Source organism: Patella vulgata, chromosome 1 (assembly GCF_932274485.2).
Source record: "Patella vulgata chromosome 1, xgPatVulg1.2, whole genome shotgun sequence".
NCBI classification, from domain to species: Eukaryota; Metazoa; Mollusca; class Gastropoda; family Patellidae; genus Patella; species Patella vulgata.
In genome coordinates, this window is record NC_065879.2 from 82,200,188 (window position 1) to 82,272,276 (window position 72,089).

Here is a 72,089-nt window from a genome sequence, read left to right on the forward strand (position 1 = left end):
ATAAGTCTACAAATTATTCACAGAGATATAATGAATTAAATGATGAATACGGGCGATATAAACCCGAAATGATTCAATTCTTAATTAAGTGTTAAATAAATGATCGGGGTACATTTTAGCATGGATTAAGCCATAAACCACGAGACTCTCGAATTGTGTTTTCACCATATAACCGGACAGTAGGACAAATATGAATACATGTCCGACGAAATAAATGTATTATTACGACTTTAAACTCTTAATCGCATCCTTGCCGATGACGTCTTTAGTTCAAACAACTTAAACCTACCTGTGGAGAAGATCAGATCCAATACAATAATGATCAAGAAAGCGCAAGACTGCGAACTTATTTAAGAGAATATAAAAAAAGTGATAGAAAACGTAATAGATTTCCTATATTATGTATAATGCCTTATAAATGAATAATTGATGCGTATAACACACTTCTTAATATCTTTAAATCTAAAACTAATATTGAACCTTATTCAATGTAACCAATAAAAACCCACTTCCTGTTCAACAAAATAAAAACCTAAACGTGTTTTGCAATACCAATAAAATCGACACCTAACTTTAAAAGTCTATGGATTTTGATCACGATTTCCGTATGAATATATGGGTACTGGTATGCCTATATACTATATAGAATTTTAAACAGCTTTAAACATGTTTTCGGCGGTGTTGTTTCATAATATGCCCAGTACACTTATATATTCATACAGAAATGGTGATCAATATCCATAGACTTTTTAAGTTAGGTGTCGATTTTATTGGTATTGCAAAACACGTTTATTACAATTATTACCATAGGGGTTGAGAGAAATTTTTACTTTTATTACAATGGGGGTCGCGTGTTCGACCCTACATTGGCCAAGGAAGTTCCAGCGTGGTTTCCCCATGTCAGTGGTGCAGGCCAGAGGTCCTGAGAAGGATAGCTGTCTAGTCGCGCGGGTGGGACAAAACACCGAGGTCCTGTGTATACATATACGTGAACGTAAAAGATCCCTTAGCAGTTGGAATTCGATATTGGAGTAGGCCATAGTGCTGCTTCCAGGGCTAAAATTTCCTCCACATTGCACACTGTATGGCGTATGCCCAGTTGGAACAGAACAGTAGGACGTTGAACCCCAATTCATTCTGCATAAAAAGAAGTATCTACTTTGCGAATTGATCTCTGCAATGAATGGCTGCCATATTCAAATCGTAATATACATCTTTCATACACACAAAGAATAAATAAACATTTTAAATGTAGGAAGTCAAAAGTCGGTTAACTAGCAGCGCGTCTGTTCACAAGTGGGCCTAATTTTAACCAGCTTTTAAGTGGATATGTCACAGAGCGCGTAGACTGCTAAAAGGCTAATCAGCCACTGGATATATTGATGTAGGAAATTATATTGAAGTGTTAGATAATAGCAGTCACATTCAGAGACGTTTTTACTTATGAATTATAGATTGTATTAACATTTATATCATATTACTATTGATAATTAGCCTTACAAAGCTATATAAATATTGATATTAAATAGTCTGATTGACATAATACTAGAATAGAAATAAATGTCCTACATTCGAGGTCTGTGGGAGAGGGGACAGCTGGGACACTTGCCGTAATTAGCTTAGATCAACGAGGGAGGGGAGGGGGGGGGGGGGGGTTCTCAGGGGTGCTGTACAATTGACGAACAATGTATATTTATTTTTTAATGGTCGACAATGTTTTTCACGGGGAGGTGAAACTTTATGCAGGGGAGGGGAGGGGTTGCACGTACAACCGAGGAATTGAAACCGCACCCGTTGACTCAATGATAGACCTTATGATACACTGCGCATACGCTAACCATTCGACCGCCGCCCCGCCCCGCCCCGCCCCCCAACCCACCATTAAACTTTAGACAACTTAAACACGGGTTCAATTCTACATCGTATGTCTCACATCACCGCCTTTTGGATGGTTTTTCAATCATCTGGAATCAATCGAATACAATATCTAATAACTACAGAAGTGGATAAAACCATTGTCAGGTGCCAAATGACCATTGATCAACGTCAGTGAGGCTTCAAATTAGTGTACAGTACTTTTTGGACCTGAACACCAAACCACGGATATTTCAGAGAATAATAATAGCATTTAATAGAGGTAGTTTTGTTTTCGGTAGTACTTTCTTTCTTGGTGAAGGATGGCCACAATCAAAGCATTTTATTGAGGTGGGTTTATTTTATTTTTTTTTCGCTAGGACTTTCTTTCTTGATGAAGTATGACCACAATCAAAGCATTTTATTGGGGTGGGTTTTCTTTTGCTGGGAATTTATTTCTTGGTGGAGGATGACCACAATCAGGGCATTTTATTTGGGTGGGTTTTTTTGCTAGGACTTTCTTTCTTGGTGAAGGATAACCACAATCAAATCATTTTATTGAGGTGTTTAATTTACTAGGACTTTCTTTCTTGGTGAAGGATGAACACAATCGAAGCATTTTACTGAGGTGGGCTTTCTTTTGCTGGGACTTTCTTTCTTGGTGAAGGATGGCCACAATCAAAGCATTTTATTGGGGTGGGTTTTCTTTTGCTGGGACTTTCTTTCTTGGTGAAGTATGACCACAATCAAAGCATTGTGTTTTCTCAAGTTAATCCCAGGAAAGGATTAAGACAATTATTGTACCATGTAATGATTACGTTTGCAGTCGAGTGATCTTGTGGCTAATACATCTCATGTAAGTATATTTCAACAGGTTACAAATTGTGTTAATGGCAAAATTCGCCCGTTTTCGTAAGTGATAATGGCCATCTTGGATATAAAGATGGCGTCATATATCCATATGTTCCATTAAAAGTTGAACACTCCACAGCGAATGTCTACTCTTCAGTGACTAGTCCCAAACTGATTTCTGACTAGGAACGTAATGCGAGAATAACCAGCAGTATAGTCAACGAGGATATAAATAGCCATCGCACGTGAAAGTTTAAACAAATCGATCGACTATTAAAGCTGTAAAAAAAATCTATTGTTTACGATTCTGACTAACAATAATATTTTAACTGATTCGTTGTTACAACAGCTTTGTTTTGTTTTTTGATTTGCTATAAATTATTATGAACTATACCATTAGGAGCGACATCTCTTGGTTTAGTAAAATTAATATCTCCGAAGCTCCGAAATATATTTTGTATTGATGTTAAATGGTTATAACTTGTTTAATACAACAAAACCGTTTATTTAGTGATTATAAATGTGAGATGGTAAGTTACGATTTGTTATAATTTATATATACTTATTGTGGTATAATTGTCGAAATATATCGAGATATTGTGAGATATTTATTTATGGTGGGGCACCCTAAAAGTTGTTATGGCAAAATATGCCCGTTTTCGTAAGTGATAATGAACATCTTTGATTTAAAGATGACATCATATATATCAGCCGTTGATTTTAATGAATTTCCTGACCCCCTAACGTTTATACCTATATGTTAGCCTAACAAATAGGTATAAACACCAAATTTGCACCCCCCCCCCCCACAGATTGAAGTGAGTAATATTCTTGAAGCGACAGAAAATAGCCCTAAGGTGATGCTCAACCTGGAAATTGGAAGGCTTGTTCTTTGAACAACTGTGTTTCACAGAGGATTACGAAAGTTTTCTACCCGGTGGGTAGGACGTTGGCTCTCTAACCGTGGCTCGTGTTCGATCCCGGCGCTGGCCGAGAAAGTTCATCGGGCTTTACCGGCGTCGTTACCCGTTGTCAGTGGTATACGACGGAGGACATGGCATGGGACAACGTATAGTCGTTCGAATGGAACAACAATCGAGGTCCCGTGTACACATTAGTATGCACGTGAAAGAACCCTTGACGGTTGGAATTCGAAATAAAAGTAGGCCGTAACGCCGCTGTCCGGGCAAACTTTCCCTCATAGGACACTGCATGTCCGTCTTCATTAACCCAGTAGGATGTTAAACCCCATTTCATTTCATTTTCCGAACATGCTCCTGTTTTCGTGGATTACCTCCCTTGTTATAAGTTTGTTTTCATGTTGGATGCTTACTTGATTTGATATTATTTTTATTGCCCATTTCTTTATTGTCGTGCGATGTGTCTTGTCTGGATTTGTGTTTGTGTGTGATGTTGTTTTCCCGATTTTCTATTGATACAATCCCTCACGGTGAATCAATTACAATAAAATATACATAAGGCTATGAAATTTTGTATAATAATAAATAATAATAATAATATTTATATAGCGCTGTAACACCACACCTCAGTATGCTCGAAGCGCATTAAAAAGTTATCTCACTACGAGTTATATATAGCGTCTAAATAAGTAAGTTTTTATTCTTGATTTGAATATATCTTGTGATGAGGAACTTATGATATCTTCGGGTAGTTCATTCCACAAAGCAGCTGATGTATAACCAAACGATCGCGCACCAAATGTTTTTAAATTGATGTCAGGTTTATATAAACGTGATTGCTTTGAAGATCTTAGCATTCTGTTCGGCACATATTGTACTGTGAGATCTTGAATGTAATCTGGAGAGGTTTTGTGGACTGATTGGTAGGTGAGCGACAGAATTTTATAATCAATCCTTTCACGAAGTTGTAGCCAATGCAACGATTTCAATACTGGAGTAATGTGTTCTCGCGGTTTAGTTCTGGTCACAATTCTGGCTGCTCTGTTCTGTAATTTTTGTAATTTGGATAACTGCTCCAATGACACACCAGTTAGTAAGCTGTTGCAGTAATCTAATCGAGACATTACCAAAGATCTGATTAAAATTGCTGCGGATTCATTTGTCAGAAAATGACGAATTGCACCTATGTTTCTCAAGTGAAAATTGCAGATTGAGCATAAATAACTAATGTGTTTCTCCATAGTTAGTCCAGAATCCAGGAAGACACCAAGATTCTTCACAGTATCAGAAAAATATATGGTGGACTGGCCGATGTTAAGAACATCTGCGTGGCTCTTTTTTAGTCTTTGCGTTGGAGCTACTAACAAGGCTTCGGTTTTTGAATCGTTTAACTTAAGCATGTTTGAGGACATCCAAGTTTTGACTGCATCAATACAAGATTCCATGTTCAGACATACAGACTTTTGGTATTGAAGATCGGTATGGAAACTATCAATAAGTTGAGTGTCATCTGCATAGGCGTGGTAATCAACATGCTTCTCGCGAATAACCTTGCCTAGTGATCGTGTGTACATGGTGAAAAGAATGGGTCCCAAAACAGATCCCTGGGGGACACCACACGAAATAAATAAACTACCAGAATTCACCTTGTTTATTTCTACGCATTGTTTCCTGTCAGTCAGATATGATGAGAACCATTTCAAGACACTATTGTCTAAACCGTATTCCAGTTGCAGCCGATCAAGCAGTATTCTGTTGTCTATGGTATCGAATGCTGCAGACAGATCTAGAAGCACTAGCAAACCGATATTTCCAGCATCGACAGACATCTTTATTTTATCAAGAACACAAATTAGGGCGGTTTCAGTGCTGTGGGCTTCTCTATAAGCTGACTGATATTTGTCAAGTAGTCCAAACGAGGTGAGATGCTCAACAAGTTGTATTTTGACTGCTTTTTCTAAAACTTTGGAAAGGAATGGCAAATTTGAAACAGGGCGATAGTTGTTAAACACCTCAGAATCCAATGATGTTTTTTTTAAGAAGGGGTTTTACAACAGCCCTTTTGAAACATTTAGGAACAGTTCCGGAGTTTAGACTTTGATTAATGATTTTAGTAATGATAGGCAGAATCACATCCAATATTTTGAGAAGGAACTTTGTAGGGAGAACATCTAGTTGGCAAGAGGTTGGCTTCGAATGTAGAATGATGTTTTTAACATCTGCTTCTGTGACATCAGCAAAGGCTTGCAATTTGGCACCTGGGAATTCTTCAACAGACAATACATCACTAGTAGAATCGAAACTTTCTCGAATTTTTGAAATTTTTTCGGAAAAATATGAACTGAAACTGTTGGCGACATGTAGATCTTCACCTTGAGGCAATACTACTTCAGACTTCTTACCCAATAAAACATCCAATGTAGAGTAAAGCGCTTTGGGATTTTTAGAGTGTTTGGAAATCTCTGTAATCAGGTAGGTAGATTTAGCCTTTTTAATACAGCGGTTTGCATCATTACGAGCATTGTTGAACATTTGTTTATGAATCTCTAAGCCAGATTTTTTCCATCTACGCTCTGCAGTTCTTCTATGTCTCTTGGATATTGCAACGTCTTCATTATACCATGGCGTAGATAAGTGCTGACTAAGTTTCTTAGTGTGTATAGGGGCGTGCTTATTTAAAATATCCAGTAGTGTGGTGTCGAACAAGTCAACTAAGTCATCTACATCATCAGGTGGATTACACAATAAAACAGAGTTTGAGAGATCAGACGTGAAATCGTCGATGTTTATATTTTTAAAATTCCTAAAAATAACCTCAGTCCTCTTTGATGGAAGCGTTGTGAAATTGACATCAAAAGAGATAATTGAGTGATCAGACATTTGTTTATCAATAACCTGTAGATCATGGATAAGATGATTGTCTCTTGAGATAACCCAATCAATGATATGCCCTGCCTTTTGAGTTGATGTTTTTACATACTGTTTTAGATCACAGGATTGTAAAACGTGTGAAATCTGTTTTGTAGTGGAATTATCAGAAACATCATAATGAACATTAAAATCGCCAATGATAATTGTGTTATATTTTGAATCAGTGATATCGCAGAAAGTTGTAAATTCGTTGTCAAAATCAGACACAGTTAGTTTATTTTTTCGCGATGGTGGTGGTCTGTAGATACAAATAATCTTGATTGTGATCTTTCCAGAAGTAATTATTGCAGTTAAATGTTCAAAGGAGATGAAGTTAGTTTTTAGTTGTGAGACATTCAGTAGAATAATGTCCCTATACATTACAGCAATTCCTCCTCCTCCCCTCAGTAAACGTGGAAACTGTATTAGCTTGTAGCCCGGTGGGGTCATTTCTACACATTTAGACTCGTCTCTATTTTTTGATAGCCAAGTTTCAGTTATAAACAAAATATCCGTTTTTGATTCGATCACGTAATCATAAATCTCCAGAGTTTTATTTCGTACTGACTGAGCATTCCACAGATTAACACGTAAAACAATTTTTGAATTTACATGTTTGCCAGTAGGTTTCTTATTGCCAGATCTTTTTCCTCTGAATTTCTTAAGAATATTACATTCTTTTAGAGTAGAAACGTCAGTTGGAGATAATCTTGTAACACTTGAGTGGCTATAATCCAAGAGTTGTTTTCGTGAGTAAGCAATCATGATGTATTCAGATACAAGGGACACACATAGTAATCTAATTAGTACAGAATGATTTGTTGTCACCATTTCATCAACACAGATAGAGGTTGAGTTGATATCAGAAATAAAATAGTTATATGTCTATTGACGAAAAACACTTCTAAATTCCTCCAAATCCAAACACAAAAACTTTTTGAAAACTGGATAGGTATGAGCTACTACATCTTACACATCAAAATATTCAACCAAATAACACAAACTTAAAGTATATCAGCATTAATATCACTTTTTAGTGAGAGCACTTTCATGTGTGCAGCCTGTGGGGGCGCCACTAAATAAACAATTTATGTTATTCTCTCTGCTAATTGGCAATATGGACATTGATTGCAGTGGATATCATTCAACTCACGAACTTATTAGTTTTTAAAAAATATCACGGAAATTGTTTTATTGATAATAATGATTAATATGATTAAAACACAGATCCTATTTCGTTTCGTTTTTATAGTTTTACTAGTCTTTATTACACTAGGATCTGGAAGAGTTGTTATCATTGACGTGTCCTGAATGATGTGAGCTATTAGCGAATGAAACGGTCTGTTACGGCGAGCTTTGGGCGTGTTTTACACGGAACTGTGGGTAATCCGCTAGTAACATCAATGTTGATTGGTTAATCAAATTCTGACGTCATATGATCAAAAGCCGCTGGTATGACCTCTGACGCGACCTATCGCTACAACCGGTCAGATCTTCATGTAGTGTAGGCCATCGAAAGTAAAAAAAAAACGAAATGAAATATAGATCTGTATTTTAATCGGATTAACCTGAGTAATGCCATGTTTATATTTGTACCAGTCTTCAGAAATTAGAAATCATCCTACGGTCTTCGATTATCATATACAACGGGAAAGATCAAGTGTCTGTTAATGTCATGTTTATATTTGAACTAGTCCAAAAGAAATTTGTGTTGACAGATAAATTAAAGCGACACACTTCCGACGTCTATAAAAACTTGGGGTTGAACGTCCTAATTTTCTACACCAATCGGTTACTAAGAGAGGGAGAGAGAGAGAGAGGGGGGGGGGGGAGGGAGAGGGAGAGAGATATGGGGTTTAACGTCCACGTGACATAGGCTAGGTCATTTCGGGACTAACACATAGTTCAATTTTATTTCAATAATTCGCTTGCGCGTAGGGGTCTTTAGCAGCGGGGGGAAACCGGAGGACCCGGAGAAAACCCCTTATAATGTAATCACGTTTAGGCAATTTACTCATTTCCTTATAATATAATCACGGTTAGACGTTTATTCACTTTCTAATACTATAATTACTTGCATGTTTTTATCCATCTCCTTATAATGTAATCACGTTTAGGCGTTTATCCATCTCCTTATAATGTAATCACGCTTAGGCGTTTATTCACCCCCTTATAATATAATTAATAGCATGTTTAATGTTGGGTGTTCGATCACTGCATTGGCCGAGAAAGTTCATCCAGATTTTCCGGCGTGGTTCTCCCTTGTCAGTGATGCAGGACAGAGGGCCTGACAAGGACAGCTGTCTAGTCGTTCGGATGGGACGAAAAACCGAGGTCCCATGTACACATTGGCGTGCACGTAAAAGATCCCTTGACAGTTGGAATTCGATATAAGAGTAGGCCGCAGTCCGGACAAAATTTCCCTCATAGCACACTGTATGGCGTATGGCCGTCTTCAGTTCACGCGTGTCCTTTGTCCTGTGTCTTAACCATGTCACTGCGGCTGAGTGTCCCAATGGTCTAACACGTGTGCTTTAGATCATAAGGTCTGCCATTGAGTTAACTGGCGTGTTTTCGATTACCAGCTTGTACAGGCATGACAAGGAGTAGTTTGTCCAATCTCGTGGGTTTTGACCAGGTCCTCCCGTTTCTTCTCACAGTTAAAGACGACTACGCGCATGACAATAAGAGAAATAAAATTGAAGCAAATGCTAGTCCCGAAATGACCTAGTCTGTGTCGAGAGAGAGGGGGACTAGGTCATTTCGGCACTAACATATGGTTCAATTCTATTTCAAAAATTCGCTTGTGCGTAGGGATCTTTGGCAGTGGAAGGAAATCGGAGGACCCGGAGAAAACCCACGAGGATGATAGCTAAAAGTATGTAACATTCCATAGCGATCAATATTCCTAATGAATGAAGTATGTACACCATTTTTTAAGAACTTGTAATATGTCTGCCGATCAATGAATATCAATGTAGTTTTTTAAGCAATCAAAAAAGATCGTTATATTGCTTTTATTATTCGTTTGTCTTAAAGATGAATTATGTAAAAGTTAAAGCGGCCTAATGCCGATCTTCTGTTTGGCCTCAAATGTTACATAAATCATTAATTAGACAATTATTAACATGTCAGCCCTTAACCAACTTCCTGGAACATCGGGTGGTTTTGATTTTTAACGGGCTTAATCCTCCATTTAATAATGTAATTTAAAAAATGGATAATCGAGACTTTGTTTATTATCGTAACAACGGTATCTTAATGACAATGACACTGCTGTTCAAACGGCAATAACTCCGTTAACAATGAAGTAATTTGAATGAAATTTTCAACATATTCCCCTTTTATTATCTATTTTGTAACTATTGTAGCGAGAACTGTCTTTAATACAGAACGTTATTGTAATATTGTAAAATGATACACAGAGAGTTTAACGTCCATTCGACTCACACTTGGTCATTTCGGGACTAACATATGGTTTAATTTTATTTCCATAATTCGCTTGCGCGTAGGGGTCTTTAGCAGTGGGAGGAAACCGGAGGACCCGGAGAAAAACCCACCAGGTTGGACAGGCGACCCTACTCCTTGTCACGTACAACCTGGGATTCGTAACCACGCCAGTTGACTCAATGACCAACTGTGTAATAAGATCATAAATAAATTATGAATCTGTAGAGAGAAAGTGGTTAAAAGGGTTAGATATATATTTGCTTTAAAATTAATGGCTTTATAACCGAGACTTGAAAGTGTTCAACGTTCCGGATCTATTGATGTATATGGGAAGTGAACTTCGGTATCCCCAGTCGTATCCTTCTGTTCTACTCAACTAACCCCTGGATCCATTCGCGGGGTTTTAAAGGGACAATAACACTCTTGCTGGCTTGACAGCTCCAGAAAATAAATAATAGCCTTATTCTAAGTACTAGATGTTTAAGTGTCCTACCTGCCGTGTAAACTATCCATTAAATCCTATTTTACTTGTCCAGAGGGTTCGAAAATATTTTTAAATCCAAGTCACATCTGAAAAGGTTTACGTTAGGCTTTTCAAATCATTTAGTTGAATTTTTCCATTTTTTTAAATTAGGTGTGTTAAGATGAAATTTGTATCATCAATTAATTGGAATGTTGTAAAATAGTACAATTTGTTGACCAGAATAAAGATTGGGACATATCATTCAGTTACAACAAGAGTGGTATTAAGCCTTTAATAAATTCAAATTATCTGCATTTGATGTTTCCAATGAACACGTACGTTAACAGCCTGTGCGATCGATTATGAGAAGGTTGCAAGAAATTTAATATCAAAGAAGTGACATACACACAAAACGATCTCTTTAAATATTTTGACAAAGTTTGCAACAACGATTTTACGATATTAGTTGCAATTAAATTCTAGTTACTTCCCCTTGCTTGCTATTTGTGGAATTTTTTGGATTTTAATTGGTAGATAAAAATAGCACAATTATTAAGGGTCGTTAATGTGTCTCCCCCGTTAATTGACCCTGGGGTAAGTGGAGTACAACGGAACGACACCACTGGGGATACCGAGGATGGCGGGAAGTCTATTATATTAAAATACAATATAGCTTAGAGAAATACGGTCTTATAATTTAACAGCAATTGATCGATAAAGTACATTGTTATGAAAAGCAAAACCGATCTTAAGGCCAAAATAGGCCGAAGTTATGGATCGCTATGAAAACAAAAGTTGATAATTTGAATTCGGTTCGAGTACAGATGTGAATCCAGTGTAAATAAACTTCATATCTCCGTATAGCAACCTGACAACCGGCTTTTATACCTTTATTTAAAGTGGTAATCGGAAACCGGAGTATAAGGTTAGTAAATAGTATCATTTTTAATTCAGGTTTGAATTTTCAATTCAGGTTTGAATTTTCAATTCAAGTTTGAATTTTCAATTCAAGTTTGAATTTTCAATTCAAGTTTGAATTTTCAATTCAGAATTTTCAATTTGGGGGGGGGGGGGGCACGGTGGCTAAGCGTGTTCGATCCCTGCATTGGCCGAGAAAGTTCATCGGGATTTTCCCACGTGGTTTCCCCTTGGTCAGTGGTTTAGAAAGGAGGGCCTGACAAGGAAAGCTGTCTTGTCGTTCGAGTTGGCTTTGTACCCCTTTTTTAAAACTATAGTTTATTCAATAAGAATGGGATTGGGGAACAGGCTAGGCCTATATCAACCCTCTCCCTTTGTACCTTTTGTGTTGAGTTTACTTTCAACTATGATGGATCTTTACCTCGGTGAGTAGATTACTGCTATTTCATTTAAAACTTTTACTCTTGTAATCCCCGAGAGAAAGTTTCAGATATTAGCCAAACATTTAGATGGATTAAGTCCGTTTGCCAAAAGTGTCAAAAACGTATAGAGCAGTAAAAAACAAACAAACATAATATATGGCCGTTTCCGTGTTGATTGGGGCCCAGTTGTGAAAATATGAACTTTTAAAGTTACCCTACACACCCTGAATTGAATTATGGACGCAATATTCAGGCGAATTGGTCAACTTTCAAAATCAGCTTTGGCCTTTGTGCACTGGATTATATGCAATCAGCTTATACCTCAAATTATTTATTTTCTAATTTTGACTGGATGCGATAAATTGTTCACCACTGATGGTCTACTGTGTCATATTCCACCACTGATGGTCTGTGACCCATTCTACCTCTGATGGTCTGTAATATTTAAGTATTTCAGGCCTAAAGAAAGACCTGCAATAGACAGATTTAGCTCTTCAATAATGTATGTTTTATGGACAATGTCCTGAAAATATTTAGATGGAAACTTCTTCAATGTATTATTCCGAATCAAATTTTGTTATGTTATGTAATCTTTGCAAATTCTGAAATTGTAAATATCTAAAACTATTCTGGGATAAATTATGCTATTTACTATCAAAGTTACACATTGATAAACCAATAGCAATAAAAGATATTGTGTTAGGTTACAAATACTACGATCAGGGCTTACACTGGCTTTCATTTTTTTCCGCCAAAATGGATCACAATTTTTATATAAAAAAATTGATAATATTTTATCCGCCAAAAATTTATGATTAAAAAACAAATATTTTCTAGGCGTAAAACAATTTTATTTTGCATATATTAAACTATCATACACAATTTACAAAATTTTATTCCGGATCTATCAATTGTTAATCGTCGTTTCATTTACAATATACAAAATTAACACATATCTGACTAAAAATCTAAAACAATTGATGACCTAAAGGTCTTTACCGAAGAATTAAAATACAGGATAGTTTTAAAAAAACAAAGAAAATAGATTTATTAATAGAATATTACAATTCTTATAAAATCACTTTGAAACTATAAAATTATTTATTAACATATTACCTGCCATAATGAATTTTATATTTCTGCAGTGGTGTATCTTATCTGCACGGACGACCATTAGCGTCAATTAAATGAAGAGAAATATTATGATTATCGTGTAATATAATAATTATAATTTATTTTTCATTTGATTGACCCTAATGGTCCTCCGTAAAACCATGTATTATATTTGAATGTAAACTTTCAGAATTACATTTGATTGACTCTAATGGTCTTCTGTAAGATCTGCTATTATATTTGTCTGTTAACTTTCAGTATATTTTCCTACTGAACTGTATTGCCAATAAAGTTTATAATAAAAGGGTAAAGATTTCAAAAGAAAACCGTTGCACCCACAAACCCTTTTTAAATATAGTTTCATCATACATAATGTAATAATCGCACTGCTATATTTTTGTAATCTGTGTATCATATCATTTTACATATCTTTAGGAAAGATAATTATATACATGCCATTACAAATGTATAACATATTATAGATTTCTTTATAATGCAAGTACGATGAACTAGTTCTTTAAATAAATGGATTTTTTCCCTTCATAGTTTGTTTGCGATGCCAATGGAATTAAAGTTTTAGTTGGCCGAGAAAGTGGTTTCCACTTGTCAGTTCTGAAGGACGGAGGGCCTGACAAGGACAGCTGACTAGTCGTTCGGATGGTACGAAAAACCGAGATCCCCTGTATTCATTGGTGTGTAAGATTAAGATCCTTTGGCAATTGGAATTCGAGATCAGAGTAGGCCATAGTGCCACTGCCCGGGCAAAATTTCCCTCAGTATATCGTATGCCCGTCTTCATTAGCCAAGTCGGAGCAGAACAGTAGGACGTTAAACCCCATTTCATTTCATTTCATTTAATCTTAACATAATAATATTAATAATAATCTAATTAAAAATGGATCATCGAGACTTATTATCCTAACAAAGATATTAGATATCAATGATAATCGAGACTACACTGTTCTTCAGACGGCCTTAAGACCGCTCAGAACAGAATGAAATAATTTAACCGAAAATTAATTACAAAATGGATAATCGAGACTTATTATGGTAACAAAGATATCAGATACCAATGACAATCGAGACTACACTGTTATCAAACGGCCCTGCGGGATTAAATCGCCGAATGGTTATCACGTGCGCGCAGAATCATAAGGTCTGTCAGTGAGTCAACTGGTGTGGTTTCGAGTCCCCGGTTGTTGTGACAAGGAGAATGGTGGCATGTCCAACCTCGTGGGTTTTTCTCCGGGTCTTCCGGTTTCCTCCCACTGCTATAGAGCCCTACGCGCAAGAGAATTATTGAAATTAAACCACTGCCCAAAGCCCACTTAGAATGAAGTAATTTAACCGAAAGTTAATTAAAAGTTGGTTAATCGAGACTAATTATCATAATAACGATATCAATGACAATCGAGACTACACTGTTCTTCAATCGACCTTAAGTCTGCTCAGAATGAAGTAATTTAACCGAAATTTTCAACATATTCCCTTTTCATTATCTATGTATAGCTATTATTGTAATACTTTAGGGGTTATTTTAGTTCTAAAAAAGATGTTCTGATTCATATTGAAATCCGTTACCTACATGATGTGTGACGAAAACTAGGGTAATGAAATAACTTGCATTATTCTACTACTTTCTTAGACTACCACACCGACAGTTATGTCAGTATCCATTTCTAGAAGGAGGTTACTATCGTCCAGGAATCTCGTGCACAGATTAGTCCATATAATAGAATACGGTTGACGTAAAACGGTGCCCATACGAAAAAAACAAAAATGGTAATTGTCCAGCCCTAATCGCTGACGCATTTATACTTCTATATAGCAGAAATCGAGTTTAATATACCCTTAGACATCATGATTAGACCGTAGAGAAGATATAAACCGTGTGTTCCTAGGGGAACGTCATACCCACAGCCCCCTTGGCGGAGAGGCTGGAATAGAGACCAATTTTGATGTTTAAGCCGTTAGGTGAGAGTTATAAAGAATGTTAAACTCAGACCGTGGATATTTATTTTAATAACACCTAAAGTATCTATAATAGATGTTGTAGTTTTCCTGTATTTAATCATTGTAGTTTTCTGTATTTGTGACATAAACTTTGTAACAATATAAACAGTGTTCCAGAGTCATTTAACAGATGATTGAAGAAATTGATCCTACAACGCGAAGTCAAAGAAAGTCCTTGACGATAATGTCACAGCTAATTCCTTTTTAGTGCCATGACGAAGGATAGTCACGACGTAACCGTACCTATAGTGCCACATTATAGCGCGAACTGTTAACCCATCTAAATCTTACATAATGCATCTTTAATACAAAACATTATTGTATAATGACACATATAAACAAATGTATAATGCAAATATATAAATTATGAATTTGTAGAGAGATATCTTTCCAGTAAACTTCCCATGAGTGCTAATCATACATTTAAAACAAAAATCAATGGCTTTAAAACAGAGACTTAATTGTGTTCAATGTTCCGGATCCATAAAAATACATTATTATTTTAGTCAAACATTTTCGCCATATTTTGATCGCACTTTCAACAGCAACTGATCGACAGATCTTAAAATACGAGGTGGCTGATAAAAGGGAACTAGATCTTGAAGGATTGCTTTGAAAACAAACGTTTATAATTTGCATTCCATTAGAGTACAGATTGGAATCCAATGTAAATAAACTACATATCCCAGTATAGAAACCCGACAACAGGAGTTTTTAGCAGAATAATAACATGCTGTGTTTAAAGGGAATCAGAGCAAGGTTAGTGAATATTACACTTTTCAATTCAAATTTGAATTTACGATTATTTCATGTTTAGCTATGCTTTTTAAGTAAGCTGAAATTGTTCTTTGGGATGTGTTTTACTTTATGATTAAAATTTTCAACCAGTAGCATTCTATAAAAGCCAAATAACTCACGGTTCTAAAAAATCAACAATATATCAAAATAAAGAGACTATATTTCCGCAGTTCATATGTCATCTACTTGTCTGGAAGACAGTGGTCCTATCCTCTGTTTTCTTATTTTTGATTTGAACTACTAAACTTCTAGAGGTTGTTGGCTGTCTTCCGTTGTGTTCACATTGAGGAAACTGCAGAATCCAACTTATCATGCAACAAATGAGTGAAGGGGTATAGTAACTCGACTCTTGATTAAAAGTCTTTACTCAACTGATGCGAGTAATCTGTGAATATCTTGTTTAAATCCAACATTAAAGGCTCTAAACCTCTAAATCAAAATTTCCATACCATTCGAATTAAAAACACGAATTAGAATTCAATCTTGGTCCATTTCAATCAATGTTGATGTTATTATCTTGTATGGCCGAATGGTTAGCACGTGCGCGCTGTATCATAAAGCCTGTCACTGAGTCTACTGGCGTGGTTTCGAATCCCCGCTTGAACGTGACAAGGAGTAGGGTCGCCTGTCCATCTTCGTGGGTTTTCTCCGGGTCCTCCGGTTTCCTCCCACTGTTAAAGACCCCTACGCACAAGCGAATTCTTGAAAAAAAAAATTAAACCATATGTTAGTTCCGAAATGACCTAGTTTGTGTCGAGTGGACGTATTTCACCTGAATTAATTGATCAGGCAGACATCACAATATTTTCTTTTAAAAATTGAATATATCACTTTATATGCAATTATATTACATTATTTTATGCTTTTAGACCAATTTTTGTAATTTAAAGGCACTAAATCGCAAATAATTGGGAAATAGAAATTGACACAAATAGGTCGCAACGCATATAATAATATAATATGAATGTATATAAACTACTTTTCATTCAATCGTTTCCGTTTTCACTCTAATTTCAAATCAGTTATGTTCGGCGAAATACGCCAGAAGTCTCTTTGGAATGATTATCTCTAGCGTCTGGTTATTCCAGTCTACATCGAGGTATTTATTGCGCATGCTCTACAGATAAGAATATTGCGTCACCATTTGACATATAACTCGTGGACTATATCGAGCCTCGTTTTTCGAGTCCCTTGTTACAAATGGCGCTGAACGCATTATGCTACACGATTCGTGTACCTATTGTAAAAATTTTATTTTGTCTTAAATATTGGATACCAGAAGTCCACAATCCATTGCTCAGTTTAAATCTATGGACATACATGTTCATGGTCCATTATCCACGATGACCTTTGACTTACCTGAGCTTAGAGCGTGCACCTTAGATGGATTAAGCACTTCAGGTTAATATTATTATTGGACATAACATTCACACCCGCATGTTAAATACAAGGCAGACGAACAGGTCTTAAGTAACATGTGTTATGTTAGAATAATTTGCTTTTTTAAATTTATGAAGCAGGTCTCTAATGTTAAAGAGGCCGATATATGGCTGAAGACAGGTAGCTGATGCTCAGTGAAATGAATGATCTTCCCCGAAGGGATGTGGTATTTGGTTCTGACCTGGCACAAATACCCAACATTTTGGCATTAATTCAAGAACATCTTAAAATATATTAGGTATTCAATTTTTAAGATATTTTAGTTTGGAAGAGATTCATATATCGATTTCCGACTTTCAGGATCCAGTCAACTTTGATCAATTATTGATTTTAATATATACTCATAACGATTGATTTTTAATAGAACACAGCTACGTCTGTTATTGTTACTTGGAAGAAGCGGTTGATAAATCTTTCATTTATTTTTCAGACAATGGGCTGGAGTATCTCACTCATTATTTTGTTGATATTTTCTTTCGAACAAGGTAAGAATACATAAATTAAGTATATCAGGCATTATTTAGTTTTGTGTACAGGGCCGGACATTGGTCAGCATCTACTTAAAAATAGATGAATAATAAATAACTTAAAGGAGCTAAATCGCTAATATTTTGGAAATAGAAATTGACACAAATGAGTCGCAGCACATAATAATGTAATATGAATTATATAAACTGATTTACATTCAATCGTTCCGTTTTACTGTGAATTGTCATCAGTTATGTTCGGCGGAATACGCCAGAAGTCTCAACCGCAAGTCAGTTTCTAGCGTCTGGTTATTCCAGTCAACACCGATATTATTTATTGCGCATGCTCTCCAAATAAGAATATGATATCACCGTTTGACATGACTTGTGGAATATGTCTAGCATCATTCTTTGAGCACCTTGTAACAAATGGCGCTGAAACGCATTATGGTACACGATTCGTGTACCAATGGTAAAATGTTTATTTTGTCTTAAATATTGGATATCAGAAGCCCATCTTTTCCAGGTAAGATCACAACACCAATGCTGATTTAAATTGCAAAAAAAATCGTGTTTTCAATGTCGAAGATTTTAGATTATATAATATGTGAAGTGTCCTAAATCGTTTTTTTTATAGCTTTACATTTATTTTTACAATATTATTATAATACAGAATAAAAAAAAATTACTGCGGAAATGGTGAACCTTTAAAGTTATGTATGTACTGTTTTGTATACCGGGTTGCAGTTCAGGTCCATGGGCCTTTTGTTCTAGAATTGAAGATTCTTTCTTAATTTTATCAAAATGTGAGTTCTGAAAAAGGATTTAATGAGTTTCAAACAAGTCACATCAAAAATATTCAAAATATCACCGAAATGGTGAAATTTGATCGTGGTCTGACCCCTATGTTCTGTTAGAGTTATACAACTTTACACAAAAACCATTTGTTTACTTTGTTTCTAATGATTGTTTCGCAGAAATGTTGCCAATAAATTTTGTATGTATCAGTAATTATATAATATGTGAAGTGTCCTAAATCAAACTAGATGCTACATTATTGAATTCAATAATGCTAAAAATAAGCCTTGGTTTTGTTTAGGAGAGAGAGAGAGAGAGAGGGAGAGAGATGGGGTTTAACGTCCACTCGACACAAACTAGGTCATTTCGGGACTAACCTATGGTTCAATTTTATTTACATAATTCGCTTGCGCATAGGGGAAAACCCACGAGGTTGGACAGGCGACCCTACTCCTTGTCACGTACAACCTGGGAATCGAAACCCCGCCAGTTGACTCAATGACAGACTTTATGATACAGCGCGCACATGCTAACCATTCAGCCATCCAACCACCCGTTTTGTTTAGGATGACGAATTCAATGAAATATTGTATGTACCGGTAATTAAACTATGTGACGTGTCGCAAATCAAACTATGCTACATTGGATTCAATAATGCTAAAAATAAGCCTAGGTTTTGTTTCGGATGACGAAACCTCTGTATTTCATTCAATTTGATTCAATAATGTTTTTTTTAAAAAAGTTTTATATTCGCGCCAAAACAATGTTTAACATAGCTCCATGTATCCGAAATTTGTTTAATTTGTTTGTGCCCCGGTAAAGTTTGAATGTTTAACACAGCTCCATGTATTAGAAATTTGTTTAATTTGTTTGTGCCCCGGTAAAGTTTGAATAGCTCAGATGCCCCATGAAATTGTATTTCAGTTCCTCGTATTCGAGATTTATTTGTTTTTGGTTGATATAAGAGGTGCTCTAGTTATCTGCTACAGTAATGTTCCCCAGTGCACGAGTCTGGTGGTCGGTGCATAACATTAAATCCCTTTTTATTACATTTTCATATAATGCCTACTTGCTTGTGCTTCTCAAAATAAATTGTTTTCGGACATTTTAGAACACGTTCGTCAGTCAGTCAGAGAGAGAGAAAGAGAGAGAGAGAGAGATGGACGTCGATTATGTACCGTTTACTCTATTACTTCAACATGTAGGCCTAACAATAACTGTTTTTCTGTATCTTTCCCCATCCGGAACATTCAAGTTGATCGATCACAGCAAATGCATTTTTGTTTTAATTTCCCATTTTCGTGTATTCATGTACCTAACTGATATGGTTGGCAGAATTATTTAATAAGAATTCATTGTTTACCTATTCATTGACATGGAAAGCTGTACATTCACGTTATGTAAGGTTTAGTTAAAGGGCTGGTTGTTCCTTCTAATAGAAGTTTCAGTCAAATTACCATATTCTGAACGAAGTTATGAGTGTTTGAAGTTTTGACAAGAAAATAAAGGGATGTCTAGATCGTCGGTCATGTTATTGAGTGACGTATATTTTAACATTGGCCAATTGTATGGCGGATAGTCTAATCCATTCAATATATGAGCCACTGAATGGTTTAGAGTGTTGATTATGGTTTTGACATGTGACTAAATGGTTAAAAAATAATACATATATATAATCATCAGGCCTACATTTATAGAGGTTTTAAAATCTTCAACTCATTCGATCCAGAGACAATGGATAGGGGGAGGGGGGTGTTGGCAGGGCCAGCGAAGCCTCGCGCTGGGAACCCAAAGGCGCGAAGCGCACGACGGGGGCTCCTCAACAAGAACTACTGGTTTAAATCGAAGATGGGATTGTATGTAAATCGTGCGTCTACCTGTGTACCCCCTGGTTCCAGATGGGGAGAGGGGGCGAGCGTGCGCCTCTCCATTAGATCCGTCAGTGAAGTTGTTCATTTATATGAAATTACAAATTCACTGAAAAAAAATTGAAGAGACTTTCCATTAAAAGCTTCTTTAAATATATGCATCATTATGGAGAACTTATAAGTTGTTTGTGATAAATTAAACGAACAGAAAATAGAATAATCGATTTATCTGATTTCTGTTACGAATCAACATGTGATAAGTTAAAGATGCGTTCCCCGAAGAGTATTTATCGGGTGGTTATTTTCAATAAAAGTATGGCAATTTTGTTATATATAGAAGGAAGACATATCGAATCTTACTAGAAAATGTACTGGATTCCCTGAAAAACACTCATGGAGCGCATACAGGACGAAAATGTAATCGACAGCCCGAAGATTAGGAATGTCTGCTCGTGTGACGTCAAAGGTTGCGGAGATTGAGCGCTAGATGTACATGTTGATAAACTTAAGGAAGAGTTATACGTACAACACTTTCTGAGATAAAAATCACGAAAAAAGACGTGGCTAGTGGATAATCTGAGAATTTAATTAGGCTTCGATATTTATGATAAATGGATAGCGATTAAAGACAACATCGTCGTGTGTATGCAATGAATACTTGGCACCCATTGCTAGATAGTTAGTCAGCTACGTGACATGACACAAACATGACCTATTGTAAAAGATTTTGTATAGCCGGGGTATTCCCTCGCGTAAACAGTGTTCTGAGAAGGATTTGAAGCAAATTTTTGACAGATTAATTAGTTTGAATATGTTTTTATTCCAAATACATCATCAAATCACCCAGTTTGTACAGCGGAACTATCTTTAAACAGAATAATCGATTTATCGATTTTAAATATTACCCAACAAGGTTCCAAATATAGACATATTAATAATAACATGATATGTAGAAACCATAAAAAAATGGGTACAATGAAAACGACACGAAACATGTCTTTACAGAACAAAGGAATCATCTCTACTGGATACGTTCAGTATCTATTACAGGAAAAGTCAGGTAAAAGAAAGGGGGGTAATTATTTGTATCTAACTCACAAAATACTTAAAGATAAATCCTATGAAAAATAGAATAGTAAATTGTATATTAAAATAATACCTTTTAATAATATTCTTTAATAAAATACGGGGATTGGATGGCTGAATGGTTAGCACGTGAGTGCTGTATTATAAAGTCTGTCATTGAGTCAACTGGCGTGGTTTCGAATCCCCGGTTGTACGTGACAAGGAGTAGGGTCGCCTGTCCAACTTCGTGGGTTTTCTCCGGGTCCTCCGGTTTCCTCCCACTGCTAAAGACCCCTATGCGCAAGCGAATTATGGAAATAAAATTGAACCATGTGTTAGTCCCGAAATGACCTGGTTTGTGTCGAGTGGACGTTAAACCCCATTTCTCTCTCTCTCTCTCTTTTTAATAAAATATGATGTATAACACATATGTAGGTCTAACAAAAGATATTATACAACACGATAAACACTTGCTTATTCGGGACCTAGAAATTGACAAAATGGGTCGCAACGCATATATTAATGTCATATTAATGTATATACACCGATTTACATTCAATCGTTTCCTGTTTTTACCCTAATTTCAAATCAGTTTCGGCGAAATACGACAGAAGTCTCAATCGAATGGCTATCTCTAGCGTCTGGTTATTCCAGTCTACACCGAGGGTATTTATTGGGCATGCTCTCCAGATAAGAACTTGGCGTCACCGTTTGACATGATTCGTGTGCCCATGGTAAAATGTTTATTTTGTCTTAAATATTAGATATCAGAAGCCCGTCTCTTCCCGGTAAGATCACAACATTAATGTTGATTTAAATTGACAATTAATTCAATTAATTCGAAGACTTTGGGTAATATTGACTTAGAGACTTTGCTACTTTAATTTATAACTATAGAAAATTTTATATTTATGAAGTTACTTATTCTGTGTTAGCCATTTCTTTGGAAAACATTATATTTATGAAATTATTACTATTGAAAACTTACTATATAAAATTATATTTATGAAATTACACAACTACAGGCGATCGGTGGCATTAAAGACACCGATTGCGTTATAAATAATTAAAACGGAATGGAAATGTAAACATGTTTTAAAGCAAAACCACCAAGAAAAATAAATATTCCCATCTTCATTAGCACGGTCGGTGTAGAAAAGTAGGACTTTAAAACCTATTTTTTTTTTTTGCAGCTGAGTTATTTATCAGTGGGAATGCCACGTGTGATAACCAAATGTTATTTTATGCGGATGGCGTTCAATATGCTGAGAGTGTTAACTGGTGGGAGTCGTCGCCCATCAATATTCCGGACAATACCACGGTTGTGGCTATAAAATGCCAAGATACGGGAGACGCTGGGGGAATTAAAGCAGCATTGGATAACGGCATTAAGACAGATGTTTCCTGGAAATGTTCAGATACATTTGAAGCTGGATGGAATCAAATCGGGTAATGGATGCTTTAATGTTAGTTATACAGCCCTTTTCCGGAATACTTAAAGATACACTATGGGAGATTAGGTAAAGGGCTGGCAGTTCTCACTATAATAGTTAAAAACTAGATAATGTAAAGGGAATTTGCTGAACATTTCAGTCAATTTGATCCATTCTGATCCGAGAGTTGATCATGGTCTGAATAAATTAATTAATGACTAATTAATAATTTAGATAACATTTCGGGCCTAAAGAAAGACCTTAAATAGGCAGATTTAGCTCTTGCATAATGTATGTTTAATTATCTTATAAGATACATGGCTCTGCAGCCTAATTCTGAAATACCTAGTGATACTTGTTGTAAAGCAACATTGAAGCATTTTATTATAAGATTTAAACCAAAAGGTGACCGTTCTTGCTAGTATAGTTTAAATAATGAAAACTGAATATATTCAATATTTCAGTCAAATTACTTTATTCTGGGCCACGTTACAGTACTTGATACTTAATAATTTAATTCCGAATGCCAAGCAGCTTTGCTTCGGTAATAAACAATTATTTAATGGCACGGTTGTCATCAATATCTTGTCCATCCATTGATTATGGATTTTCCATGTGCAGTAATTTCTAATTAATAATTTATATAACATTTGAAGCCCCCCCCCCCCATAAAAGCACAGACCTGATAAATATGCGGATTTACACCATACATACTATTTGAGTAAGTGATATTTTTCAAAATATACAAAACTAAATATTTTGATAAAATATTGATGAATTAGAAAGACCACAACAACCACTGGTTTGTTGGTACTTTATTTTGTTGTATCCTGACTGCATGCATAAAGTGCGTTAAAATTAGACAAACAAAAATGTTTGTAAGCAGATTAAGAATATATGTAGCGATTCACAGGTTGCTATAGAGCTAAATGTAAAGAAGGCAAAATCCTTGAAACATTCGTATCTTGCATTTGTTACAGATTTGATGACAGTGCGTGGAGTGTTGCTGTTGTTCCTGTTAATGATCCATGGAATTCTAAACCCGCATCCTTGGTTGGAAAAGCTGATTGGATATGGATATTGCAAACCACTGGACAAACCATGGTTGTCTATTGTAGAAAAGTCATCAACTTAGGTAACCCCGATTATGTGCACGATGATCATTTTTCCGTTTTATAATTTATTATTTCTATTTAGAAGGGGGACTCGGTTGGTCAGTGAATAAGGAGTCGGCTTACTAACCAGGGGATCCCGGGGTGATCCTCGGAATTCTTCAGATAGATATATAGATATTCTTTATTTCACAAACCGTACATAGATACAGTGTAGAAAAAATAATATATTTACATCAACAAAATATATAACATTTATATACATATGTGGATAGGATTTAAACAGGGGGGTGAGTAGTAGAGAGGGTAGTCTGGAGCAATTTTGGAATTCCAGACATTCCAAAGGTCTGACGTCACACATTCCTAAGGTCTGACGTCAGAGCATTCCACAGGTGTTCTATTTATAGGTTGAATATGGTTATTGTTGACTGAACAATGAGGTTATGAATAATAAAAAAGGTATGCAGGTGTTATATTCTTTGATCGTGTTTGACTTTTGTAACGAGGGTATGGGGTGCACGAATTGTTTATTGGAGGGTAGGGGGGGAAGATATTTCGCTTTATAGGCAGGTGTGTAGAGGTTACATTGAGTTCACGCCAAGTGTAGCTATACCTGTATTAAGGGACAATGACCTCCGCCATTAAGCTTGACAGGTGATTTTGTCGATTTTGTTCTAAGCCAATAGTTTTAATCTACATATTTGTGACAGGGTGTAGTTAAATTTTGGTTTTAAGTTTCGAAAATCTAGGTATAAAAGGGGGTTGATTACACGTTCAAATGTAGAATTGTTTTATGAAGTTGAAAACAAGAGATTAACATCATGAGTATCGACCTGTATCGAAAGGATATTGGAAATGATTATTTGGTTGTAAAATGTATTTGGCAAGAAGATGTGTGTTATCACATCAGACTGTATGGTTACGGTTTTAAGAGTGATAGATATCCAACACCCAATGGTATCATGTTTTTCGAGCGGCAATGGCAGACATTGATGAACACGTCCTCAGAGATAGATGAGTATTTACAAAAAAACATTGTAAAGAAATCAGTGCCTATTGGTAATGACGTGTACGTAACGATCGACAACAAATACCCTGGAGTCAACATTCGTAAATTTTGGTGGTGTGAAGAGGAACGAATGCCAAAACCTACCCGAAAGGGTGTTCATTTAAACGTGAAACAATGGGAGGCATTGAAAGTTAGCTTCAAAGAGTTGTGTGAAAATAATTTTACGGGTGAGGAACCACCCCTAGGTGTAGTAGGCTTAGCAAAGGCGGAGACTTGTGTATAATTTCTGTCCAACGTATTTTTTATTGGGCGGTCTGTGCGAACCAATAATATAACGAGTTGTATATATATATATAAATAGATGCCTAACTATTGAGTTATCATACGAAACAACATGGCTTCACCCAAGATATCAGATGTTTCAGTCGGTTTGACATTGAGTTTAGGGGACAATGATAATACAACCCCTGAAATATTACTGAAGGCTGGTTATTTAGGGTTGAAGCGTAAAATGGTTTTTAAGATGACATTAAAAGAATGGAGTCGGGTTGTTGATCGTTTCAAAAGATATTTATCCTGTACAAAACCTACCAAATTTGCCATCAACAGTGAGTTAAGCTGTGAACTGGGAACCGCCCGCCAAATGGTTCTGGAGAGAAAAAATGGTAGACAATTGGTGATACCCGAAAAAACCTTTTCCGACCTAACAGGCGTGTCTCGAGTTACAAGATCGTTCAAGCGCGGCCGTTATCATGTGTATGGTTGTTCGCCTGCCAAGTCGGGTCTCGGGGTAAAGGATTGGAGTTTGTTAAAATCTGGACAGGCGTGGCACAATACTCCAGAGGATTGTGTTTCTGCAGCAAACAATGAAGGATGGGACCAGCCTGATTGCTACAGCACGGAAGTACGCGTAGAAGGGGTCTACGCCGAAAATCAACTCATTTTCCACGAGGATCTTGTAGATGCGGAGGAACACGTTACACACCTCGTACCGTGCACCATGTGCTCAAAACCTATGCATGTCAATGACGATCATTACTGTCCTGCCGAAAATATACGTACGTTAGTTGTGCAAATATTGGGAGACATGATCAACACGGAGATTTCAAAAAGTGTAACCGGTCGCTGTGAAGGCTGTCTCAATGGTCGTGGAGGGCAGCTTGAACATACATGCCTGGGGATCAACTATTGGTTCGATGAAATCAACTTTGTGGACTTGTACTTCGAATCCTGTTTTCTAGAGTTGAACAAAGATCGTTTTTTACAGATAGCACGATTCGTCCCAGAGATTCGCGATCAGAGCGAAGAGTTGTTTCTACACGCAACGTTGTATTGGAAACCTCAAATCCTAGAATGTGTTCACACGTTGACTAAATAACTTTTTTTTTTTTTTTTTTTATGATTATAATTTTCATTTTCTATATGTATTACATTTGTACTTTGATATAATAAAAGATTAAACATTTTTAAATGGAATTAGTTATTTTTACCCCGGCTAACGAAATGGATGTAAGGCTAAAGACCCCATTTACATGTATGATATCAGGTCCCACACAATCGGGTAAGAGTCAATTGGTCAGGCGCTTGATTCTAGAACTACCACAAGTTGTCGATCAACCCATAGATCGTATCGTGTGTTGTTACGGTGTTTGGCAACCTTTGTACGAAGAATTAGCGGGTATCGTAGAATTTGTCGAAGGGTTATCCGCTAGTCTAAACCCCAAGGAAAGAACACTATTGATCATTGATGATTTGATGGACGAGACAACGGACAAAGTATCAAAACTCTTTACCCGCGGAAGTCACCACGAAAATACTTCCGTCATTTATATTGTTCAAAATCTGTTTCATAAAGGTAAACATCACAGGACGATCAGTCTCAATGCCCATTACATGATTATATTTAAGAACCCTCGAGACATGTCTGCTATAACGCAATTAGCCAAGCAGATGTACCCTGGGAAAACTAATTTTGTTCGTGAAAGTTACGAGGACGCTACAAGGAAACCCTATTCGTATTTATTTCTCGATTTGAAGAGTACAACCCCCGACCTTTTGAGACTTCGGAGTAGTATTTTCCCTAGGGATAACCCCACGGTGTACGTACCAAAGGTATAAAAGCAATTGATTTTCGACTGTACCTACACACAGTTGTCCGAAAATAGATAATGTATGTTCTAGATCGTCACGCCAAGCTATTACAAGCACTCAAGCGGGCCAAACCAAGACAGCGAATACATATTATTAAAAACGCAAGTAAACCAGTCATTGACGCATTGTGTGAGTGTTGTCTTAACATCTTGAAAGGGAGAGTTCGACTCTCGGCATACCACAAGAAACGATTGTCGAAACACAAACGTAGTCTGAGACATTTAGCGGACCTTAAAATCGCCCTGAAACAGAAGAAAAAAATCCTGCAGAGGGGGTGGATTTCTTGGTAGCTTGCTAGCACCTCTGGTAGGGATTCTAGGGAGTGTGGTACCTAAAATATTCGGGTTGTAATGGAATTTACTAAAAAGATGGCTCTAGTACCCGAGAGTTTGCTGGAAAATTTGCAAACACCTAAACCCCAGATATTACAGCCACCCTCTGTGAGAAAAGTTTCTGAATTAGACGTCGAAATACGACGCATCCTCGAGGACCCCGAAATGGATGAAAAATATTATCTAAAATACTTAATCATTCAATATTCCATTATTTTGAAAATAAAAACCACACAAAAAATGTTTAGGAAGCAAATTTCTGAGCGTTAATATCCCTGTGAATAATATTATCTAAAATACTAAATCATTCGAGTTACCGTATATCCCCAAAACCTGTAAGAAATAAATTAATTGTTAATTATCATCCTAGTTTATACATGCAATGTGTTCATTTTAGTGTATTTCATACTTGGTCATTTTTGAGAGTAAATAGCAGTTTTATCAATAATGTTCTCAAATTGCATCAATCACACACCAAACGTCAATTGGGATTAGCTTATCAAACGGGGGAAATTTGTTGCAATAAGAAATACCTATATTCGGACATTGATTTACTATAACATTAATACATCAGCAGTAACTATAAAAAACGTTAAAGGAGCTAAATCGCTAATATTTATGGGACCTAGAAATTGACAGAAATGGGTCGCAACGAATATAATAAGGTAATGTGAATGTATATAAACTGATTTACATTCAATCGTTTCTGTTTTTACCGTAATTTCTAATCAGTTATGTTCGGCGAAATGCGCCAAAGTTTCAATTGAATGACGATCTTTAGCGTCTGGTTATTCCAGTCTAAACCGATGGTATTTATTGCGCATGCTCTCCATATAAGAATATAGCATTGACATGACTTGTGGAATATGTCTAGCCTCGGTCTTCGAGTCCCTTGTGCCAAATGGCAAATGTACCAATGGTAAAATGTTTCTTTTGTCTTGAATATTGGATATCAGAAGCTCATCTATTCCTTGTAAGATCACAAGACCAATGCTGATTTGAATTGACAAATAATTCGTGTTTTCAATGTCGAAGATTTTGATGATATTGAGTTAGAGACTTAGCTACTTTAACAATAATTTTTGTAGATATGGAAAAAAAAGATATTGATCACATAGAAATACCAAAATTTTTTTAAAGATATGGAAAAAGATGTTGATCACATAAAAATACCAAATTTATATTCCATAAATGGTAGATGTAGACATTAAACATACATTATGCAAGGGCTATATCTCCCTATTGCAGGACTTCCTTTAGGCCTGAAATGTTTTCTAAATTATTAATTAGACATTAATTAACTGATCCAAGGCCATAATTAACTGATCCAAGGCCATAATCAACTCTCGATTGCTTCGGATTTCTCAGATATTAAATAGATTAGAACGGTTCAGCCATATTTTAATGGCTGCAATTATTGCAACGTCTTGTCAAACCTTCAAAGGCTAATATCTTCTCTCGCAATAGAGTAATTGGAATGAAAATTTCAAATTATTCACTTTACATTATCTATTGTCGAACTATTATAGCAAGAATGGCTAGCTCTTTATCGAAATCTTACATACTGTATCTTTAAGTTAAAGATAAAAGTTACAAGTTTGTTTTTATATGAAATTTTACAATTTTATAATAATCTACCGGAAATATACATAACAGGGATAAAGCATAACGTTTACACGATATAATAACCATGAATGTAAGTGAATAAACAACAAACAACACTTCAAAATTCATACGTTCATGGAAAAATCTTACCAATCGGTGCATAGATACGATAAGCATTCATTAAAAATCACAGAGAATATAAAATATGTGACTGGACAAAAATATTACTATATGATACATATGTCCAGACTGAAAAATCTCTGTTCAGACTGATATAATAAAATATCTGCAGTTTATAGGGAACTCTGTAAGATGCACATAAGTATATACCACTGTTTTATTTCGAACAAGTATAAAAACATTTCATTGGAGAGATTAAACATTATTGACATAGATTTATAATGATGTTTAGTTATTTTCGAAAGATATTTACTCGTGAAGTAAGGTTTGTTAAATAATCTCTTCAGTGTTTAATCAATTGTAACGGTGATTTTCCGAGTTGTTTGACTTGAACCGTGAATGTTAAATATGTTTTGTACTAGACAATGTAACGGCATATATATACATTTCGATAATTGCACTTTTATTAAAGTTCAAATGTTCGGGGTGCATATTCCATATGTCGTGAATGCGGCGAGGAAAATGATGCATGCCTATTTTTTAAGTCTTCATAATAAACCATCTAGAAACCTCAATTTAAAGCCGGAAATCAGCTGTATCGCGTTATGGGGAATGGAAGTAATTGTATAAGGTATTAGACAGGGAAAGATTTGTCAATGAATGTCGGTGAAGGGGAAATTTCCAAATAATGTTTAACCCGTTTCATATAAGTTGTGAATAAATAGGGTAACTTATTCCAAACCATATAGCTCATATTGTCTTGATCATCCCTAGGTGCGTAAATAATCATCTAATAATGTGTTTAAGTAAATATAGCCTCATGCAACAGAATGACCATATGTTCAGATAGGGAAAAATGCCTCTTCAGACTAAAATATCTCCAGTTTTGCAGAACGACGAAGTCCAGTTAAGTTTATCCACGTAAAAGTAACTCCATCTCGACAAATAACGACACCCCAGTTTGAAAGGTATATTAATTGTGTGCTGGTGATATCAAATGGAAGTACAAGTACTAAAATGGCTGAAGTATGTCGAATGTACAACCGTCTGTTATCAACACAATGACGACAGGGTATTCCCTTATAGTAGTAAACCAAGCATCCATTTTTTTAAATGCAGTTAAGCCCCCCCCCCTTTATTATATAATCTGTTACTCTAATGAACTTTTTAAAAAAACGAAAAAAAAAACGAAGAATTAATTTATAAAATTAAAAATGAAATTATAAAATTAAAAATGAATTTATAAGATTAAAATTGAATTTATAAAATTGTAAATGAATGTCATTATAAAATTGAAAATGAATTTATAAAATCAAAAATGAATTTATAAAGTTAAAAATGAATTTACAAAATTGAAAACAAATTTACAAAAATAAAAATTATTCTACAAATTTAATTTATTTCTTTTTTTTTATATTGAGGATTATTTTCCAAAATTAAAAATTATTTTCCAAAATTTAAAATTATTTTCCAAAATTTAAAATTATTTTCCAAAATTTAAAATTATTTTCCAAAATTAAAAATTATTTTCCAAAATCAAAAATTATTTTCCAAAATTTCGATTTCCATACTCCCCTGGCAATACAATCGTTTGTTCTTCAAGTGCTGACAGAATCTATTTTTCACTGTCAGAGCATCTAAAATATGGAATAATCTTCTAGATACACACTTAGTCTTCGTTGTGTCATTAGTAACAATAAACAAATTGGAGGGGGGGGGGGGAACAAGAAAACTAACAAAATTCATACTTTCAAATGAAATCTTTATTATACACATTACGGTATCAGAAATTTAAAATCGAAAAGATTATGACGAATACATATATATTTATATATATATATAAACAACATATTAACCATGCCAGTATGACAAAATGTGTATTGTTTTCAATACGTTTTAGGTATGCCACTCTAGAATTTCGTTGGATTTCGTAATGGGGTTTTATTATCTTTCGATGACTTGTTGTCGCAGAATCTCCATTTTAAGTTTATGTTCATTCACGATAGCATTGATCTTAGCATTTAACAATGCCAGTCTTAAATCATGCGCAGATGTCCTATTATTTACACTGAATGGTTCGGAAATGATGTCGAGTGGTTGCTGACTGATTACATTCGGATCTACATTACCACCGTGGCGACCGCCACAGTATTCAGTATTATCTGAAAAAAGAAAATATCCAAATAGTTTAGTCTAACAAAGACATATCAATATTTTAATTATGTGAATAATTTATGTTGTTGCAATGTATCTAAATCTTTCAAGCAAAAAACAACGTATCCACCGATGCATCTAATGTGTCGTTTTAACATAGTATAGTGTTTTAAGTGGCTTTTAATTACTTACCAAAAGAAGCCCCATTTTTTACGCTTTCACCCGGCCTTTTCTTTGACGTTCTTGTTAGCTTCATTTCGTTTCTTTTAAGATGACGCCAGTAATTCTTTAATTGAGTCGAACTTCTAACAGGGAAATTTGGCTGTGCACAGAAACGTTTTTCAATTTCTTTCCAAGCCTGTTCTTTGAGAGAAACCGATTCTACATCCCTTCGCTTATTATCAATTATATTTAGGAATTCTTTTACCACTGTCAATAGGAATTGTTTCTCGAAATCTGTCATTGAAGGTGAGCGACTTTTTGGGGTATCCATCACGTACAAATTATGTCTGTTGTACTGAGAAAACTTATCACAACTCTACTTTATAAATAATCACAATAATACAATAATAGAAGCATTGCAAAAGAAATTGGCCAGATTATAGTACAAACGGTAGTTGTGTACAATATACACAAGATCTGCTACGTCACACAACGTCTTTCAATGCGACTTTTCCGACAACGATACCATTTCGTCCACGCCGTCAGTTATTTCGCTAGAAAAAATTTTGTGGTAATTGTATCTTCAGATGTTTGGCCCCAATATACACCATACACACAGCCACACACACCACACACCACACCAAGCATCATTACTAGACGGTCATGTCTGAGTACATTGAGTATAATAATCGTCTAGCCACGTTTGACAACCAATGGACCCATGTTCATCCATCACCTTACAAGTTAAGTGAATCCGGATTTGTTTATTTCGGGGATAATGGTCGTGTGCAGTGTTTCAGTTGTAAATTGATATTGAAGGATTGGAAGCCATTCGACGATCCATTCCACGAACATGCTAAATATAAACCAAACTGCCCCTATATGAGAATGATTAAAGGGTCTTTGGGTGGTGGTTACCGATGGGAATACAAAGGAATACTAGATGGAAAAGTCATCCAGTTGGCACATTCCCGTGTGTTGTACAAGTGTAAAGCCGAATGTATTGACGCTGCTAAGAAAGCCGACTTTAGCTATATTGATAGTATGGGTAGATCTTATTTATTCCTGACAGAGTGGAATTGCAAAGCAGATAAAGTCAAACAGTGGGATATAGACAACATGTCAGCCAAAACACTTGATTTCGAAGCTTATTTGTTTAAACAGTGAATTACCACAAAATTTGTCCTAGCGAAATAACTGACGGCGTGGACGAAATGGTATCGTTGTCGGAAAAGTCGCATTGAAAGACGTTGTGTGACGTAGCAGATCTTGTGTATATTGTACACAACTGCCGTTTGTACTATAATCTGGCCAATTTCTTTTGCAATGCTTCTATTATTGTATTATTGTGATTATTTATAAAGTAGAGTTGTGATAAGTTTTCTCAGTACAACAGACATAATTTGTACGTGATGGATACCCCAAAAAGTCGCTCACCTTCAATGACAGATTTCGAGAAACAATTCCTATTGACAGTGGTAAAAGAATTCCTAAATATAATTGATAATAAGCGAAGGGATGTAGAATCGGTTTCTCTCAAAGAACAGGCTTGGAAAGAAATTGAAAAACGTTTCTGTGCACAGCCAAATTTCCCTGTTAGAAGTTCGACTCAATTAAAGAATTACTGGCGTCATCTTAAAAGAAACGAAATGAAGCTAACAAGAACGTCAAAGAAAAGGCCGGGTGAAAGCGTAAAAAATGGGGCTTCTTTTGGTAAGTAATTAAAAGCCACTTAAAACACTATACTATGTTAAAACGACACATTAGATGCATCGGTGGATACGTTGTTTTTTGCTTGAAAGATTTAGATACATTGCAACAACATAAATTATTCACATAATTAAAATATTGATATGTCTTTGTTAGACTAAACTATTTGGATATTTTCTTTTTTCAGATAATACTGAATACTGTGGCGGTCGCCACGGTGGTAATGTAGATCCGAATGTAATCAGTCAGCAACCACTCGACATCATTTCCGAACCATTCAGTGTAAATAATAGGACATCTGCGCATGATTTAAGACTGGCATTGTTAAATGCTAAGATCAATGCTATCGTGAATGAACATAAACTTAAAATGGAGATTCTGCGACAACAAGTCATCGAAAGATAATAAAACCCCATTACGAAATCCAACGAAATTCTAGAGTGGCATACCTAAAACGTATTGAAAACAATACACATTTTGTCATACTGGCATGGTTAATATGTTGTTTATATATATATATAAATATATATGTATTCGTCATAATCTTTTCGATTTTAAATTTCTGATACCGTAATGTGTATAATAAAGATTTCATTTGAAAGTATGAATTTTGTTAGTTTTCTTGTTCCCCCCCCCCCCCTCCAATTTGTTTATTGTTACTAATGACACAACGAAGACTAAGTGTGTATCTAGAAGATTATTCCATATTTTAGATGCTCTGACAGTGAAAAATAGATTCTGTCAGCACTTGAAGAACAAAAGATTGTATTGCCAGGGGAGTATGGAAATCGAAATTTTGGAAAATAATTTTTGATTTTGGAAAATAATTTTTAATTTTGGAAAATAATTTTTAATTTTGGAAAATAATTTTAAATTTTGGAAAATAATTTTTAATTTTGGAAAATAATCCTCAATTTAAAAAAAAAGAAATAAATTAAATTTGTAGAATAATTTTTATTTTTGTAAATTTGTTTTCAATTTTGTAAATTCATTTTTAACTTTATAAATTCATTTTTGATTTTATAAATTCATTTTCAATTTTATAATGACATTCATTTACAATTTTATAAATTCAATTTTAATCTTATAAATTCATTTTTAATTTTATAATTTCATTTTTAATTTTATAAATTAATTCTTCGTTTTTTTTTTTCGTTTTTTTTAAAAGTTCATTAGAGTAACAGATTATATAATAAAGGGGGGGGGGGGCTTAACTGCATTTAAAAAAATGGATGCTTGGTTTACTACTATAAGGGAATACCCTGTCGTCATTGTGTTGATAACAGACGGTTGTACATTCGACATACTTCAGCCATTTTAGTACTTCCATTATATCACCAGCACACAAATAATATACCTTTCAAACTGGGGTGTCGTTATTTGTCGAGATGGAGTTACTTTTACGTGGATAAACTTAACTGGACTTCGTCGTTCTGCAAAACTGGAGATATTTTAGTCTGAAGAGGCATTTTTCCCTATCTGAACATATGGTCATTCTGTTGCATGAGGCTATATTTACTTAAACACATTATTAGATGATTATTTACGCACCTAGGGATGATCAAGACAATATGAGCTATATGGTTTGGAATAAGTTACCCTATTTATTCACAACTTATATGAAACGGGTTAAACATTATTTGGAAATTTCCCCTTCACCGACATTCATTGACAAATCTTTCCCTGTCTAATACCTTATACAATTACTTCCATTCCCCATAACGCGATACAGCTGATTTCCGGCTTTAAATTGAGGTTTCTAGATGGTTTATTATGAAGACTTAAAAAATAGGCATGCATCATTTTCCTCGCCGCATTCACGACATATGGAATATGCACCCCGAACATTTGAACTTTAATAAAAGTGCAATTATCGAAATGTATATATATGCCGTTACATTGTCTAGTACAAAACATATTTAACATTCACGGTTCAAGTCAAACAACTCGGAAAATCACCGTTACAATTGATTAAACACTGAAGAGATTATTTAACAAACCTTACTTCACGAGTAAATATCTTTCGAAAATAACTAAACATCATTATAAATCTATGTCAATAATGTTTAATCTCTCCAATGAAATGTTTTTATACTTGTTCGAAATAAAACAGTGGTATATACTTATGTGCATCTTACAGAGTTCCCTATAAACTGCAGATATTTTATTATATCAGTCTGAACAGAGATTTTTCAGTCTGGACATATGTATCATATAGTAATATTTTTGTCCAGTCACATATTTTATATTCTCTGTGATTTTTAATGAATGCTTATCGTATCTATGCACCGATTGGTAAGATTTTTCCATGAACGTATGAATTTTGAAGTGTTGTTTGTTGTTTATTCACTTACATTCATGGTTATTATATCGTGTAAACGTTATGCTTTATCCCTGTTATGTATATTTCCGGTAGATTATTATAAAATTGTAAAATTTCATATAAAAACAAACTTGTAACTTTTATCTTTAACTTAAAGATACAGTATGTAAGATTTCGATAAAGAGCTAGCCATTCTTGCTATAATAGTTCGACAATAGATAATGTAAAGTGAATAATTTGAAATTTTCATTCCAATTACTCTATTGCGAGAGAAGATATTAGCCTTTGAAGGTTTGACAAGACGTTGCAATAATTGCAGCCATTAAAATATGGCTGAACCGTTCTAATCTATTTAATATCTGAGAAATCCGAAGCAATCGAGAGTTGATTATGGCCTTGGATCAGTTAATTATGGCCTTGGATCAGTTAATTAATGTCTAATTAATAATTTAGAAAACATTTCAGGCCTAAAGGAAGTCCTGCAATAGGGAGATATAGCCCTTGCATAATGTATGTTTAATGTCTACATCTACCATTTATGGAATATAAATTTGGTATTTTTATGTGATCAACATCTTTTTCCATATCTTTAAAAAAATTTTGGTATTTCTATGTGATCAATATCTTTTTTTTCCATATCTACAAAAATTATTGTTAAAGTAGCTAAGTCTCTAACTCAATATCATCAAAATCTTCGACATTGAAAACACGAATTATTTGTCAATTCAAATCAGCATTGGTCTTGTGATCTTACAAGGAATAGATGAGCTTCTGATATCCAATATTCAAGACAAAAGAAACATTTTACCATTGGTACATTTGCCATTTGGCACAAGGGACTCGAAGACCGAGGCTAGACATATTCCACAAGTCATGTCAATGCTATATTCTTATATGGAGAGCATGCGCAATAAATACCATCGGTTTAGACTGGAATAACCAGACGCTAAAGATCGTCATTCAATTGAGACTTTGGCGCATTTCGCCGAACATAACTGATTAGAAATTACGGTAAAAACAGAAACGATTGAATGTAAATCAGTTTATATACATTCACATTACCTTATTATATTCGTTGCGACCCATTTCTGTCAATTTCTAGGTCCCATAAATATTAGCGATTTAGCTCCTTTAACGTTTTTTATAGTTACTGCTGATGTATTAATGTTATAGTAAATCAATGTCCGAATATAGGTATTTCTTATTGCAACAAATTTCCCCCGTTTGATAAGCTAATCCCAAATGACGTTTGGTGTGTGATTGATGCAATTTGAGAACATTATTGATAAAACTGCTATTTACTCTCAAAAATGACCAAGTATGAAATACACTAAAATGAACACATTGCATGTATAAACTAGGATGATAATTAACAATTAATTTATTTCTTACAGGTTTTGGGGATATACGGTAACTCGAATGATTTAGTATTTTAGATAATATTATTCACAGGGATATTAACGCTCAGAAATTTGCTTCCTAAACATTTTTTGTGTGGTTTTTATTTTCAAAATAATGGAATATTGAATGATTAAGTATTTTAGATAATATTTTTCATCCATTTCGGGGTCCTCGAGGATGCGTCGTATTTCGACGTCTAATTCAGAAACTTTTCTCACAGAGGGTGGCTGTAATATCTGGGGTTTAGGTGTTTGCAAATTTTCCAGCAAACTCTCGGGTACTAGAGCCATCTTTTTAGTAAATTCCATTACAACCCGAATATTTTAGGTACCACACTCCCTAGAATCCCTACCAGAGGTGCTAGCAAGCTACCAAGAAATCCACCCCCTCTGCAGGATTTTTTTCTTCTGTTTCAGGGCGATTTTAAGGTCCGCTAAATGTCTCAGACTACGTTTGTGTTTCGACAATCGTTTCTTGTGGTATGCCGAGAGTCGAACTCTCCCTTTCAAGATGTTAAGACAACACTCACACAATGCGTCAATGACTGGTTTACTTGCGTTTTTAATAATATGTATTCGCTGTCTTGGTTTGGCCCGCTTGAGTGCTTGTAATAGCTTGGCGTGACGATCTAGAACATACATTATCTATTTTCGGACAACTGTGTGTAGGTACAGTCGAAAATCAATTGCTTTTATACCTTTGGTACGTACACCGTGGGGTTATCCCTAGGGAAAATACTACTCCGAAGTCTCAAAAGGTCGGGGGTTGTACTCTTCAAATCGAGAAATAAATACGAATAGGGTTTCCTTGTAGCGTCCTCGTAACTTTCACGAACAAAATTAGTTTTCCCAGGGTACATCTGCTTGGCTAATTGCGTTATAGCAGACATGTCTCGAGGGTTCTTAAATATAATCATGTAATGGGCATTGAGACTGATCGTCCTGTGATGTTTACCTTTATGAAACAGATTTTGAACAATATAAATGACGGAAGTATTTTCGTGGCGACTTCAGCGGGTAAAGAGTTTTGATACTTTGTCCGTTGTCTCGTCCATCAAATCATCAATGATCAATAGTGTTCTTTCCTTGGGGTTTAGACTAGCGGATAACCCTTCGACAAATTCTACGATACCCGCTAATTCTTCGTACAAAGGTTGCCAAACACCGTAACAACACACGATACGATCTATGGGTTGATCGACAACTTGTGGTAGTTCTAGAATCAAGCGCCTGACCAATTGACTCTTACCCGATTGTGTGGGACCTGATATCATACATGTAAATGGGGTCTTTAGCCTTACATCCATTTCGTTAGCCGGGGTAAAAATAACTAATTCCATTTAAAAATGTTTAATCTTTTATTATATCAAAGTACAAATGTAATACATATAGAAAATGAAAATTATAATCATAAAAAAAAAAAAAAAAAAAGTTATTTAGTCAACGTGTGAACACATTCTAGGATTTGAGGTTTCCAATACAACGTTGCGTGTAGAAACAACTCTTCGCTCTGATCGCGAATCTCTGGGACGAATCGTGCTATCTGTAAAAAACGATCTTTGTTCAACTCTAGAAAACAGGATTCGAAGTACAAGTCCACAAAGTTGATTTCATCGAACCAATAGTTGATCCCCAGGCATGTATGTTCAAGCTGCCCTCCACGACCATTGAGACAGCCTTCACAGCGACCGGTTACACTTTTTGAAATCTCCGTGTTGATCATGTCTCCCAATATTTGCACAACTAACGTACGTATATTTTCGGCAGGACAGTAATGATCGTCATTGACATGCATAGGTTTTGAGCACATGGTGCACGGTACGAGGTGTGTAACGTGTTCCTCCGCATCTACAAGATCCTCGTGGAAAATGAGTTGATTTTCGGCGTAGACCCCTTCTACGCGTACTTCCGTGCTGTAGCAATCAGGCTGGTCCCATCCTTCATTGTTTGCTGCAGAAACACAATCCTCTGGAGTATTGTGCCACGCCTGTCCAGATTTTAACAAACTCCAATCCTTTACCCCGAGACCCGACTTGGCAGGCGAACAACCATACACATGATAACGGCCGCGCTTGAACGATCTTGTAACTCGAGACACGCCTGTTAGGTCGGAAAAGGTTTTTTCGGGTATCACCAATTGTCTACCATTTTTTCTCTCCAGAACCATTTGGCGGGCGGTTCCCAGTTCACAGCTTAACTCACTGTTGATGGCAAATTTGGTAGGTTTTGTACAGGATAAATATCTTTTGAAACGATCAACAACCCGACTCCATTCTTTTAATGTCATCTTAAAAACCATTTTACGCTTCAACCCTAAATAACCAGCCTTCAGTAATATTTCAGGGGTTGTATTATCATTGTCCCCTAAACTCAATGTCAAACCGACTGAAACATCTGATATCTTGGGTGAAGCCATGTTGTTTCGTATGATAACTCAATAGTTAGGCATCTATTTATATATATATATACAACTCGTTATATTATTGGTTCGCACAGACCGCCCAATAAAAAATACGTTGGACAGAAATTATACACAAGTCTCCGCCTTTGCTAAGCCTACTACACCTAGGGGTGGTTCCTCACCCGTAAAATTATTTTCACACAACTCTTTAAAGCTAACTTTCAATGCCTCCCATTGTTTCACGTTTAAATGAACACCCTTTCGGGTAGGTTTTGGCATTCGTTCCTCTTCACACCACCAAAATTTACGAATGTTGACTCCAGGGTATTTGTTGTCGATCGTTACGTACACGTCATTACCAATAGGCACTGATTTCTTTACAATGTTTTTTTGTAAATACTCATCTATCTCTGAGGACGTGTTCATCAATGTCTGCCATTGCCGCTCGAAAAACATGATACCATTGGGTGTTGGATATCTATCACTCTTAAAACCGTAACCATACAGTCTGATGTAATAACACACATCTTCTTGCCAAATACATTTTACAACCAAATAATCATTTCCAATATCCTTTCGATACAGGTCGATACTCATGATGTTAATCTCTTGTTTTCAACTTCATAAAACAATTCTACATTTGAACGTGTAATCAACCCCCTTTTATACCTAGATTTTCGAAACTTAAAACCAAAATTTAACTACACCCTGTCACAAATATGTAGATTAAAACTATTGGCTTAGAACAAAATCGACAAAATCACCTGTCAAGCTTAATGGCGGAGGTCATTGTCCCTTAATACAGGTATAGCTACACTTGGCGTGAACTCAATGTAACCTCTACACACCTGCCTATAAAGCGAAATATCCCCCCCCCCTACCCTCCAATAAACAATTCGTGCACCCCATACCCTCGTTACAAAAGTCAAACACGATCAAAGAATATAACACCTGCATACCTTTTTTATTATTCATAACCTCATTGTTCAGTCAACAATAACCATATTCAACCTATAAATAGAACACCTGTGGAATGCTCTGACGTCAGACCTTAGGAATGTGTGACGTCAGACCTTTGGAATGTCTGGAATTCCAAAATTGCTCCAGACTACCCTCTCTACTACTGGGGTGTAACCTTTGTGTTATAACCTTAATTAATCCGTGTAAACTATTTAATACATAAGGGTGAGTACAGTTAAACAATTCGCTAAACTTGTGTATATTTGGTCGTAAGTAGAACTTAGGCGATATAGACAATTTCCTTTTCTTTAAAATAACCGAATCTGTACAAATAAACAGATAGTGGAACTCGTCGCCAATTTCATTTAGAATGCATAATTTACAGGTTATATTTTCTCTCGGGGTTCTAAATCTACATATTAGTTTAGATTTGTACATGGGTAAGACTGAAAGATATTTTTCGAAATCAAGACTATGTTTAAATAATCTGTAATTTAAACCCTTTGGAGATAATGCTATGCTACTATGCCATGATTGTAAAAACATTATCTTAGTTTTATGTGTATTCACTTTTAATTTCCATAATAAGCAGTATTCATTGAAAATATTTAGTTGTTTTTGTATGTCCTCGCTTGACTCTGCTAGCAATATAGTGTCATCAGCGTACAATAATATAAATAGTTTTAGATAGATATGCAATTCATTTCGGGCTTTGCTAGATATAGAGCTAAGTCCGTTTACATTATTTTTATTCAGAAATTCTTCTAAATCATTCAAGAAAATGGAAAATAAAAACGGGGAGAGATTTTCGCCCTGTCGTATTCCGTTGGTACATTCGAAACTAGGCGATTCTTCGCCGTTTAGTTTGATCTTGGCTTTAATGTCCTGATAAATATTAATTATAACAGCGTGTTTAATTAAAATTAATTTACAAAAATTCAAAATTAATTTACAAAAATTCAAAATTAATTTACAAAAATTCAAAATTAATTTACAAAAATTCAAAATTAATTTACAAAAATTAAAAATTAATTTACAAAAATTAAAAATTAATTTACAAAAATTAAAAATTAATTTACAAAAATTAAAAATTAATTTACAAAAATTAAAAATTAATTTACAAAAATTAAAAATTAATTTACAAAAATTAAAAATTAATTTACAAAAATTAAAAATTAATTTACAAAAATTAAAAATTAAAAATTAATTTACAAAAATTAAAAATTAATTTACAAAAATTAAAAATTAATTTACAAAAATTAAAAATTAATTTACAAAAATTAAAAATTAATTTACAAAATTAAAAATTATATTTATAATTATAGACTAGTAATGAATGAATGAATGAATGAATGAATGAATTAATTATAATTTGAATTTCTGTCAATTAATTATAATTTAAATTCTACACAGATACACCACCTACAACATCAAGTGAGACAGATGCAACACCTAGTGATACATATACAGCAACCAGTGGTGTAGATACACTCCACACAACAACCACGTTAGATACACCACCTACAACAACCAATGTAGATACAGCAACCACGGTAGATAGAACACCCACAACAAATGGTAATACTGATACAACCACGGTAGATACAACACCTACAACACCTGGTAATACAGATACTACCACGGTAGATTCACCACCTACAACAACTGGTGATACAGAGACACCCCCTACAACAACCGTTGTAGATACATCAACCACGGTCGATACACCACCTATAACAACCGGTGATACCGATGCAACACCTACAGCAACTAGTTTTACAGATACGCCACCTACAAAAACCACGCCACCATCGACAACAACCAGTGATACAGATGCGCCACCTACACCACTTACAGCAACTAGTAATACAGATACTCCACCTACGACAACTAGTGGCGCTGACACAAAAACTCACACATTTAATAACTCCACCTTAAAGACGCCAAGTAAAGAAGTCAAGAAGTTGTGTGGCTGTAACTGCATTAAAAGGCCCAACCCTAATCAAACAAACACTCTTCAGGCAAAGGTAACTTCACTACAGAAAGATCTTAAAGTGACAGTCAAAAGTCTTTCATCCACAATACGTAGAAAAAAATCAGCTGCCGACTCTAGGGTGTCATCATCGATTATTGGGACAACCTCCACCATCATCCTGATCTGTACAATGGGTGTCATGGTTGTGGCGGACATCCCAACCATAGCTAAGCACATTTACAGCAATTTCTGTGATGCACGAAAGAAAGACAGCGAGACTGAAATGATATCAACAGTTACTTGATTTATTGAATAAAGTGAATACAAATTTCTTTTTTTAAAAAAACATTAGCAATTTCTGTGAGGTACAGAAGTAAATTAGCGACATTGAAATTTTATGAACTTTTACAAGAAATACACATAATTTACTTGATTTAATAAATACAGTTTTTTCATGCGTGTTGCGTTCAAAGCGCAATATACATTTAAAATCCCTGTCTCTAGAATTACCTCCCTTTGCGGCAACGCGCTTCAAAACTTCAAATCTGAGTAACAACTCCAACTTATGCTGCCCAGAGCTCAGCAGTGGTCTGTGTGATTACATATACCACCCTACGTGTACCACCTGGGTAGACTGGGATGCAGGGGTCATATTCAAGGACGAAATGACTCGACGTCCAGTTCATGTCTCGAGTCTGCAACCATCACAAACCCTGCTAGAGATGTGTTCTTTTATATATATTCCAGTTTGTGTAGGGGACTAAAAGTCCTTCAAATGACAATAAGAGACTTGGGCCACTCCAATGGTGGTTACTCTTGTAGGTTATTATTGTCTTTGCAAATGGGTCAGATCTAAATATTGGGACCACCTCCCGATTTCGTCAAGACCACGAGATGTAAACAGGGCTAGAACACGTGATTGTTTCCCTGTATTGTGGGTTAGGACTTGGTCTAGGGGTGGCGCTAGTCCTGTAAACATCTCGTGACCTTGCCGAAATCTGGAGGTGGCTTAAATATTTAGATCTAACCTTGCAAATGCAACCATAGTAGTTATACGTTATTTGGACACAGCTCACCAAATATTTCTACGCCGTCACAAATGTAGGGCGAAAGTCTTTCCCTCCCTTTCCCTTTTCACTCCTTTTTCATGGTGATTTTTGTTGTCAGGTTTTGGTGAATATTCATGATTTTGAGGCGGAAGGATACAAGAGATTGGTTAGGTTGAAATGTAGGGCCGAAAATTGCTGGGTTTTTTTCTTGTATCCACTTCCAGCTTATGTATCTCAAGTTTTTCATGGTGAACCTCATACATGCTTTTGGGCAAGAGTTTGCCACATGTTGCTCCATCTGTGGCATAAAGCGTTCTACCGAACGAAAATTTGGGAAAAACTTAGAGCCGGTCTAAGAGAAAAGAATTAACATTAAAGTCAATAGGGAATTCATTAGTGATCTGTAGCCATTTTAAGGTGACTAGTTATCGCTATTTAGTGTTATGCCCCTTTGCATCCTGTGCATTATAATTTTTCCATGGTAATAGCTGAAGTTGGTTGTTTGATTACATCACGGTTCACTCCCATTTTCTTACACATCGCAACAATGACCCGTTCCATGACACGCCTCTATTTATATGTGACATAATGCATTCCACAGAAAAAGAGAGAGAGTTGGGGTTAACGTCCACCCCAGGCCATTTCAGGACTTACATATGGTTCAATTTTATTTCTATAATTTGCTTGCGCTTAGGGGTCTTTAGCACTATTTTCAAGAACTTTTAATATGTCGACTGAGCAATGAATATGAATGCAGTTTTTGACAATAGAAAAGATCGCCAAATTACTTTTTAATTTTCCTTTGTCTTAAAGATGTAATATGTAAGAGCTAAATTGTCCTTGTCCAGAACTTTCGTTTTGACCTCAAATGTTATATAAATCATTAATTATACATTTATTCACATGCCAAGCCCATAATCAACTCTTTAATCCATCGGTTGGTTTTGATTTTAAAAGGATTAAAATACGATTACCCGTTAATAATTTAATTAAAAATGGATAACCAAGACTTATTATCGTAACAACGATAGTAATGACAATCGAGACTATGCTGTTCTTCAAATGTCCATAAGTCCGCGCAGAATGAAATAATGAAATCGAAATTTTCAACATATTCCCTTTTCATTATCTGTGTTTTAAGTAGTATAGAGAGAGTTCTTAACTCTTTATCTAAATCTTGCATAATGCATCTTTAATATAGAACATTATTGTATAATGACACATATAAACAAATGTATAATACAAATATACTGAGCGCCATGGAAAACGCATCACTTAGTTTTTCGTATAACAAAATGATCCTGTAAACATATCTTATGTATTTTGCTTCTTATTGTGAACAATATTCAAATGGGAACACATCAATAACAACACATTTGTACACTTATGGATGTTTAATCAAAGTCAGAGGGGTCAAAACCAAAAGTACGACACAGATGTCAGTAGCGCGTGTGTCCTCCACGGGCTCTTACGCACGCTGTGCAGCGACGTCGCATGGAATTAACCAATGTTTGAAAGAAGGCCTGGGGCAAATTGTTCCATTCTTGGACAAGAGCAGCTTCTAAAGCAGCAATGGTGTGCATATGTGGTCTCCGATACAGGCGGCGTCCAATCTCATCCCAGACATGTTCTATCGGTGCCATGTCCGGAGACATGGCTGGCCAGTCCAAGACATTGATGTTGTTAGCAGCCAGGTAGTCCATACTAAAACGGGCGGTATGCGGACGTGCATTATCCTGTTGGAAGTGCTGAAGTTGTGGGTGCGCTCGAAACATCGGAACAACAATTGGTTGCAAGACATCAGCACGGTAGGCTACAGCATTAACGCGACCCCTGCAAATGTGTAGGACGGTCCGGTGATGAAATGTGAAGCCTCCCCACACCATTACACTTCCCCCACCCCATCGATTCGTTTCGAAGACACAGCAGTCTGCAAGACGTTCCCCAAGACGTTCCCCAAGACGTCTCCATACACGTTGACGGCCATCAGCGTGATAAAGATGAAAGCGACTCTCATCACTGAAGAGTGAGCACACTTTGCCAGTCTACTCTTCTCCATTTCTGGTGTCCTTGAGCCCATATCTCTTAGACGACGTCTTACGGTGTTGGCACTTACTGGTCCTTGTCTTCCGACGACTGCTGCACCTGTTCGAGTCGCTGGGCGGAATCTGTCACGCAGATGAGTGACCCGGATGTAGCGGTCTTGAGCCTGGGTTGTAACGCGTTGTGGGCCAGGACGTTGACGGTGATGTGTTGATCCAGTAACTCGAACACGTTCCACTAATCTTACAATAGTGGACTGATGACAATTGAAGTGTCTGGCAATAGCACGTGTAGACATGCCAGCCCTGGATATTCCCGACATCTCTAGCTCGATTCCTTCACACGTCCAACAACAAATTACGACAGATTGACGTTTCACAGTTCATGAACTGCACATTAAGTTGAAAACATGCTTTTAAAGGGCTCACACACAATACTGCACGTGAATATTGGGTTTTTCGTGTGCATCTCGTGCAATTTTTTTTTGTGCACACGGGCCGATATTTTTTGCGTTTGGGAGCATTGTGTGAAACAATAGTTCATAGTATTGCATAATATTATACATACAAAACCACCTAGTAATAAAATATTTGGGAAAAAAGTGATGCGTTTTCCATGGCGCTCAGTATATATAAATTATTAATCTGTAGAGAGTTTCTTTCCCGTTAACTTCCCAAGAGTGTTAATCATACATTTTTAAACAAATCAATGGCTTTAAAACAGAGACTTAACTGTGTTCAATGTTCCGGATCCATAAAAATACATTATTATTTTAGTCAAACATTTTCGCCATATTTTGATCGCACTTTCAACAGCAACTGATCGACAGGTACCAGGTGACTGATATAAGGAAAATAGATCTTGAAGATAAACTGGGCCGAGATTGTGATTCGATTTAGAGTACAGATTGGAATCCAATGTAAATAAACTTCATACCCCAGTATAGAAAGCTGACAACAGGATATTTTAGCAGAATAATAATATGCTGTATTTATAGTGTTTAAAGGAAATCAGAGTAAGGTTAGTGAATATAACACTTTTCAATTCAAATTTGAATTTGCGGTTATTTCATGTTTAGCTATGCTTTTAAAGTGAACTAAAATTGATCAGTGGGCTGTGTTTTACCTATTTTATAATTCCAATTGTCAACCAGTAGCATTCTATAAAAGCCAAATGACTCACGGTTCTAAAAAAACAATATATCATAATAAAGAGCCTATATTTCCGCAGTTCATATGTCATCTACTTGTCTGGAAGAGAGTCGTCCTATCTTCTATTTTATGTCTCATTTGAACTACTGAACTTCTGGAAGTTGTTGGATCTCTTCCGTTGTGTTCAAGTTGGGCGCATCATCCACCGGTCTTCGCAGATTGAACCCTGCGCTGATTACTCCTCGATGTTTTTAAGGATCAGTGTAAGATATTAGACTGTCCTCCATCGACTTTGTCTCTAATGATTTTTCAAATAATTTTTAATATCACTGCATAATTTAATCGAATAAGATTTAAATTCGAGTTCGCAGATAATCTTCGCTATACATCAACTGATCACTTGACTGAATGTCCAAACATATTTGCTTTCATTACCGTAAACTTAAGTGTTAGTTTTGTATAGTTGAAATAAATACATTAATAACAGTTGACATATTTGTTTATGTTTTTCAAGAGCAATGTAGACCTACGTTTTTCTGAATCCTGGTTAAGTGGACATAAATCCTCAGATAGGCGTATGCGTATAGCGTGGGCCCAATTGTTTCAAAGGGCTGTCGGGCTGTGGCGCAGCAGAAATTGGTCAGTTCCCACTAAAATATATTACTGTATGCAACTCAACATAAATATACCCTTTAAAGATTTTGATGAAATCGATGGTTGTTTTCGGACAGTGGCATGCTAGCAATAAAAAAATAGCATCTTCTTCCTTTAAGGTAATCAACATATTTATGCGATCAGGCTTTTCTTTTCTCATCAACTTGCTCTTACTTATACCAGTAATCTGACGGTCATAAAATTCATTATTATATGAATGAAACTAAATGGTGAATGCCGACTACGAAATGAAATGAAATGGGGTTTAACGTCCTACTGTTCTGCTCCTAAACTGGGCTAATGAAGACGGGCATACGCCATACAGTGTGCTATGAGGGAAATTTTGCCCGGGCAGCGGCACTATGGCCTACTCTTGTAGCGAATTCCAACTGCCAAGGGATCTTTTACGTGCACGCCAATGTGTACACGGGACCTCGTTTTTTCGTCCCATCCGAACGACTAGACAGCTGTCCTTGTCAGGCCCTCTGTCCTGCATCACTGACTAGGGGAAACCGCGCCGGAAAATCTGGATGAACTTTCTCGGCCAATGCAGGGATCGAACACCCGACCTCCAGGCTAGCGAGCCAGCGTCTTACCCACTTAGACACCGTGATCCCCATGCCGAGTAGGATTATAGGTGTGTGAAGTAGCTTTATTTAACGTCCGTTTCCACCAAAGGGATAATAAATTACATGTTATATATATACAAAAAAAAATCTTTCCAAAGTGATTAGCGAAGATTTGAATGGATTAGTGAAATATTTAAATATATGTACAGAACAGATGAAACATTTAATAATGAGGCGGATTATCAGTGCGGTAATCCATAAAATATACTATACACAAAGTTCACTCCGCGCGCGCAGATTAGTCAACGAAAATAAGACATTTTTATATTAATGTATGCTTTTAGACCCATTTTTGTAATTTAAAGAAGCTAAATCGCTAATATTTCCGAATTAGAATCTGACACAAATGCGTCGCAACGTATAGAATAATGTAATATGAATGTATATAAACTGATTTACATTCAATCGTTTCCAATGGCAATCTCTAGCGTCTGGTTATTCCAGTCTACATCGAGGTATTTATTTCGCATGCTCCCCAGATAAGAATTATTATGGTACACGATTCGTGTACCAATGGTAAAATGTTTATTTTGTCTTAAATATTGGATATCAGAAACCCATCTTTTCCCGGTAAGATCACAATATTAATGTTGATTTAAATTGACAAATAATTCGTGTTTTCAATGTCGAAGACTTTGGATGATAGAAGTTAGAGGCTTAGCTACTTTATGCTAATTACCCCTTTCCAAGTTTCCGATTTTTTAAATACTTTTGTTCGCACACAAAGAATACCCTATTGAATGATATACAATAGCTAACTTTTTGTAGTGCACACATACTAGTAACAGACGCATAGATTGACTAAAAGTAAATAAACACAGCTATGAACTTATTTCATCAGTCAAATTTCTGGCTTCTTTAGTGAATAATTGTCTTAGTGTGCCGTTCAAATGGAAGCGGATTGAGACATTATCAAGTTTAGACATGAAATAAGTCACTAGTGTTCACAATCGATTACCAAGTTTAAATCTATATTTAAAAGAGCTAAATCGCTAACATTTGGGACCTAGAAATTGACAAAAGTGGGTCGCAACGCATATAATACTGTAATATGAATGTATATAAACTGATTTACATTCAATGGTTTCCGTTTTTACTCCAGTTTCAAATCAGTTATGTTCGGCGAAATAAGCCAGCAGTCTCAAGCGAGTGCAAATTTCTAGCGTCTGGTTATTCCAGTTTACATACGCCGTTTGATTTGGTGCGATGTGTCTAGCCTCGTCCCCCGAGTCTCCTGATACAACTTGGGCTGAAGCGCATTATGGTACACGGTTCGTGTACCAATGGTAAAATGTTTATTTTGTCTTAAATATTGGATATCAAAAGCCGTAATTATATTGATTCAATAAACTGAAAATAAAGGATAGTGAAACATATCTCCACGCTATAAAAAAAATGGTTAAGTACTGAAAACGAAGATATGTAGAATGTATAATTAGACTGTGAAAAACTGGATAAGCACTGAAAAAGAGACAAAAGTATGGGGACCAATAAACTGGAAGTCCTGAGGGATAAAACCTATTATTAGAGTATAAACCTGGAAGAAAGAAACCGTAAATATATTATTTCTATGTATTAAAGGTCAATAATTGTGAACTGTATTTTTTCACTGTAAAACTGGGTAAGTACTGCAAACCAAGATATGTAAAGTTTATAACTAGACTGTGAAACTGAATAAGCGCTGGATTGTGTTAATTCTGAAAGCTAGAAAATTATGAGAGAAGGGGGTATTATTACACTTAAATCTGGACGAGGGACACAGTAAATATATTCCTCTAATAAACTGAACCCAATAAATGGGAAATATATCCTCAGACTGTAAAGTTGGGTAAGTGCTGAAAGTTAAGATATGTATGATGTGTAATTAGACTGAAAACCTGATAAGCGCTGAAATAGAAATAAGGTATTAGAATCAATGTATAAGTTGGTCATAAGGCCTTGGTATAAATAGTCCGACATTACGGTTTTATATTGATGGCCTCAAGAAGTTCCCCGGTTTTCTTCTGGTGATGATGTACTGCAAGGGTTCTTATTTGGCCCCACAAGATTGTATGATGTTCGTTGTTAATAATGTGCTCTGCTACGGCTGAGGGATTGGTGGAGGCTAGTGACTTGTGCTCTTTTATTCGTACATCAAGTGGGCGCTTCGTTTTCCCTACATACTTTTCGGAGCAGGAGCATGTTATCTCGTAGATACATCCTTTGGGCTGTGTGTGTGTGTGGGGGGGGGGGGGTGTTTGTGTTGATCTACCATTAGCTTGGACAAGTAAAATAGGATGTAATGGATAATTTACACAACAGGTAGGACACTTAAACATCTAGTACTTAGATAGAGATATTATTTATTTTCTGGAGCTTTCAAGCCAGCAAGAGTGTTATTGTCCCTTTAAGTAGTATGGAGTGAACTCTTAACTCTTTATCTAAATCTTACATAATGCATCTTTAATACAGACTATTATTGTATAATGACAGATATAAACACACGAATAATACAAATATAAATTATTAATCTGTAGAGAGATTTCCTTCCAGTTAACTTCCCAAGCGTGCTAATCATCCATTTTAAAAAAATATCAATGGCTTTAAAACAGAGACTTAATTGTGTTCACTTTTCCGGATCCATAAAAATACACCATTATTTTAGTCACGCATGGTCTCCATATTTGGAAGGCACTTTCAACAACAACTGATAAACAGATCTTAAAATACTAGGTGGCTGATATAAGGGAACTAGATCTTGAAGGTAAACTAGGTCGAGATTGTGGATTGCTTTGAAAACAAACGTTTATAATTTGCATTCAATTAGAATACAGATTGGAATAATAATATGCTGTATGTATAGTGTTTAAAGGGAATCAGAGCAAGGTTAGTGAATATTACACCTTTCAGTTCAAATGTGAGTTTACGATTAATTCATGTTTAGCTATGCGTTTTAAGTAAGCTAAAATGATCAGTGGGCTGTGTTTTACCTATTTTATAATTAAAATTATCAACCAGTAACATTCTATAAAAATATGACTCACTTACCCCCCCACCCCCCAATAAAAACACCCAAAAAACACCCAATATATCATAGTTTCAAGTGTTCATATTTTATCTTCTTGTCTGGAAAACAGTCGCCATATCCTCTATTTGTATGTCTCATTTGAACTACCGAATTTATGGAAGTTGTTGGATCTCTTCCGTTGTGTGTTCAAGTTGGGCGCATCATCCACCCGTCCGCGCAGAGTGGACTCTGCGCTGATTACTCCTCGATATTTTTAAGGATAAAAGTATGTCCTCTATCGACTTATTTTTAAAATATTTTTTAATATCACTGCATAATTTAATGGAATACGATTTAAATTCGAGTCCGCATTTATTCTTCGCTATACATCAACTGATCAATTGACTGAATGTCCAAAATTATTTGCTTTCATTACCGCTTTATAGTTGAAATAAATACATTAATAACAGTTGACATATTTGTTTATGTTTTTCAAGGCCAATATAGACCTACGTGTTTCTGAATCCTGGTTAAGTGGACATAAATCCTCAGATACGTGTATGCGTATAGCGTGGGCACAATTGTTTCAGAGGGCTGTCGGGCTATGACGCAGCAGAAATTGGTCAGTTCCCACTAAAATATATCATTGTATGCAACTCCACATAAATATATCCTTTGAAGATTTTGATGAAATCGATGGTTATTTCGGACAGTGGCATGCTAGCAATAGAAAAATAGCATCTTCTTCCTTTAAGGTAACCAACTATATATGCGATCAAACTTTTCTTTTCTCATCAAATTGCTCGTACTTATACCAGTAAACTGACGGTCACAAAATCCATTAAATGAATGAAACTAAATGGTGAATGCCGATTAGGAAATGAAATGAAACGGGGTTTAACGTCCTACTGTGCTGCTCCTAAACTGGGCTAATGAAGACGGGCATGCGCCATACAGTGTGCTATGAGGGAAATTTTGCCCGGGCAGCGGCACTCTGACCTACTCTTATATCGAATTCCAACTGCTAAGGGATATTTTACGTGCACGCCAATGCGTACACGGAACCTCGGTTTTTGTCCCATCCGAACGACTAGACAGCCTGTCCTTGTTAGGCCCTCTGTCCTGCATCACTGACTAGGGGAAACCTGGTTGAACTTTCTCGGCCAATGCAGGGATCGAACACCCGGCCTCTAGGTTAGCGAACCAGCGTCTAACCCACTTAGCCACCGTGATCCCCATGCCGAGTAGGATTATAAGTAGCTTTATTTAACGTCCGTTTCCACCAAAGGGATAATAAATTACATGTTATATATATACAAAAAAAAAATCTTTCCAAAGTGATTAGCGAAGATTTGAATGGATTAGTGAAATATTTAAATATATGTACAGAACAGATGAAACATTTAATAATGAGGCGGATTATCAGTGCGGTAATCCATAAAATATACTATACACAAAGTTCACTCCGCGCGCGCAGATTAGTCAACGAAAATAAGACATTATTATATTAATGTATGCTTTTAGATCCATTTTTGTAATTTAAAGAAGCTAAATCGCTCATATTTGCGAAATAGAAATTGACACAAATGCGTCCACCAAAGGGATAATAAATTACATGTTATATATATACAAAAAAAAATATTTACAAAGTGATTAGCGAATATTTGAATGGATTAGTGAAATATTTAAATATATGTACAGAACAGATGAAACATTTAATAATGAGGCGGATTATCAGTGCGGTAATCCATAAAATATACTATACACAAAGTTCACTCCGCGCGCGCAGATTAGTCAACGAAAATAAGACATTATTATATTAATGTATGCTTTTAGATCCATTTTTGTAATTTAAAGAAGCTAAATCGCTCATATTTGCGAAATAGAAATTGGCACAAATGCGTCCACCAAAGGGATAATAAATTACGTGTTATATATATATATACAAAAAAAAATATTTACAAAGTGATTAGCGAATATTTGAATGGATTAGTGAAATATTTAAATATATGTACAGAACAGATGAAACATTTAATAATGAGGCGGATTATCAGTGCGGTAATCCATAAAATATACTATACACAAAGTTCACTCCGCGCGCGCAGATTAGTCAACGAAAATAAGACATTATTATATTAATGTATGCTTTTAGATCCATTTTTGTAATTTAAAGAAGCTAAATCGCTCATATTTGCGAAATAGAAATTGACACAAATGCGTCGCAACGTTTAGAATAATTTAATATGAATGTATATAAACTGGTTATTCCAGTCTACATCGAGGTATTTATTTCGGATGCTCCCCAGATAAGAATATGACATCACCGCTTGACATGACTCGTGGAATATGTCTATCCTGGTTTTTAGAGTCTCTTGTTACAAATAGCGCTGCAACGTATTATGGTACACGATTCGTGTACCAATGGTAAAATGTTTATTTTGTCTTAAATATTGGATATCAGAAACCCATCTTTTCCCGGTAAGATCACAATATTAATGTTGATTTAAATTGACAAATAATTCGTGTTTTCAATGTCGAAGACTTTGGATGACACTGAGTTAGAGGCTTAGCTACTTTAAGGTCCCAACGAATAGAGTCACACGCCCTTTAAGAGATTGGATACAATTCAACAATACCAAGTGGGAATGGGGTTTAAATTACCTAGCGAAGTTCAAATTGGCAGACATCTTGGATTTATGCTAATTACCCCTTTCCCAGTTTCCGATTTTTTAAATACTTATGTTCGCACACAAAGAATACCCTATTGAATGATATGCAGTAGCTAACTTTTTGTAGTGCACACAGACTAGTAACAGACGCATAGACTGACTAAATGTAAATAAACACAGCTATGAACTTACTTCATCAGTCAAATTTCTGGCTTCTTTAGTGAATAATTTTCTTAGTGTGCCGTTCAAAATTTCGCGGCACACTTAGGAAGTTCTCGCGGCACACCGGTTGAGAATCATTGGGTTAAATGGAAGCGGATTGAGACATTATCAAGTTTAGACATGAAATAAGTCACTAGTGTTCACAATCGATTACCAAGTTTAAATCTATATGTTCAGGATGTATTATATACAGTAGCCGCTGGCTTATTACTGAACTTAGAGCATGCATCTTGGATGGATTAAGCGCTTTATAATTACAGATTAATATTATTATTAGACATAATCGCGAAATGTCTTGTCGTATTATTTACGGTGAATTCATACCCGCATGCTAAAGACAAGACAGACGAGATCCCATTTTTGAAGGTAGCATAAGTCTTAAGTTACACATGTTACGTCAGAATAATTAATTTGATTCTTCAAATTTATGAAGCAGGGCCCTGTTTCACGAAATCTTAACCTAAGATATAATCCAATTTTAGTAGTTACTTCAATTTTGATTGCTAAGCACTAAAATCAATCTAATATTATCCAATCAAATTACTAAAATTTGGATTTTATTATAGTTAAAATTTCGTGAAACAGGCCCCAGGTCTCTAAAGCTGAAGAGGTAGATGTATGGCTGAAAACAGGTAACGATTGATTTTTTTTAAATAGAACAAAACGACTTCGACTATTGTTTGTGGGAAGGGACACTTGATAAATCTTCCTTTTATTTTGCAGAGAATGGATTGGAGTATCTCAGCCATTATTTTATTGATATTTTGTTTCAAACAAGGTAAGAATACTTCAAATAAGTATATTAGGCATTATTTAGTTTTGTGTACAGGGCCGGACATTGGTCAGTATCTACTTAAAAATTAAAATAAATAGCCTAAAATGAAGGATAGAAAAAATGCATGGGATTTAACTTTCTTTGTGTTTGCAAAAACTGGGGGAATGAGGCTGGACAAAGACTGTTACTCAATTTGGACTACTCGTGTATTTCACCGAATATAACTGATTGGAAATTAGAATAATAAGTTTTAAAATATTGAATGTAATTCAGTTTTTAATACATCCATATAACATTTCGTGTGGGCGCATCAGAAACTACTCCAAGAGAAGTATATCAACAATTGCTCTGACAAAAAACTAAACACATTTTATTTTAATAATATACTCCTATTAGTCCAGTCAATCTACGTTAGTTTCTTGGTACCGCTGTGATCGTGGGATCACCTTCTGCAAGATATCCAAAGTTCTCTGATTTCGGGGCAGAGAAAGGGCCTAATTTACATAAATTCAAAATAGCCACCAAATGTACCTCTCTGAGGTCTCATAACTCCTTCAATACCGAGTTTTCGCCTTATTGAATTAATACACATAGAAACATGAACCCTGTGAGTCGGGATATCTTGTCAACAATTATCATAAATCAACCCCATAACGTCACCACGGCTGATCTGGACGTTAAATGATGCCAGCATAGAATTTTCAAGCAATGACTGAGCTCCTTGGAATAAGATGACTGATTGAAATTTTAATGTAAATAATCAAGCGCGCCAAAGCCAAAGATGCCCCAACCTGGTTTAGATACACAACTTGATAACATGTCCAAAAATGGTTGTTGGAACATCAACAGAGAACGAGAACGCGTAGGTGAAGACGTCACATGAGACCTTGGCTTTGTGCATGCTTTCGCTGACTGGGTGTGGCACAACATCCAGAGTGTTTGGAATAGGGAAATGTGTGGCTTTTAAAAAGATTAAAGAATACTAGAATTTCCACAAACTCGCTGAAATCTTTTTCCACAAACAGTACACATATGATGGAATTAAAACTGCGGGAGAAGAGGTACTGCTGTGTTTGTATGTATGATGGGCGAACAATGGAAACACTAGAAAACTTCCGCATGAGTAAGTATAGTGAAAAGGTAGCGAAAAACGTCTCCTGTGTACCGATTCAGAACTTGTCACTGACTCCAGATGTTGCAAAGTATCATGGTTCCCCTGTGTACTACCGGTTGCGGATGTTGGTGGGTGTGGGTGGTGGTTGGGGGTAAGCCTGAAAAAGTGTCGACGGAATCTTGAGAAAAGCAAATTAGAGCTCAAAAGCAATTGACCCCATACCAGCCCCAGTGACAATCCTCAAAAGCATCCATTGTGTCTGTAAAGCAGAATGAGACACATCAAAGTGCACCTTTAAGCGACACTGTTTAGAGTGTATACTGACTCGGGTAATGAATTTAAAGATTCCACGTGTTGTGCAGGAGCAAGAAGAGTTCGAACGTGAATAAGATAACCCCTATTATCGACATTTGATAGACTGCTAAGACTTTATAAGAAATGGGATAATTTAAAACATTTCATTTTCATTTTCTATCAGTTAAACATACATTATGCAAGAGCTAAATCTTCCTATTGCAGGTCTTACATTAGGCCTGAAATGTTACTTAATTAGACTTTAATTAACTTATCCAGACCATAATCAGTTAAACCTACATTATGCAAGAGCTAATCTGCCTATTGCAGGTTTTTCGTTTGGCCTGAAATGTTTTCAAAATTATTAATTAAACATTAACTAACCGGTCCAGGCCATAATCAACTGTCGATGGCATCAGGTTTTTCCGATATTAAATAGATTAGAAAGGTTCTGCCATATTTTGATTTAATTCAAAAATGGAGGAGCGAGACTTGGCTTCGAACAACCGTACCGTGGTTAAAATTATTGCACACGTTTTGTCAAACTTTCAAAAGCTAATATCTTCGCTCGCAATAGAGTAATTTGAATGAAATTTTCAAATTATTAATTTTACATTATCTATTTTCGAACTATTATAGCAAGAATGGCTAGCTCTTTATCTAAATCTTACATAATGTATTTTTAACTTTTTTCCTGGGAGTTGAGTCAGTTTTCTGACATCATTATTTAAAGGGAATATGCCGATTTGAACAGAGTCTCAAAAATAGTCTGAGTATGTATGAAATTTAAGCACCAAACTATAGAGGAATTGTATTTAAGCACGAAACTATAGAGGAATTGTATATTTACCTTGTCGCAAAGTTTCAGTTCAAAATATTGAGCCGTTTGGACGTAAACGTATTAACTGCTTATCCGGACACGTAACACATTTAAGATTTGAGGTCAATTTTTTCGTTGGGTGACCTGATAATCAATTCCCGTTCCTTGAGAGGACTATAAGTGAATGACTATACAATGAATTTGATAACGATATGTAAATTTAACATACACATTGTTTTTATAACAAAAAATTGTCTGGTTTTATCCAGACACTGCATAATACAGCTTGAGACACCGGTCTTCATTTCCAGATGAAGACTGACGGATTTAAGTTGTTTGAAAACGTATCACAAATATTGAGTTAGTTACTCGGTCCCTAGGTAAAGGATTTTAAGGGATTTGAACACAAAATTAAGCAGTTTTATTCGCCAATATATTATCGGGATTGGCCCTTTAACGTGATGGCGTCATTGGGTTGATTTATAATAATTTCTGATTAGATATTGTATCTGCCAAGGGTCATGTGTCTGTCTGTTATAATTTAATAAGGTAAAAACGTAATTTTAAAGGAGTTATGAGACTCCGAAGGTACATTTGGCGGTAATTTTGAATTAATGCAAATTAGACCCTTTCCTCGACTCGAAAATCAGAGAACCTTGGCTATGTTGTAAAGGATGATCCCACGAACACACCGGTACCAAAAAACCGTCTGTTCTCAATTTAACGTAGACTGGACTAAAAGATTTAGTAAAGTATATTATTATAAAATGTGTTTAGTTTTTTGTCAGAGCAATTGTTGATATTCTTCTCTGGGAGTAGTTTCTGATGCTCCCACACGAAATGTTATATGACACTATAAACCTCAGAATGCCTCGTTCGGCATTTCTGTCCAAACGAGGCAAAAATGTGTTAAAATGTTTGCCTCGATTTTGCCACGTTGTAACGAGGTAAAAAAAATGCCTCGTTTTTCTGGAGTTCCAAAACGTGTTTTTTTTTTAATTTGCCCTGTTTTTGGAACGAGGTATTTTGTTCAGAACGAGGCTGGGTAAAATTGGTTCGTTTATTAAACGAGGTTTTTTACCAAGATAATTATTAGCGGTATTTGCTATCAACAAATAGAGCCATACAAATAATGTTCGGACCATCACGTGACAAATTGCAGATCTACAATATAGATTATTTATTTGGGACATGATATTGTTCATAGTTATGGCTTACTATACTGGAGTTCTATCGTGTATAATAAACGCTTCCCAAGCGAAACAAAACATAACAATGTCACGTGACAATATTAGGCCTACATATGGCGGATAAAAGCGTTCTTTGATTACATGCTTTTTGGTTTGATTATTAAATAATACGGCAATCTGTATTTATTGGAACAAGAGAATGAATTTCCTCAAATCCAAAAATAGATGACTGGAATATTACATCTGGCGGATAAAAGCGTTCTTTGATTACATGCTTTTTGGTTTGATTATTAAATAATACGGCAATCTGTATTTATGGGGAAATACGAATGAATTTCCTCAAATCCAAAAATAGATGACTGGAATATTTATTGAATGGAAAGTAATTTTTTTTTATAAACAAAGATCTTCGGATTTGCAGTTTTCTAGCTTGGGCGGATTTGTGATTTGAATCCATGTCACGAGGACAGTAAACAATTCGATTACGGTACACTATTGTAAACTTTTATAGGGTATAGGCCCTATTTATATTAGCTTCTGGTCACATCTGTATTATGATACTGCTAGTTACAATAAAATCATGCATTAAATCTATTTTTATACGCCTACATTTTCATGAATCGTGGGTCCTTTCGATATTCACGCATATTGAAACGTAACTTCCTGAATTATGGCCCCTGATTGTACGAAAAATCACTTTCTTTTTAGCTTGCAGTGTTCTCTATCCATCTCTCGAAAATGTGGGCGTATCCTGCCTGGCAGCCGCTGGTTATTTATCCTTGGTGCTTCAAATTCAGTTTGGTTCTTAGGGTGCATCAACATATTTAAAAATATGTTTTAAAGCTTTGGGTCATTTCATTATATATTTCTATCATAAATAATAGCCCGAATTTAAGTATACCGAAAGTTAAAGAAATATAATCAGTTTTTTTAGTCATTCAGATATGACTGCCAAAATTTTCACCAGCACGCATGTTTTTTTAGGCTAAAGTCTAACCAGAAAACTTATTGTCCATACATAATAAAATTTATATTCCATTATATTAATCAATTCCATTCCGCCATTGGTTTGGTCTTAAACTCGTCATTTGTGTTCATGGGCATCAGGGTCGAGATGGCAACGTTATATGTTTTATTCGTCTAATTTACTATAAAACACCATTCGGTTCGCGTCACGGGTTAACGGCATATTAATAGCTTTATTCACTTAGATGGTTCCTTAACTTATATTTTTTTTTTCGAATTGCTTTTTGTGAGAAGGGGGGGGGGGGGGGGTTAACGCCCTGTCTACACAAGCGACAAACTAGGTCATTTCTGGGCTAACATTTGGTTCAATTTTTTTTTTCAATAATTTGCTTGCGCGTAGGGGTCTTTAGCAGTGGGGAAAACTGGAGGAACCGGAGAAAACCCACGAGGCTGGATAGGCGATCCTACTCCTTATCACGTACAACCGGGGACTCCAAACCAAAGCTGAATATCGATAGGGTTGCTCCTCTCACGATCTCGACGTATCTCGAGTTTTCAATCGTTTGTGTCGATTTCTATCTTCAAAGAAATGTTTCCGAATAATAATACACAGCAACAATATAAAATCAAGTTATAAAATATGCATATAAGCGTGTTTTGTGTTCGAATCTCATATCAGATTATCTTACTTCGTATAGATTTAGGGATCCGCGGCGGATCGGTGAGTAAGACTTTCGCTCGCTTATCTGAAGGTCCCATGTATTCTCTATCGTATTAATAAGCTTTTCGAAATGCGACGAGGCCTGAGGCGGTAACTCTGGAACTGCAGGTCACGGAACACTGAAAATCGATAGGGTTATGACCCAAATGGTTAATACCAAAATTGAAAAAAAAATTCTTTTCAAAGACATAATTAATCTCCATTGTATATAAAAATCTTGTAGAGGTCTATACTACCAAAACAAACATCTTCTAAAATGTCCAACTATTTTTTAGAGAGTAAGGGCGAGTGAGAATTGGGATTTCCGCCCAATAGACACAACCATGGTTCAAATTTTTATTTCAATAATTCGCTTGCGCGTAGGGGCTTTAGGTACTAAATAATAGCCACGGGGTTCGACATGCATGGGAAGACTCGAATCCACGTCACTTGACTCAATGACAGAATATGTCGCCCCCTGCCCACAAAGAACAATGAAGGTAAATATATACCGGTATTTGTTACATGACGAATCAATTAGACATAGAAAATTAGTTGGCCTAACGCTAAGCATTTCTATTTTATAAAAACAATATGTTGGAAGACGACAGATGTATCGAATGACTCCGAAACAGGAAGTGGTAGACTAACGCCACCTGGCCTATGTTACTCCCTGGTCCGAGCTACCCCTATACCCCAAATTTCAGACTCGGGGCAGACCTAGTGTAGCCGCCAACCCCGAACAGACCGGCTTCGCTCGGGGGTCATAACTCCGAAACCGGAAGTGGTAGACTAACGCCACCTGCCCTATATTACTCCCCGGTCCGAGCTACCCCTATACCCCAAATTTCAGACTCGGGCCAGACCTAGTGTAGCCGCCAACCCCGAACAGACAGACTTCGCTCGGGGGTCATAACTCCGAAACCGGTAGTGGTAGTCTAACACCACCTGGCCTGTGTTACTCACCGGTCCGAGCTACCCCTATACCCCAAATTTCAGACTCGGGGAAGACCTAGTGTAGCCGCCAACCCCGAACAGAACGGCTTCGCTCGGGGGTCATAACTCCGAAACCGGAAGTGGTAGACTAACGCCACCTGGCCTATGTTACTCCCCGCTCCGAGCTACCCCAAAACCCCAAATTTCAGACTCGGGGCAGACCTAGTGTAGCCGCCAACCCCAAACAGACAGACAGACAGACAGACAAACGACAGTCACAAATATATATATATAGATTTGCTCGGTCATAACATGTCTTAGAGGCCTACACAACAATGAAATTTGTGGTTGTAATCATTTATTTAGCACCTTCTTGTTAAACCGTTGAAAGATTAAAGCTGAACTCCGGTTACAAAAATACTGAAATAATTAAATAAAAAAAAGTTAACGCCCCCAAGCCGCCATACTTGTTTCCAATTTGTGAAATAAATATGGCGGACATAGAGGCTTATGACCTGGAAAGGTTAGCCGATCTCACTTCCAGTTTGTTTCTTGTCAGCTAGCTGTACACATCCGGCCTTATTCTCTATACACACTTCACTGATTGCTCTATTGTTTCTCAACAGTATACCAAATTATTGAAGATTGCAAAATGTCTGATCAGGTAAGCCTGTAAATAATTATATGAACTGCGTCTACTACTATATAGCCTAAGCTTTACTCTAAAACAAATGATGCAAAAAGATGGCTTACCCCAACCTGAAATTTTCAACCATGAAGAAATTAAAAACACAAATTAGAATTCAATATTGGTCCATTTCAATCCAACATGATGTTGTTATATAGTCGTGAAAATGTGGGATCCTAATCTATACTAATATTTGTGACTGTCGTTTGTCTGTCTGTCTGTCTGTTCGGGGTAGGCGGCTACACTAGGTCTGCCCCGAGTCTGAAATTTGGGGTATAGGGGTAGCTCGGACCGTCTGTCTGTTCGGGGTTGGCGGCTACACTAGGCCTGCCCCGAGTCTAAAATTTGGGGTATAGGGGTAGCTCGGACCGGGGAGTAACATAGGCCAGGTGGCGTTAGTCTACCACTTCCGGTTTTGGAGTTATGACCCCCGAGCGAAGTCGGTCTGTTCGGGGTTGGCAGCTACACTAGGTCTGCCCCGAGTCTGAAATTTGGGGTATAGGGGAGTAACATAGGCAAGGTGGCGTTAGTCTACCACTTCCGGTTTCGGAGTTATGACCCCCGAGCGAAGCCGGGTATCCTGCTAGTATCCAATATTGAAGACACAATGAACGTGTACCATATCGTTCCGGGCGAAAAATCAAGGAAAAATTACAATGCGACAGTATATCTTTCAACGGTTTAACAAGAAGATGCTAAATAAATGATTACAACCACAAATTGCATTGTTGTGTAGGCTTCTAAGACATGTTATGACTAAGCAAATCAGTTATAAAGAAAAATATTTAGAATAATTCCAATTAAACTTTTAACCGCTGTAAACAAATACAAAAAGCAATTCGAAAGATATACCATAATGAATGTATTAAAAACTAATTTACATTCAATATTTTAAAAATTATTATTCTAATTTCTAATCAGTTATATTCGGTGAAATGCACGAGTAGTCCAAATTGAGTAACCGTCTTTAAGAATGATTAACGCGTACGCGCTGTATCATAAGATCTGTCGTTGAGTTAACTGGTGTGGTATCGATTCCTTGGTTGTACGCGACAAGGAGTAGGGCGCCTGTCCTAAAATGACCTAGTTTGTGTCGAGTGGAGTTAAACTCTCTTTCCCCCCCCCCCCTCTCTCTCTCTCTCTCTCTATCTCTCTCTCTCTCTCTCTCGTTTATCGTGTTGTCATTTGGCGATCAATCATTAATAACTAGCGCATTGACGCGTGTTTCTGCGCTCGAGACCATGGCGACCCCGACGTCGGGACCTGATTTTAAAATGTTCTTTGTGCCGTAAATATTCGATATCAGGTGTTCATCTTTTTACAATTTTATACAAACATTACTATTGACTGAAATAGACCAATACTGATTTCAAATCAGTGTTTTTATTTCGAATATTATAGGCTATGCCCTGTTAGAGTTATACACCTTTACACAAAAACCCTTTGTTTATTTTGTTTCTAATGATTACTACGCAGAAATGTTGCCAATAAATTTTGTATGTATTCAATAATGCTAAAAATAAGCCGAGGTTTTGTTTCGGATGACGAATTCGAAGAAATGTTGCTAATAAATTTTACATGGGGAATGTGCGATAAATCTCTATTCCCTTCAATTTGATTCAATAATGGTTTTTTTTTTAAAAAAGTTTTATATTTCGCCAAAACAATGTTTAACATAGCTCTATGTATCAGAAATTTGCTTAATTAATTATGTGCCCCGGTAAAGTGTAAACGCCCAGATGCACCCTGAAACTGTATTTCGGTTTCTCGTATTTAAAATTTATTTGGTTTTGTTTAACATAGCTCCATCTATCAGAAATTTGATTAATTTTGTGTCCCGGTAAAGTTTGAATAGCCCAGATGCCCCTTGAAATTGTATTTCAGTTCCTCGTATTCGAGGTTTATTTGTTTTTGGATGATATAAGGGGCACTCCTAATTTCTTGTTTCTCGCATTTAAGATCTATTTGTTATTGGATGGTATAAGGGGCACTCCTAATTTCTAGTTGTGTGCTACAGTAATGTACCCTAGTAATGTAATGCCTACTTGCTTGTGGTGGGGGGAGGGGGTGCTCGTGTGGTTTAACGCGTGGTCTGTCATTGAGTCAAGTGGCGTCGTTTCGACCCCCCACGTGATAAGTAATGGCGTCGATTGCCTTCCTTGCCTTGGATTCTCCTCAAAGTTAAAGACCCTTACGCGCAAACGAATTATTGAAATAAAATTGCACCATATTATGTTAGTTAGTCTCTCTCTCTCTCCCTCTCTCTCTCCTTCTCTCTCTCTCTTTCTCCTGCTCCTTGTATTCATGTACCTAACTGATAAGGTTGAAAGAGTTATATAATAAGACGAATTCATTATTTACGTATTCATTGACATGGAAAGCTGTATATTCACGTTATGTCAGGTTTAGATAAAGAGCTGGTCGTTCTTTCTAATACAAGTTTCAGTCAAATTACCAAATTCTGGGCGAAGTTATGAGTGTTTGAAGTTTTGACAAGAAATAGCCAAATATAATATTGTAATATGACAACAAAAGAGGTCACTTTATTGAGTGACGTATATTTCAACATGCCGGATAGTCTAATGCATTCAATATATGGGCCACTCAATGGTCTAGAGTGTCGATTATGGTCTTGGCATGTGACTAAATAATAATTAATTCTTACGTTTGAAGTCAGATTTAGCTCTTGCATAATACATCTATAATCATCATTTTTACAATTTATAGAGGATTTAAAATTTTCAACTCATTCGCTTCAAGAGCGGATCCAGAGACCATGGATACGGGGAGGGAAAGGGTTGGCGAAGAGTCGCGCTGGGAACCCCAAGGCACGAAGCACACAACTGGGGCTCCACAACAAGAATTACTGGTTAAAATCGAAGATATCATTGTCCGTAATTGAGTCGGCCCAACTCGTGCGCCGACCTGTGTGAACCCTTGGTCCAGAAGGGGGGGGGGGGGAGGCGTGCGCCGAGTGCACCTCCATTAGATCCGTCAGTACACTTATTCATTTATATGAAATTGCAACTTCTCTGAAAAAAGTGAATACATGCATCATTATTAGGGAGAGTTTAATTAGGAAAATACGTGTTTTCTTAACATCATTATAGAGAACTTATAATTTCCGTTCATTCTTCCTTCCGTCCATCCGCCCTTCCTCCATGCTTGTGATAAGTTAAACGAACATAAAATAGATTAATTGATTTATCGGCTTTCTGTTACGAATCAACGTGTGATAAGTTAAACGAAGAAGAGAATAATCGATTTATCGGTCTTACAATATTACCCAACAAGGTTCCAACTATTCACAATCGCTTCTAATTTATACAAGATAATATTAATAATAATAATATATAAACCCTAAAATAATGGGTATAATGAAAACGACACGAAACAAGTCTTTACAGAACTAAGGAGTTATCTCTACTGGAGCAAACGTCTCAATTCCAGGAAAAGTTTGGTAAAAGAAAGGGAGGTAATTATATAGGTCAATCAACAATTTGCATCTAATAGAATAGTACATTGTACATTAAAATAATACATTTTAATATTATTCTTTGATAAAATATGCTATAGGTGCTACTTTGGTTCGGATTGGACCTAATCAGTGTTGACCCATTGTTCTGTTCTATAAATAGAATATATATTGTTCTCTGAACAATGGAATATGAACAATAGGTAAATATCTATTGTTTTAGAGGACCAGTTCAAAGTTCATTAATTGTTTTGCATTCTTTTGATGATATAAGTATGGTTTAATGGTCGAGAGCGAGACATTAATAGTATATTGATACTGCACGAGCGTTTAGCTGAGTGTTGTTTCAATATATTACGCAATGTCTTTAGCTCGAGACCATTAAACAACTTAACATACAGACACTATCCCGAACGTGCTTTTCAATAAAATACGTCACGCGAGTCCAATATTTCATCTAGTATAGATAATGTACGATTGGCAACTTGTCCGTACATTATTGGGAATAATGGTACGCCAACATCAAAGAATGACGTCACACCTGTATTTTAAATAATAGATAATGGAATATGAATAAAACTGATTAGCTCAGCTCGTCTGAAAGCTTTCAGACTACCTTTTAGATTAATATTTCCTCGTATTTGTGTTAGACTTATATTTTAAATTAAATTTGACTACCTGTTTCGAATATCGTCGTTAGAAAGTTGGATACATATTAAAATGTAGAATTGTTTTATTTGGTCGCGGGATAAGTTAACATTATGAGTTTTGTTGTCGATTTGTACCGAATAAATATGGACATTATGTAAGTTTGAGTCCATCGATCTTAAACAGATACTATATATTCAGTCATTGATTTTACAATAACATAAATACATCCGCACTAACTATACAATACGACGTTAACAATCTATCTGATTAAAACACAGATCCTATTTTCGTTTCGTTTTTTTTTTTAAAGTTCAAAATTTCGTTTTACTTGTCTTCACAACACTAATATCTGGAAAAATTGTTATATAACAGGTGTCCTAGTTGATGCGAGGAATTAGCCAATGAAACGGTCTGTTACGGCGAGTTCGTGGCGTGCTCTGCACGGAACTGTGGGCAAACCCCTAGAAACGTCAATGCTGATTGATTAATCAAATCCTATTTTCGTTTCGTTTTTTTTAAAGTTCAAATTTCGTTTTACTTGTCTTCACAACACTAATATCTGGAAAAATTGTTATATAACAGGTGTCCTAGTTGATGCGAGGAATTAGCCAATGAAACGGTCTGTTACGGCGAGTTCGTGGCGTGCTCTGCACGGAACTGTGGGTAAACCCCTAGAAACGTCAATGCTGATTGATTAATCAATGTCTGAGGTCTATTTTTAACCCGTCGTAATAAATCATCTAGAAACCTCAATTTGAAACCGGAATTCACCTGTATCGCCTTATGATCAGTGGAAGTACACCTATAACGTATAAGACTGGTAAATATTTATCAATGAAAGTCCGTTAAGGCAAATTGACACATGACGTTTATCCCGGTTCATATAAGTTGTGAATAAAAGAGATGGCTCAGTCCAGACAATAACCCTTATTGCCTGGCTCAGTCCTATGTTATAATACTTTGAGTAAATAATATGTTCGCTCAAACACCAGAATATACGGCACGTACAATGTCAAAACCACACACACACACACGCACACACATTGAAACTTATTTTCAAGATTGAAACTTATTTTCGCTCAAACACCAGAATATACGGCACGTAGAATGTCAAAAACACACACACGGACACGCACACACATTGAAACTTATTTTCAAGATTGAAACTTATTTTCAAGATTGAAACTTATTTTCAAGATTGAAATTGAAACTTATTTTCCAAATTGAAACTTATTTTCCAAATTGAAACTTATTTTCCAATTTTGAAAATAAGTTTCAATCTTGAAAATAAGTTTCAATCTTGAAAATAAGTTTCAATCTTGAAAAATTGAAACTTATTTTCCAAAATTGAAACTTATTTTCCAAATTTGAAAATTATTTTGCAAAATTGAAACTTATTTTCCAAAATCGAAAATTATTTTCCAAAATTGAAAATTATTTCCCAAAATTGAAAATTATTTCCCAAAATGTATTTATTATATTTTTTTCCAAAATGACAAATTGAACATTACTTTAAACCATTGTAACATAGATTCATTTGAATATTACTCTAAACTATTAGTAACATATATTTATTTGAACATTACTTTAAACCATTAGTAACATAGATTCTTTTGAACATGATTTAAACTATTTGTAAAATTGAGCCTTGAGCGTGGTTAGCGTCTGCGCGCTGTATCATAAGGTCTGTCATTGAGTCAACTGGTTTGGTTGGTATCGATTCCCTGGTTGTACGTGACAAAGAGTGGGATATCCTTCCAACCTCGTGAACTTTCTCAAGGTCCTCTGGTTTCCTCCCACTGCTAAAGACCCCTGTGGAATGACGTAGTTTATTTACCTTTTTTCTACGTAAATTCTATTATAATTTTAGACATTTTTTTTATGATTTTATATAATTGTAAATCCTCATGATATTGTCGCATTTAAAGAAAAACATTCTAGCTTCATTCAAAATATCCACCAATCGTTAGGTGAATTGAAATGAAATGAAATGGGATTTAACGTCCTACTGTTCTGCTCCGAACTGGGCTAATGAAGACGGGCATACACCAGACAGTGTGCTATGAGGTAAATTTTACACGGACAGTGGCACTACGGCCTACTCATATCGAATTCCAACTGTCAAGGGATTTTTACATGCACGCCAATGTGTACACCGGACCTCGGTTTTTCGTCCCATCCGATCGACTAGACAGCTGTCCTTTTCAGGCCCTCCGTCCTGCGTAATGCCGCTAGGTTGAATCGTTTGGTGTACAAATTTAAGGATTTGAACGACAATGTTAGGATAAAAATGATGTTGTTTTTTTCAGCCGAATTTCAGCCCAATTTGTAAAATGAACATAAAACAACAATTCATTAATATAAAAAATTAGGCTATTGGTTTTTTTTATCAATATTTCAATCATCCAAAGTAAAATAATAGAAAATAAAATATGAAAAATAACAAATTAATTACTAAACAATTACAGTAGAAACACATAAGAAAATTATCTTCAACAAAATGTACTATTTGAAAGACAAATTAGTCGGTCAATATTGAACAGGTAACCAAGCACAAAGTCTGTATTTAAAGCACAGTTAAAGCTAACAATTATTTAGCAATGAGTAGCATGACTGTATTGCCATTCCAATTAAATCCACCTAGCATTCCAATAATTAATTTGACATTAAAGGCTTTTTAAAAATATCTCCCCTAGATTTCTAATTAATTATTCCTTTTGTCCCCTATATAGGTTAATAGCTACATAATTCTAGACATTCAACAAGGATTTATATTGTGAAATATAAGAAATAGCCATTCTTATAATAAATAATGTTTTGCCCCATTAATTCAAATAAGCTAGATGTTTTAAATACGATTATCGTCAAAACAAGGCAAGGATTCAAAAACAAACCAAAGGCTAATATTAATTTGCCTCCCTATTAAACAATATACTGTAAAACACAATTATAATATGTACGCTTCAAAATTCATTTATTAGTACGATAATTTTTATACTGACTATTAATCGTGCTATGTAAAAAACTTTAATACATTAATACTTTGATGAATACATTAACATTTCATAATACACCTGTTTCGTGTGATGTTTTTTTGACGATATCAGATACATAGTGAGAAATTTTATTTTCATTAGATAAACCCAGGCTTGCCACTTAACCCCTGTGCGGACACGTCGCACGAAAAAAATTGTCGGCAACAAGGGGTAATCTAGGAGCCGAGACATAAATTGTTTTTTGGATGCATAATTTTATTTAAATACGATCAAACTACGGCTTCGTATAAAGACTGAAAAATAATCAATCAGAGTGAAAAAGGAATATGAGGTATTAACAGTGACAATATTAATTATAAGGTATTTTTGAAACCATACAAATCTACAAATAACTTAATTGTCATTTCTATGTAGAATCGTCCTTTGATGGGGTTGGTAGAGTACCTAGATTCGCTTTTAAATCTAAATTACTAGAACGACCGACAGATTATATCATCAGTAAGAAGTATTCCAAATACAAAGCTTGCACCGAGCAAAGGACAGATTAGACATTTGTAACCAGCAAAATGTTGAAAGGAAAGGGGAGGGGACCCACAAGTCCACTTGTGTCCGATACCCAACAAGGTCCCAAATATAAACAATCGCTTCTAATGTATACAAAATAATATTAATCATAATAATGTATAAACCCTAAAATAATGGGTATAAATGAAAACGACATGAAACACGTCTTTTCAGAACTAAGGAATTATCTCTACTGGAGCAAACGTATCCATGTAAATTGTGCTATTTTAATATCAGAAATATATGTAAAATGTGTAACTGTGGAGGCCACTAAGTTACTTGTTAATTCTCTGGTCACTTCTCGATTAGATAACTTTAATTCACTTTTAGTTGGTTTACTTTTAAAGCTTATAGATAAATTACAAAAAGTACAGAATACTGCAGCTAGACTTGTTACTTTTAAATGTTTAAAAATTTTAGCTCCTGTTTACCTCTCAGATCTTTTAGAACTTTATACACCTGGCCGAACATTACGTTCATCAGATAAACTACTTTTAAAGTCCAAAACTGTTAAACTAGTCTCTTATGGTCAGCGCTCTTTTAGTTATCAAGCACCTGTTTTATGGAATAATCTACCATTTAGTTTAAGATGTTGTACATCTCTATATTCTTTTAAAAAACAACTTAAAACACGTTTATTTAATCAGGCTTTTAACTGACTCTATATACAATCGTTAACATGTCCATAATCTTGTTGTTTATTTATGATTACATTGTCACTTTGTAAAGTGCCCATGAACATGTTATATGAAAGGGCGCACAATAAATATGATGTAATAATAATAATAATGATAATAGTAATAATAATAATAATTTTCCAAAATTATTTTCCAGAAAATTGAAAATTATTTTCCAAAATTGAAAATTATTCTACAAAATTGAGGGGGGGGGGCACAAGACCCCTTGTGTCAGATAATGTAATACTCGTAGTTTCTTGCCAAATGATGAATGTTGCCTCTGCCTCACTTCCGTTCTATTTGCAACATTGTACTCGACATTAAGTAGCTGACAATGTATAAAATTATCGCTAGACAATTATGAACCAGTTCCTCACAAACGTTAAGAATATGGTCGAACGAACACAAATCGGCAACCTATTCACCTAGCGACAGATTCGACCGATAAGCTGGCAACCTTTTCGTTGGCAACCTATTCAGAATAAAGACTAGAATCGCCCAAACTCATCTATATTTATCAACCAATAAAATCCAACGTTAAATGTATGAAATGAAAGTAGAATATATTACCGTACACAACTACAATATTAAACATGCATTATGCAAGAGCAAAATCTGCTTATTACAAGTCTTTCTTTAGGCCTGAAATGTTATCTAAATTATCAATTAGACATTAATTAACTTATCCAGACCATAATAAACTCTCGATATCAAGGCTAGCATTAGATGTTGGCTGGATTAGATTCCTATATGCCGCTTAACCGCCATTGATAATTAAATCAAAACAGTGGATAATCAAGACTATGCTGTTTATATTAATGATTTTAGTAATGATGACCGAGACTATGCGAAAATTTCTCCCGCTTCGTTCTCGGCTCATAGAGAACTGCAATCTCTTTATCTTATCTCCCATAATGTATCTTTAAGCTATTCCTTTAATCAGAATTGAAGTGTAATTTCGGATAATCGTACAAGGAATCCTGGGCAATTGGAATTCGACGCAGAGTATACAGAAACACCACTGACCGGACAAATTTCCTTCATAGTACACTGTATAGTATATTCCCGTCTTCAATAGTCCAGCCGGTTTAGTAAAGTGGGAAATTAAAACCCATTCCATTTTTTTTTTCATTTTTTTAATTTATTTATTTTTTTTTTTTTTTTTTTTTTTTTTACAGCTGAGTCAATTATCAGTGGGGACGCAACGTGTGATAACAATATGTCATTTTATGCTGATGGCATTCTGTATGCTGAGAATGATGACTGGAAGGTGTCGTCGTCCATCAATATTCCGGACGATACCAAAGTTGTGGCTATAAAATGCGAAGATTGGGGATCAGCTGCTGGAATTAAGGCAGCATTGGATAACGGCATTAAGACAGATATTTCTTGGAAATGTTCAGATACAATTGAAGTCGGTTGGGATCAAATCGGGTAATGAATGCTTTAATTTAGATAAAGAGCGTGATTGTACACTACTTTTTTAGGGGTCACGGTGACTACGTGGGTAAGACGCTGGCTCGCTAGCCTGGAGGTCAGGTGTTCGATCCCTGGCTGCATTGGCCGAGAAAGTTCATCCAGATTTTTCGGCGTGCCCCCCCCCCTTGTCAGTGATGCAGGACGGAGGGCCTGACAAGGACAGCTGTCTAGTCCTTCGGATGGGACGAAAACCCGAAGTCCCTTGTACACATTGGCGTGCACTTAAAAGATCCCTTGATAGTTGGAATTCGATATAAGAGTAGGCCGTAGTGCCGCTGTCCGGACACAAATTCCCCTTATAGCCCACTGTATGGCATATGCCCGTCTTCATTGGCCCAGTTCGGAGCAGAACAGTAGGACTTTAAACCCCATTTCATTTCATTTTTTCATTTCACACTACTTTTTTAAATGTGAATACTTTAATATCTTTTTTAAGAAAAATGTCACACAAGCATGAAGTTTTTGTTGGATACTAATAAAAAAATCATACTTCTGTGACATTTTTCTGAAGAAAACAATATTAAAGTATTCACATTTAAAGTTTTCAAATTTAAGGTAGTAGTGTACAATCAGAATGGGTAAAAAAAATTGGCCCACCCTGTAGTTCAAATAGTAGATAATGGAAATTGAATATATTGAATCGGGTAAGGAATAGTTTAGTGTTGGCTATACAGCCCCTTTCTAGAATATCTCGTTGGGTTGGATGGCCGAATGGTTAGCAGTGCGCTGTATCATAAGGCCTGTCATTGAATCAACTGGCGTGGTTTCGAATCCCCGGTTGTACGTGACAAGGAGTAGGGTCGCCTGTCCACCCTTTTGGGTTTTCTCCGGGTCCTCCGGTTCCCTCCAACTGCTAAAGATCCCTACGCGCAAGCGAATTATTAAAATTAAACCATATGTTAGTCCCGAAATGAACTAGTTTGTGTCGAGTGGACGTTAAACCCCACTTCTCTCTCTCTCTCTCTCCCTCTCTCTCTCTCTCTCTCTCTCTTTCTAGAATATCTAGTTATACTTATATTAAAGAAACATCATATAAGATTTAGATAAAGAGATGACCTATCTTGCTATAATAGATAATCAAAAATGAATATATGAAGTTTTGACGGGATAGTTTCGATTGTCAAGTTCCATTGCTACGATAATACTATAAGTCTCGGTTATCC

At 35.8% G+C, this 72,089-nt stretch overlaps 1 protein-coding gene across 1 annotated transcript; it reads left to right on the forward strand.

Moving 5' to 3' along the window:
- Window positions 1-17,558: 17,558 nt before the first annotated feature.
- Window positions 17,559-42,600, forward strand: LOC126824581 (uncharacterized). The gene is made up of 4 exons (XM_050553837.1): window positions 17,559-17,638; window positions 22,545-22,800; window positions 23,765-23,919; window positions 41,637-42,600. The coding sequence occupies exons 1-4, from the start codon at window positions 17,587-17,589 to the stop codon at window positions 42,500-42,502; spliced, it is 1,329 nt and encodes a 442-aa protein (XP_050409794.1). The 5' UTR covers window positions 17,559-17,586; the 3' UTR covers window positions 42,503-42,600.
- Window positions 42,601-72,089: the final 29,489 nt, after the last annotated feature.

Bases quoted from the DNA above. Each gene is read 5' to 3' on its own strand.
- LOC126824581 (XM_050553837.1), top strand. From the start codon at position 17,587: ATGGGCTGGAGTATCTCACTCATTATTTTGTTGATATTTTCTTTCGAA. The intron at 22,801-23,764 runs GTAATGGATGCT...CATTTGTTACAG, and splicing joins GCTGGATGGAATCAAATCGG to ATTTGATGACAGTGCGTGGA. The intron at 23,920-41,636 runs GTAACCCCGATT...AATTCTACACAG, and splicing joins TAGAAAAGTCATCAACTTAG to ATACACCACCTACAACATCA.